The 72,089-nt window shown below is 34.6% G+C and overlaps 2 protein-coding genes, 8 non-coding genes and 2 pseudogenes across 10 annotated transcripts in view; 10 read left to right on the top strand and 2 right to left on the bottom strand.

Moving 5' to 3' along the window:
- LOC145255777 (mediator of RNA polymerase II transcription subunit 21-like) overlaps positions 1 to 9,732 on the bottom strand; it is a 57,640-nt gene extending 47,908 nt beyond the window's left edge. The window contains exon 1 of the mRNA XM_080114440.1: positions 9,577 to 9,732. Coding sequence (XP_079970566.1) covers positions 9,577 to 9,618 — 42 coding nt within the window. The 5' untranslated portion in view covers positions 9,619 to 9,732. The remainder of the gene's footprint in view (positions 1 to 9,576) is intronic.
- Positions 9,733 to 25,409: 15,677 nt separating this feature from the next.
- On the top strand, positions 25,410 to 46,024 carry LOC145255776 (large ribosomal subunit protein P2-like). Its single transcript, XM_080114438.1, has 4 exons — positions 25,410 to 25,551; positions 42,212 to 42,384; positions 43,444 to 43,545; positions 45,912 to 46,024. Exons 2-4 carry the CDS (start codon positions 42,213 to 42,215, stop codon positions 45,980 to 45,982), a joined length of 345 nt encoding a protein of 114 aa, XP_079970564.1. The 5' UTR covers positions 25,410 to 25,551; position 42,212; the 3' UTR covers positions 45,983 to 46,024.
- On the top strand, positions 32,622 to 32,695 carry LOC145256014 (small nucleolar RNA SNORD31). The gene has a single exon (XR_013863926.1). It is a non-coding gene; the product is annotated as a small nucleolar RNA SNORD31 (small nucleolar RNA).
- LOC145256011 (small nucleolar RNA SNORD31) lies at positions 36,100 to 36,173 on the top strand. Its single transcript, XR_013863924.1, has one exon. It is a non-coding gene; the product is annotated as a small nucleolar RNA SNORD31 (small nucleolar RNA).
- LOC145256018 (small nucleolar RNA SNORD31) lies at positions 38,478 to 38,549 on the top strand. The gene has a single exon (XR_013863930.1). It is a non-coding gene; the product is annotated as a small nucleolar RNA SNORD31 (small nucleolar RNA).
- On the top strand, positions 40,209 to 40,280 carry LOC145256010 (small nucleolar RNA SNORD31). The gene has a single exon (XR_013863923.1). It is a non-coding gene; the product is annotated as a small nucleolar RNA SNORD31 (small nucleolar RNA).
- Positions 40,582 to 40,655, top strand: LOC145256016 (small nucleolar RNA SNORD31). The gene has a single exon (XR_013863928.1). It is a non-coding gene; the product is annotated as a small nucleolar RNA SNORD31 (small nucleolar RNA).
- Positions 41,410 to 41,484, top strand: LOC145256017 (small nucleolar RNA SNORD31). The gene has a single exon (XR_013863929.1). It is a non-coding gene; the product is annotated as a small nucleolar RNA SNORD31 (small nucleolar RNA).
- Positions 41,717 to 41,790, top strand: LOC145256012 (small nucleolar RNA SNORD31). Its single transcript, XR_013863925.1, has one exon. It is a non-coding gene; the product is annotated as a small nucleolar RNA SNORD31 (small nucleolar RNA).
- LOC145256015 (small nucleolar RNA SNORD31) lies at positions 43,949 to 44,022 on the top strand. Its single transcript, XR_013863927.1, has one exon. It is a non-coding gene; the product is annotated as a small nucleolar RNA SNORD31 (small nucleolar RNA).
- Positions 46,025 to 57,726: 11,702 nt separating the features above from the next.
- On the bottom strand, positions 57,727 to 58,377 carry LOC145255775 (late histone H2B.L4 pseudogene; annotated as a pseudogene).
- Positions 58,378 to 63,496: 5,119 nt separating this feature from the next.
- Positions 63,497 to 66,013, top strand: LOC145255774 (late histone H2B.L4 pseudogene; annotated as a pseudogene).
- Positions 66,014 to 72,089: the final 6,076 nt, after the last annotated feature.

Here is a 72,089-nt window from a genome sequence, read left to right as displayed (position 1 = left end):
TATCCGCTTGAACTCAACCAGTGCCAATCAAATCTTAAAAATGCTAGGGAACAGAAAATCTTGAATATTAATAAAAATATTAATTCAAAGAGACAAAAAAAAAAAAAAAAAAATCTTGAAAATTTGATAAATATTGCTTTATTCTTTGTGTAGAAAGATTTTTTTTGCATGGTTACACACCAGTTATTTGGGGGGGGGGTAGGATTTGCTTCCCATGTTAAGAATGGCAAATGTTATTGACATTTATTAAGTGATATATTGGAAAAAATTTCTTAATATCCAGAAAACTACTTGTCAACCATTTTTGATTCTTCCCGTCATCTGCCAGGCACACTTGAGTAGCTTTGTGGAAATTGCAGATTGATAAATGCAGAAGTACCCTTTTTTTTTCATTTTCCAATTTATCAAAAAGTTGCCTGCTTTGCTCCACATTGGCTAATTGTTTTCTGATTGGCCGATCAGCAAATTGACCAGTGCTCAGCGTATTCCAGTGGTTTGCATAAATTTCCAGTCCAGCCCTAACAGATATTTATGAGAAATTCGGTTCGCAATATGCACCAATACCGTTTTGTGTGTGTGTTCTAACTCATTTGAAAGCATTTATTTACCTTGAAACAAACGCAGTGTACAGTTTATTGAGTTAGAATGAAAAAATATATATATAAAAATAAAAGACAGTTTTATTATGGCCATTTGGACATTCGATATTCACTCAAAAATCGAGAATTAAACAAAAGGTGCTTATTCAAATTGGCACTTATGGCAGCAATTAAAAGTAAAGAAAATAGAGAAAAATCTGTATGATGTATGTATCAGTCATGTAACGAAGATGAAATATTCCCAAAATTATGTAATTTGATCAAGAAGTTTTATTTTTAGTCACGAAAATCAAATTTTCATCGTTCACTATAAGGGAGAAAAAAATAGCGTCCATATTGTAGTTTAGATAAACCAAAATACTGGGACATATTTGGGGGTACACCGCCTGTAAGAATGTCATTGGATTGGCTATTAATATTGATGTAATTATTGTGAAAGAATTTTTTAAAATTAAATTAATGTTAAAGAATTTAATTATTAATTACTTAATTATTATTATAAAAAATATAATTATGTACAATCTACATTTGTTGGAATTTGTGTGGCGGAGAAGGAAAATCGAGTCAGATATTTCCTCATATTTATGTATCCGAGAACAATATCATTTGTTATGTTTATTTGTTTGTTTCTGTATTTAATAAAAAGCATTGATACTAGTGCACTTATTGAACCGCACTATTTTTAAATAGTATTTTCAAGTTAAATTAAAGTTTTACGATATCTATTATTTTTATTATTATTAAATTGTTAGGTGAAAGTACAGAATAGTTACAAAACACCCTCCTATCCTCATGTTAAGAATGGCTTTCTAAATAATAACATTATTTCAGCACGGTTCAATAAGTGCACCAGTACCAAATCATTTAATAAAAAATTTCTGTATTTGATAAAAATCATTTAATAAATATTCTGTTTTCTAATATTGTTTCAATTTAATTTTATTATGTCAATCCCTGAGTGGCTTCTGCGCCTTGATAAGTGGTGACCACTGTGTAAAAAAAAAAAAAAAAATTCAATATTGTTTTATTTCAATTTTTAAATTCTTTTACAGTAATTATGTCATTTTAAATAGCCAAACAAATGACATTATAACAGCCGGTGTACCCCGAAATATGTTCTGTATTGTCCTCATATTTTGGTCTGTCTAAACTGCAAGATGGCCAAAATAGCTTCCATACTTGAATGTATAAGAAAATGTTACTTATCTTCAATGGCCTCTTGTTTGGGGAGACAAGATGCAAAAGCACTTTCCCCTTTTTTGTTTTTTATTTATTTATCTTTTAAATCTTCTTCCTTTGAAGATTGTAACGTTGGTTCTCAAGCAATGAACAATGGATCAAACTCTATAGAGTCGAAAGCCTTTTCGTAATTCACAAATGCAAAGCACAGTGGAATCTTGTATTCATTGGCTTTCTCTTGCAGTTGACTGACAGCCTAGATATGGTCGATGATGGAGTAACCTGCTCTGAAATCAGCTTGTTCACACAGTTGATGACTGTCTAGTGTCACTAGCATACGTCTTAGCAAAACCTGAGAGAATACCTTGTATGTCACTGGCAGAAGGCTGATTGACCAATAGTTCTTAATATCTGCAGTGTCTCCTTTATGAACGATGACCTAGTTAACTTTGCAGAACACCATCAGTTAAAGATCATGAACACGTTCTTCAATGAAAAAAACAGACACTGGACTTGGATATCCCCTAATGGCACCATAAAGAATAAAACTGACTTCTTCTTTACCGACAGACCACACACTGACTGATGTTTCTGCCATCAACAAGTTAAACACAGAGAGTGACCACTGAATGATCAGAATATCTCTTACCATAGACACCAAGCTAGAGAGGACAAAACATATCAAGCGACACAAGAAACCAAACCAGCTGCCAACATTGCCCTGCTTTTTATTGAAACCAACCAAGAGCTCTTTTTAGTATCCTCGTTGTTCCCTTATGTGCAATTGTCTGGATCTCTTTTGCACTTGGTTCACTAGGAATATTAGTTAGGTAGGACTTCAGGTTCTTCTTCATAAACTCTGTGGCACCTATAATAACTGGTATCTTTTCATATCATACATGAGACCTTGATATTTGGTCTGTTTCTCCCTTTCAGCTCTGTTCAGACCTCCATCATTAGAGAGTTTGCTCCAAGGTTGCCACTCTCTCTGACTTATTCTATATAACTATGTCAGATTTGACAGCAGCATTTTCAAGGTAGGTGGCTGTAGGGATTACATGGTCGTAATATATGGTATTAATGGGTAATGATGTGACCCTTGGATCATGCTATAAAATGGCTTGTTTTTCACAAGTTTTACTACCCTTTCCTCTTTTTACAATTGGTTCCTACCATCACGGTAGTTATTCCTTTCTATTGCTATTTAATTTGTGGTATTACTAACATTTATTACTGGATTTCAAGGACTGTAACTTTAGGTCGCAACTGACGGCAATCTGTTGCAAGTGATATTTATACAAAAGAAGGTTTTCTCTTTCTCTCTTTCTGCCAGTTGCCATTGATGTATCAAGAATAATTTCTGAAATTAAGACCTAATCCTTTAATTATATTTTTGTAGCGTTCTAACAAAGATCCGCTACAAATGAAAGTGAGGCTTAAGAAGGACAGACAAGCCACAAGAACAATTGTTTTTGTGTGTGCTTTTTTTTTTGTTTTGTTTTTAAATACAATGTAAACTTACGGATTAAAACAAAAATAATTTGGTACTCCTGCAGATACAGATATGCAGTAACTCAGTGTTTGCTCAGCTTTCTCTGGAACATGATGTCAACAGCTCAGGTTCTGCTGTTGTATGACGTGACAAATTTTTGTTCCATTTTTAAAACAACCATAAAACAGAGCGTTCTCCGCAAGTTTTACCAGGGTATTTTTTACAACATTTTTCACTTTTTTTTTTTACGGAATTCGGAATAAACACTCCCGACATCCCCATGTTAGGAACGACTTTTGGAATAAACATCCCCGACTTCCCCATGTTAAGAACGGCTTTCGAAATAAACACTCCCAACCTCACCATGTTAAGAATGGCTTTCAGAATAAACACCCCCCAACCTCCCCATGTTAAGAACGGCTTTCGGAATAAACTCCCCTCAACTTCTCCATGTTTAGAACGGCTTTACCAATTCCTCAGTTGTAAAAAGAAATGGCTACCAGGATTATTCCATGTTCAATGAGAAACCTTTTTATCCTCTTCCAAATTGTTGTCTGCTACTCAGATTTTCAGGTTCAAATTCAAAATCATCACGTTGCATTGTAATCGGCTCAGCTTTATGTTACATCATACAGTAACAGAACCCGAGCTGTTGACATCATGTTCCGGTGGAAGTCGAGCAAACGCTGAGTTATGTCTGGATCAACATCTGCATCAATAAGGGCTTTATCATTCAATGAGGAACCCTTCTCTGGATTTTAGCCATCTGTCCCGAGCTATCCGTTGCAATTGAAGATAAAAAGATCAATAAAGGAAATGTTCTAATTTGAAATTAAAAAAAAAAAGTTTTTTTTGGAAATTTACCTGTAAAGTTCAAAGTATAAAAGCTTTTTTTTTTTTTTTTTTTTTTTTTAAAAACCATGTTGATTTTTTTTTTTTTTTTTAAATAAAAGCTCATGCTATGCTTATATCGTCAAGTAAATACCAAATGCTGACGGCAATTTTTTTCTATTTCATTCAATGTTTTCTTTTCTTTAGATATTTAAAAAAAAAAAAAAAATCAGTCGATAAAGAAGTATTAAAATATATCAATCAAAAACTTGTGTATTTCATTAAGAAAATTAAAAAAAAATCGGTGAATTGGATTTTTTGGTTTTAGGGGGAAAAACTTATAAGTGAATGTGCGTTTTTTTTTTTAACTAAGGAGGACCAAAAGTACTAATTTTGGTTAATACACACAATAAAAAAGAGACATTATTCATGTCCCTTGGACGAATCCATATTTCATAAATTTCATTTTAGCAGCACCTCTTTACAGCTTCGAGCGAAACACGTGAAAATGCGATTTTCTATGACCCTCGCTTTAAAAAATCCTTTTATTTAAAAAATACATGGAATTTAAAATATAAATATGGATAAATTCTTAACAATGAAGAATGGAACTACTCATTTAATAGTATGTTTTTATAGGCAAGTAATTTTTTAGCATTTATATATATACATATATTTATCGAAGCAAGTCAAAATATGTGGATATTCTTTATATCCTTTTTAAAGAAAACCAATATTAAAAAAAAACAAATATTGCATAATTTGCTATTAAACCTGTTAGTTTTTAAAAATTTGGTCTTTGCTCCTTTAATTGAAAAAAAATTAGGGTTTGAATTACATTTTTCAAGTAGTTATAAGCTTCGAAAAAATAGTAAGTGGAATTATTAAAGTTCTTATTTTTTTCTGATACACCTTGAGTGTGAGAAATTATGTAAGCGTCTGCCTCTCTGGGCGTCTGCTGTGCCATCTTCTAATTCTTAGGCATGCGTGATTCACGTGTGAATGTAATTTCACGTTATACCCCCTCCTGCTTTGTATTTAAAGCAGCAGAATACCGCATAGATTTGATGCTATGAAGTTAAACATGCGTTCGAAACTCGGACTTTGGATAATTTTTTATGTGCACCTGCAAGTCGTTTTCAGTGCAGAATTTAAAATGAAATCCTGTTGTGTTGGAAAAAGAATCGTTGCTTTTAAATAAAGTTCTTTTATAAAAGGACAATTCGAGTCGAATTTGTTTTGGAAAAAAGTCGTTTTAAAGAAACTTTATATGATTCGGTCGACTTATATGTATTAAAAAGTGGTTGTTTTAAACGTAGACTCTGCAGTGAAATTTTGTTTTAAACGTAGACTCTGCAGTGAAATTCCGTTGTCTTTTGAATTTAAAATGAAATCCTGTTGTGTTGGAAAAAGAATCGTTGCTTTTAAATAAAGTTCTTTTATAAAAGGACAATTCGAGTCGAATTTGTTTTGGAAAAAAGTCGTTTTAAAGAAACTTTATATGATTCGGTCGACTTATATGTATTAAAAAGTGGTTGTTTTAAACGTAGACTCTGCAGTGAAATTCCGTTGTCTTTTGAGAATAGAAAAAAAAAAAAAACACTGACTTATAAACGAGTTATTTATGAATCTATGATTCAAGTCGAACGCTTTTGTTTAAAAAAAAAAAAAATATTGTCGCTTTTAAAAGAACTTAGAATACAATTCGGTCGACCTGTATGTAGGAAGTCGTCATTTTTTAAGGAGAAATTTAAAATCAAATTAGACGAGACTAGCGGGGGGATATCTTGCGTCGGCTGGTAAGCGAGACTAGCGGCGGTTTAAATGTGAGGTGATCTTTAAGGCATTTTCCTAGGGGCTTGTATTCTGGAAAAAAGAAAAGGAAATATATTCCAAGACTCCTTTTTCTTTTTTGTGTCTTGAGATGGGAATGTGTGAGAAATTATGTAAGCGTATGACTCTCTGGGCGTCTGCTGTACCATCTTCTAATTCTTAGGCATGCGTGATTCACGTGTGAACATGATTTCACGTTATGCCCCCCCCCCCGCTTCATATTTAAAGCGGCAGAATACCGCATAGGGGGCATGTTTGCTTTTTTTAGGCATTGGCATTCGGGCAGTGTAAGAGGTTGGATACACATAAGTGCTTCCAGACTTTAGAGGTTGCAACAGGGCAACCTATTGCAACTTTCTCCCTGTTTCAAGCCCAGCACAAGGAAAATTCACCACAAGAGAAGCCAACAAATCTCACCGATCATGCAAATATGTAACGTTGGTGCTAGCGCACTTACTGATCCGCGCTATTTTTTTAAATTGTATTTCCAAGTTTAATTAAAGTTTTATGTTTTTTTATTCAATTGTAAGGTTAAAGTATAGAATAGGTAAAAAAACACCCTCTCCTCGTCATGTTTTTAATCAATAACTTATTTCAGCACGGATCAATAAGTGCACTAGTAGCAGTATCAGAATTTTGGGGGAATTTTTGACACCCCTAACAGAAAACTGCGATTAAAATATAGAAAACTCGTAATTTCTCTTTCTAAAGTGGGTTATTTATTTTCTTTATAGAATATGCTTCCAAAATAAACTATTTAAGTTGTTTAAAAAATAATAGAAATATTATTTTTCATTGTTTAAAAAACATTGTTTACAAAGTGCGTGTGTGCGCTCTGGGAAGCCATTTTTGTAATTGATTTTTATGAGATGAATATTTTTCAATTTTTAAACTTTAAAAATCTATCAAAATTTTCCTATTCGTTCAATTGTTACGTTTTTTTCAGGGTGAATGTAAAATTTTATGCTCTTTCCGATAAACTAAATATAATATTTTAGACAAACGTTGTTTTATAAATTCACCTCCCCATTTTGGAATGTCTATGAGAATTTTAATAATTAATTTTGTTCGGCACGTTTTATATATCACAAATTGAAGATAAAACATGAATAAATAAAATACTCAAATTTAAAACAACAAAAAATATCACTTATCTGTAAATTTACCGGTAAAGTCCAAAATTTAAATCATTCTTTTTTCGATAACCACATGTTTTTTTTTTTTTTTTTTTTTTTACGTGGAAGCTTAATTTTTGCTTAGAATGTTCCAGTAATTAATGGTCGATCAGTTTATATTTTTATATTTAATTCCTGGTTTCCTTTTTTTCGATATAAAAAAAAAAAAGACGAAATCGGATAATGCAGATTTATAGTATAATAAAAAAAAAAATTCAGGTATTTCTTTAAGATATTAAAAAAAAAAAAATAACATTGCATATCTGCGTCATATCGTAATTCGTGTTAATGAAAAAATGAAAACTCCCAGTTTTTTATTTACGATAGCGTAAAGGCACAAAAATAAAAAAAAAGGACAAGTTATCTCCCTTAAATCTGTTCATTGCAATGTGGCCATAAAGTGGGTGCCCATTTGACGTCACATCATTATAGAAAAGTGACCCCCCACTTTGTGACCATTTGTAAAATTTTTTATCTTGGAAACTACTAGTTTCGTTTGCCGTATATATAAATGGTTATTTCCGTTTTCAGCGCCTCCGAAAACCTTTAAAAGTGGAAAATTTGAAGGAATATAATCCAATATCAAGATTATTAAGGTTTCTGAATTAGTGTTTTTTTTTACACTTATAGGCCTCCGTACATAAGTAAGAGATAATTTTTCACTTCCGGTGTCGTTACAAGTTGCTTGAAAGCCATGCGTGGTCGCGATGCGTGTTGGAAAAATCCTTCCATTTAAAAAATACATGGATTATAATACATAAATATGAATAAATTCTCATACAGGAAGATTAAAAGAAAGCATATCTTACTCATTAACCAGGTAAGTTCTTTATTTTGCCGTTAAAATAATTATCGTAAGATTCAAGTAATGTTATTGTTCAACAATCCGTGTAATGTTAAGTGAAGAAATCGAAGGAAAAATAAAATTGTTTATTTCTCTATTAAAGCTTTTATGATATTAAAATTTGGTCTTTGCTCGTTTTATTGAAATAAAATTTACGGGTTTAAATTACGTTTTACTATTATTAAAATCTGATAGAAATATAGGTGTATATTCAAAATGGCGACTCGCCTGAAAATTTCCCCAAAATTCTGATACTGCTAGTGCACTAGTACCGTAACATTTTACCAATATTTTGTTTCAATAATTTTTGAGTGATTACTGAGGGTCTAAATGGATATAACAAAAAACCCGCCATTTTTTTTTTACCCCATTCTAACTTGACATCGCTTTTGTTTCAAAGTAAATAAACGCGTTTAAGTAAATCGAAATACAAAAAAAAAAAAAAAATATTGAGATAGGTAGAAGAGTAACTTATCTGGCTTTTAGTAGTATTGGTACTCATGCAGTCATCATGCACTTATTGATCCGTGCTGAAATAATAACGTTATTTAGAAAGCCATTCTTAACATGGAGACAGAAGGGAGGGTTGTTTTACTGTACACAGATTCGAAAAAGTCACAAAACAAATATAGAACAAATAAATGTTATCAAAGGCAAGATAAGTTACTTTTCTACCCAACTGGATATGTTTTTAGTCTTTATATTTAATGTAACATGTTTATTCAGCTCGAAAAACATACAGTGTTTACCGATGTATTCGAAAATTCAAAATGGCGGCCGACTCTCTCTCGGAGACGGTAAGTTTGGGAAAAGAAGTTATAAATAAAAAGAAACAGTCAAAATACTGTTAAAAACCCGCCGAATATATGTCAGCCTATGTCACGGTAACATATATTGAGCGAGTTTCTAACAGTATTTTGTCTTTTTTTTTTTTATTTATAACTCATTTTCCCAAACTTACCGCCTCAAAGAGAGAGTCGGCTGCCATTTTAAATTTTCCAATACATCGGTAAACACTGTATGTTTTTCGAGCTGAATAAACATGTTACATTAAATATAAACACTAAAAACATATCCAGTTAGGTAGAAAAGTAACTTATCTTGCCTTTAATAACATTTATTTGTTATATATTTGTTTTGTGACAACTTTTTCGAATGTGTACAGTAAAACAAACCCAAACTTGAAAATACTATTAAAAAAATAGCGAAGATCAGTAAGTGCATTAGCAGAGTAGTATTTATTTGGGTATTATTATACAAACACCGTGACAGCGTTAGGGTTAGGGTTAGGGTTAGGATTAGGGTTAGGGTTAGGGGTAGGGTTAATTCGCTGTCACGGTGTTTGTATAGTTTTACCTTTATTTGTTGTATATTTCTGTCATTTTTAAAAAAAATTTTATTTTTTGTAAAAAAACAAAAAAGCCCAAAATTTTGCCGAAAACTACAATTGTTTGTTTTAGTTACGATTATATGAAAAAATGCGGATGATGATTATTCAAATAAAAAGATATAAATGCTGTTGTTTCTCGAAATTTAAACATATAAAATAATATTCATATTAAACGTGAGAAACAATTATTCCATTTAAAAATTAAATGCATCAATAATTCATCACCGGCTTACCTGGTTGACAACATCTTGAAGTTGCGTTAATCTGTCAGCCATCTTTAAAATATTAACTTCCGGCTTGTAACCGGAAGTTAAAGATATTAAAAGCGAAAAATAGGAAATATTGTTTCGTATATAAAGTCTTGGGTCAGTGTATATATAATTAATGATTTCTGTATTAAATTTCTGTATTAAAATATTAATTAAATATTAATGTATTGATATTAATTAAATATTAATGAATTGATTTCTGTATTAAATGATTATGAGAAACCTTATCGTGTCTCTGTGTATGCTTGTATTTCTCGTCTTTACGTGTCTTACACATTTTTATGTTTATTGTTAATCGATTAAAACTATATTTATAGGAAAAAAAACAAAAAAAAAACAAAAAAAAAACGTAAAAGTGCACGGGGGGACCACCCGAAGATTTACCTTTTAAGAAGTTGATTTTTTAAATTTATTTTCTATTCAGCTGTTTACAATTGTATTCGGGTCAGTTGCGGACAAATATAACATTTTAAATTCTCGCTGATAATAATAATGTACAATTGTGATTCCGTAAAAATCTAATGCTTCCTATAATAGCTTTGTGCAATGGCCGCCATCTTTTTAAAATTTTTTTTTTTTTTTTTAACTCAGAAAAAAAAGTGTTATGGTACTTGTACAGTTTAATCAAGATATTAAAAATTGAAAATATCGAAAAAAAAAGTTGAAATTGTTCTCTCTATCGTGCTAGAAAGTGGCTGACACCTGACAGCATCCTACATCTGCACAAGGCCACCATTCACTCATATATGAAATATTGCTGCCATATGGTGCATCTGCCTCTAGTTTCTCACTCTTAGAAAAATCTAAAAAAGAGTCTCCACACTAATAGATCTAACATTATCAACCAAACTCCAATTTCTTTCCATTGCCAAAATGTTGCATCTCTGTGCCTGTTTTACGAGTATTGCAATGAAATGTGCTTTGACAAACTCAAGGCACTTGTACTTCCTTAACAGAAATACACTCAACTTACTCAACAAGCTGCAAAATTCAACTGTAGAGATCTTTAGATGCCGGAAAACTTTCTATTCTAATAGTTTCTTCCCTCAATCTTTGGAATTCCCTCCCAAGTTCCTGTTTACCTGGCTGTTATTGACATGCAGAAGTCAAAGTGCAGTGTAAAGACATCTCAGTGCTCAACTCCTTACATAGTATTCCTGTCGAATTATTCCAAAAGTGTAGCCATTATCTCCAAGTTGTTCTAAGTCTTGTTTAGGGTGAAACATTTTTTTTTTTTTGAAATTAAAAAAAAGATTTCTGATAGATTAGACATTGATGAATGAGCTGTGAATGACTTCTTTTTTCTTTGTCTGTTTAATTTACTCTTTCTTCTTCTTCTTCTTCTTCTTCTTCTTCTTCTTCTTCTTCTTCTTTCCTTTTCACTTTTTTATGATAGTTTGCTGCCATATTTTTATATCGAAATACGATTTGAATGAATGCCAAAAAGAAAATGGTTTTAATTGCTACCCTTTTTTGTTTTCCACTTTGTCAAGTCGGTTTTCACAGAGAGGCATGAATTCAAAATATTTTTACAATGGTTTCAACCTCTAAAAGTAACACTCCTGCCTATAATTTTTCCAGGGTACATTTATGATGTATATATGGTACAATCACGAAGTTAAGCAACGTTGAGCCTGGCCAGTACCAGTGGGAAGGCTAGGCGCTGTATGTACCTTCTGGGAGGGTTAGGTGTAGGGCCAGCGCCCTCACCCCGAAAAAAGAATTCATCATTACAAAAGCATCTACAAAGTTGTGGATGGCCTATGCCCCTCTATCGTGTGGTATAGTACATTCATGATGTGATGTACTTTGACTGTTAATGTCAATAATGCTCATCCTAGAATAAGGGAATGCTCCATACTGAAATTCCTTTAAGCCTGCTTGCTGCTATATCTTCAGTGAATCCAGTAACCCAAAGTGTAATCTTTCTCTCTCTCTCTCTCTCTCTCACACACACACACACACACACACACACACACACACACACACACACACAACAAAACTTTGAAAAAAAAACTTTCTGATGCTTTTATCTACTTCTTATTCAAGAATTTTAAAACTTCTCGAAAATCTTTGGTCTTTCAAAGTATATTTTACATCTCTGTAAAATTGTTGATATAAATATTTTGTTTCTTAAGTCATTCTAGAATATTTTGTTTTTGTTTTTTGTTTCAAAATTCCATTGTGGAAACCACAAACCAATTGAGCTAGATGAGAGGGCAGATAGCATAAACACTGAAGTCAATAAGGATCTGACCATCTCAATCATCAACTTCTCATTTGAGAAGCAGAAAATATTCCGAAATGAAACAGTGAAGGACCTAACATGAATCTTGTTAAGGAGATCATGTACCAAGGATGACCAGTTAATATCCATGAATTACCTGCCAAGATCCGATCACACTGGTCCTTCCGCAATGAACTTGCCATTGAATCTGGAATCCTGCAATAGTAAAGTACTCATCCCAAATTCCATGAAGGAAGACATCCTATACCAGCTCCAAAGGGTTCATCAAGACATAGGTAAAACACACCGACTTTCAAGAGAAAGCATGTACTGGGTAAATATCAACAAAGATATTGAAAGGATGTGCAAGTTTATCAGGAACACTAAGATGTGCACAGCCACGCACCACTGCACCCACACAAAATTCTATCTCAGCCTTGAAAATTCATTGCATCAGACCTATTTGAGGTTGATAGGCAGCAATTCCTGCTCAGTATTGACAGGTACTCAAAGTACCAAATCATCAATGAAACATCAACACCAGTAACCCACAAAGCAGTGGCAGATAAAATGAAATATTATGCCTTATTTTTTGGTTATCCAGATGAAACCATGACAGATAATGGTCCACAGTACTTTAGACAAGCTTTTCAAAGCTTCATCAATGCCTGGGGCATCAGGCATGTCACAATGTTAGGCAAACGCCGAGCAAAAGCATCAAAGTCAAGTATCTGCAGAATGTCTTCTTGGTTCCTCCTCTTCTCTTTTCTCTCTCCCAACAAGCGAACACAGCATATAATAACAAAACTCTAAAGCACGTCTGACAGCACTGACTTCTGCCAACAGTCTGCCCCTCCTCTTAACAACACAGGCTTTTTATATCGCAAAATCGTTCACCTCTATTTGCATATTCTTCCAACTCACGTGATCACTACTCTATAAATAAGAGTCTTGACCGTTTCTTTTCTTTCTCTTTATTTATTTTTGGTGACCGACCCGCACGTGGTCTATCCAGGTAAGTCACGCATTTCTCCACACTCCCCCCTGATCTCATGATCACAAACAGGACATGCGGGCAATCGTCGTTGGCGGGTACTCCTTCGAAGAATTGGGGGCAGCACTTCCTCATTGCTGTTTTCTTCATTACCACCATCATTACTACCAGTCTGTTCCATTATCCCGTCTCGTGGTTCCATAGGCGGTGTCTCACAATCAGGGCAGGGGGGCAGTATCCGTCTTTGTCGGGTACTTCTCCGAAGAATCGGAGGCGTCATCTCCTCGGTATGCTCCATCATCCCTTCTCGCGGGGTTTCGCAATCACGGGGGGTGGGCAGTATTCGTCTCTGTCGAGTATTTCGATGAGGCATTACTTCCTTGTGTCCATCGCTCTCCTCACTATTGTCATCAGTATGTCCCATCATTCCCTCATCTGGTTCTGTTGGTGGTGTTTCTATGCTCACCTGAAGGGGCAGTAAGTGATCAGGATCATCTCTGAACGGTGTGTGATCCTCCTCATCGTCCTCAGAATCAGAAGAGGTATAACAAGGGCGGATATCTTTTACGTGACGTGGTATGCCACCAATCAACATGGTCTGAGGACTTATGATTTCGTCTATTTTTCCCTGAAAAAATTTCGTAGTGCACCCAGCATTTGGGGGTTTTATCCAAACAAGGTCTCCCACCTGATATGGTGTATTGACAACACTCACCACTGATGGTATGGCATCAACTCCTTTCACACGCTGTTCATATTGGTAAATCCCATTGGCTGGTGCAGTTGCTGGTGTTGCATTGTCCTTGGGTGTTATATTATACCAGTACACAGCTTCTGGAATAGAGCACTGCGTCCTGGCTGCAATTCTTTTGATGGTGCGGTGACACCGTTCTGCTATACCATTACCCTCGGGATAATATGCACACCGATAATGCATTTTAATCCCCTATTCGTGCACGAATTTCTGAAATTCTTGATATCGAAATGTGGCGGCATTATCAGTCAGAATTTCAATCGGGGCACCACGTTCAAAAAAGACAGCTCTCAACTGTTGTATAATGCTGGCTGCATCCTGTCGTGTCAACAGGCGCCATATTGTGAAACGCGTCGGGCCACAATCCGTCATGGTCAAAAAATGTTTGTCCCCATAATGTGTTATGTCCATCCCTACTCGCTGCCAGTTGCCCTCCACCTCGAGCTTCCCGTTTTGCCATTGGGATGGTGCCGGATCAATTCTCTGACACTCTTCACACGAACGTATGGCTGCTTTCACTGATGCTTTTGTAGTTGCAGGGCATACTCTTCGGACAAAATATGCAGTCCTCTGAATTCCAGGATGTCCAATCTGCTGGTGTATCATACGGATCTGGTCAGGTGTTAATTGATCCGTTACAGTCGCGCATGTTTGTTGTTGAAGATCGGATCCCTGCCTCATTGCATCGATCCACCTCTTTGGTACTCGAGTCAAGCTATCAGCCAAATTCTGCATCGACGAGACTAACGTAATGTCTACCTGCAAGCTGTATTCGTCAACTAGACGCTTAATTATTGCTAGTCTCCTTCGTACTAGCATTTCACTTGCAGCTCTAGTCTTAACTCGAGCCTTTCCAGTCAAGGTGTCGGTTAACCAATGGTAAACACACAATGAGTCAGTGTGGAGATGCACAACATTAGTCTTCCATTGCAATGCGAGATTAAGACCTTTTAACGTGGCATCAAGTTCTGCCAAATTTATATGTTGGGCATCATTTTTCGGACGAAGCCAGCATGCATCTTCCACAACAACACCTAGTTGCTCCAACACGACACCTGTAGCCAACGAACTTGCGTCAACCCATGCATTTAGTTCGTTTCCAGACACTTGCCACTCACCCCGGGCAGGGTCATTCCTATGCACTCTGGACAACATTTCAGCCATCATTTGTTGGAGAGAATCATCATCCGCAACATCGTCCCATCCTTTTGTTACTGTAGTCACTCGTCTTTTCACCACTCCTGTTGCCGATCGGAGCCATCCACAGACAGGTAGATGTCCTACCAATTTACCACAGATAGAAAACACAGTACGTCTTGTTAATACATTGGGTAACTTTGGAAGTGGGCTCCCTCGTTTCCATCGCAACGTATTGCCCTCCTCCCAGACCTCGAGGCCTAGTACGGGCACTCCATCCTTTAGGCGCTTAGGGTCTTTGCTTATTAACCCAAACGCTTTCAGTTTTATTCGAACTGCATCCGCAGACATTATGTCCTCATTAACATAGATGTCATCTATGTAGGCTGAAGCAGCTTTTGCTGTGGTCTCATCCTGCATCAAAACAGTTTTAATAATGGTTGTCATAATCAAGGGTGCTACGTTTAGGCCAAAACCCAAACGTGTCAAACAATATAGTTTTCCCTTGAGTAGTACTGTCTGAAACGGCCATAATGACTCATGGACACGTATCTGCAGGTAGGCCCTCTTTAGATCCAGAAGTGCTACATTGCTCCCTTTTTGACGCCACTCTCTCAGTTTAGCAGCGCACACATCTGCGTTTCCGGTAAACGCATCAACATGCCGATTCAACTCTCGGTAATCCATTACAGGACGAATTTTTTCTTTGGTAGGTTGTTCAACAGCCATGAGCAGAATTAATCCCTTGGGCGATCCCAGACGTTCCTGTGGGTATGGTATTAACCAACCGTTGTCAATCCACATCTGAAGTTCTTCTTCATATGCGGCCCTATTCTTGGTAGAAACTGCATACTCTGGAATCGTGTTGCACAGCCGATCTGGTTCCTGGCCCATGGCCCATTTCCACTTTGCAGTCCACACCCTTTCGTTGTCATCAAATGTAGCACAGAAGTCCTTTTCTTCAATCGACATGGCTGCACAGACGTCTTTCCCTTCTCCAAGCCTGATACCTCTAGCTGCTGTGATTGTAACGCCTCCTAGTGCTTGTATTGCATCAATTCCAAGCAACATGTCGAAGCCAAGGGGTTTCTCCTGCATCACCAGAACGTCAACTTTAGCTGTGTCACCCTTCTCAGTGCAGATTGTGACTGTCCCTTCACCACAACATACCCGTGATAAGCCATTGATGGTCATAACGCCGACTGGGTTCCTCCGCCACACCGGACAGCAATGGGCACTAACTATAGACCGGGAACACCCCGTGTCTATAAGTGCTGAACACTGCACATCATCAAGTTTAACGCTAATGACAGGCAATCCTGTGTTTATTGGTTGGCAGGGGGCAAGGGTAGCGATAGTACCTTGCCCCCAACTTCGTTTCCCGAACAGTTGCGAGATATGTGCCCAAACTTATTGCAGCGATAGCATTGCACTGGTCTCTTTGATTGTGGATATACACCTCTCCTATCACTCCGGCACTCTTTAGCAAAATGATTGGCCTCCCCACATTTATAGCACACTGGGGTGGCATGCTTATTACTATCTGGAAGAGAGTCCACATTGCCTCCATGTTGAAAACGAGCTGCTGCTGCAATTGGCTCCTGTTCCTTACAGATGTTTCGAGCTCGGGCCAATAACTCATCAGTTGACAATTCATCGATTCTTGATGATGCCCGCAACAGTTTACTGACCTCCTCGGGTAGGCCTACCAAAAAAGCACAGCTTAATATTTTATCGTTGACCCCACCAAACGGTACAGATAATTTTCGCAGGTCGGCTAGGTACACGTCGACTGTTTCCTTGGGTTGAAGTGTCCGGCTCGTGAACTGTTGCCACGCAACAAATGGATCTGTACCAAACGCTGTATACAGGCTCTGCTTGATTTCATCCCAGTCTGGTTCATCCCCGAGTTGTTGGTAGACTGCATAGGCCCCTCCGGTTAGCCTCAAAGGGATAACTGTGGCTGGTTCTTTAATTTTGCACAGTTTACAGATTTTCTCTGCCTTTTCAATCCATTCAACGACAGCCGGTCCAGTGGTAGATCCGTCGAACTCGGGTATTAAGCGAATGTCGAATCTGTCCATTGTTAGTAACCGCACACCAAGCGCCGAAATAGCTTAAAACCAACACAAAGTCAAGTATCTGCAGAATGTCTTCTTGGTTCCTCCTCTTCTCTTTTCTCTCTCCCAACAAGCGAACACAGCATATAATAACAAAACTCTAAAGCACGTCTGACAGCACTGACTTCTGCCAACAGTCTGCCCCTCCTCTTAACAACACAGGCTTTTTATATCGCAAAATCGTTCACCTCTATTTGCATATTCTTCCAACTCACGTGATCACTACTCTATAAATAAGAGTCTTGACCGTTTCTTTTCTTTCTCTTTATTTATTTTTGGTGACCGACCCGCACGTGGTCTATCCAGGTAAGTCACGCATTTCTCCACAATCTATCTGTCTGTCTTCTGTCTGTCTGTCTAGCAGAGTAAACAACAGATTGAATCGTGGGAAAGAATAAGTTGAATGAGCATGCAGGAGGAGAAAGGGTCAGAGTTATGTTGTGACATGTATCAAATTTGGTTGACCGATCAGTTTGCACCAAAAGTATCCAAATGGAGTTTGGAAGTGACGTATCAGGTGTTCCGGTTTGAATAAGCTGAGTTAATTTTAGTGAGTTAGTTTTGAGACACCAAAGAAAAAAGATGGGTTAAATGGGTCTCCACATAAGGGGACAACGGACTCCAAATGGATGCAAAGAAACCACAAGCCAAGATTCACTCCAGTTCTGTTGTGACAAGATACCTAGAAGTGAATAAAAAATATATATAAAAGCATACATCGTCTTGCTGCGTTTCCTTTAAACAGAACCCAGTTCCCCAACACATTGGCGAATCCTCCCCAGAAGTGAACCACAGAAACAGTTATATCATCATGTTAGGTGCATTATATGTAATACACACCCACGAACACTAGATGAGTCACGGACCATTAAAATAGACATTAAAGAATCTGAGGACAACAGTCTGTTAAATAAAGAGATAGAACACACAGCTAGATAAGAATGAGACTTTTATATATAGTCTGTTAAATAACTGTTAAATAACCATTAAATAATTGTTAAATAACTGTTAACTAACCGTTAAATAACTGTTAAATAATTGTTAAATAACCGTTAAATAATTGTTAAACAACCGTTAAATACACAGTACGATAATGCCCAGCTAGATAAGAACCCTTAAATATAGCAATGGCTTCATAGAGAGACATGTGAGACATATTAAATCAACAATAAAAAAATGTGAAAAAGGGGAGACAACTGACATCACTCTGCTATAAATAGATGGCAAACTATCATCACTAGATTAAATACTCGGCGTACCCAGCCGATCAGAGCCAGGAAAGGAAGAACATCATGAACAATCATATGTCAGATCAGCAAGCATGAAACCCCATTGTAACAATATTTTTGACTCATAATGGAGGCGGAGTATAGTCTATCATAGTTGAGAGATTCTATTTATAAACGCTACTGCTAGGACCTGACGAATCAAATTAATTCATGTTCTGCTATCATCCAATCAGAAACCAGAATTGCTCCATAAAAATTAAACTTTTTTAGCAACCATGCACATTTTTTTTTTTCATGTCAATGCAAGAAGGATCTTTTGCTCTTTGGCTGTAAAATTATGGAGTCCGGAACCTGTACAGAGCAGCTGTCCACTGAGAATTCACCATCTCCAGGATTTGTATAGAATAACTACCCATCGGAAACTCTTCTGAAACTAAACATGGCTGACAACTCAAGACCCATCATGACCATTATAGTGAAACCAGAAAATTACCATTATTCACAGGTGTACTAAATAAACTTGACAATGCATAGCACCCTGGAACCATCATCAAGAATGACGAAGGATGAAGAAGCTCCATAGTAGTAGTAGTAGTAATAGAACTAGACTCATTTGCGCACCATACCAATTCCAGTGACAAAAAAGGTTCACTTTGATATCTTTAAACCTGACATCATACAGGAGATAATAAAACTAAGGGAGATTGATGTTGGAGATGAAATCACCAAACCCAACATCATTAGAATTACACTTGACAAAAACAAATATGGCCAACTTCAAACTAAATCGAGCAGAACTATAAGAATATCCTCACGTTACAAAGACTGATTTTACCCCATGGATCACAACACCATTGTAGGAGTGAACCTAAGTGACCTCACGCCACATACTACTACCATGAAGAAAAGACATTGTTTCTTTAATCCTCTCTTTCTCTAAAAGAACTCAACTAACCAAGATACCCAAAAATCTATTCCCTTTTCTCTTCTGCTGTTGCTGCTCGCTCACCCCTCCACACTCTCTCTCTCTCTCTCTCTCTCTCTCTCTCTCTCTCTTTGACCGATAATTGACCTAAAAAGGATTGGACAGTCAGTCTCCAGGCTGTCACACGTGTCCTGCGAAGAGCAGACACAGAATTCTAAAAGTATATAAAAGAGCAGACACAGAATTCTAAAAGTATATAAAAACTAAGAAAATAAAATATTCCTCTCAAGCTAATATTTGTATCCACTTTGTCAGTTATAACAACCAATAAACAAATATTACACCATCATATGCTATAAATCAAAGACAAAGTAGACAACAAATATGCACATACAACTAAACAGGGGGGATGTTATAGCACCACAGATACTATTTACCTCGGATTGCCTGGGACCAGATATAATCCTTACCAGCCTAGCGCGCTCTTCAAAATAAATTTGCTATCACACTCACTCTATTGTTTGGCTCTTATTTCTTAAAATACCAAAAACTATTATTTCAGAGGAGGGGGAAGCACTTAACTCTGTTTAAAATTATATATATGATTCTAAATTTAATCTTCAATCAATATTCATTCCATAATTGCCCAATTTTCTTATCTTACCAAAATTGCCCTTTTTTCTGTTGCCTATTTTTTTGTTGACCTTTTTCTTCATGTGCAATTTTACTGACACCAGTTTGAAACGTTTTGTATATTACATACAACCTTACTTATTTACTAGCAATGTTTTGTACGTTTTTATTGTGTGTGTGGGGGGGGCAGTATTTGTTCGTCATGATACCATTCTACCAGGCATTACCGCTTCCTTTTATTTGGGGAAGCATAGGGTCGGTGTAGCATATATTCTGTGGTAATGATACCATCTCTCCAGGGAGCGTCTTCTCTCTCTCTTACTCTCTCTCTCTCTCTCTCTCTTTTCTTTTGTAAAGATGTAAATTTTTAAAGATTTTCTGATCAATTCATAAATATCCAATTTACCTTTCGCTTTTAATGAAAGCCAGAGTAAACATGTATTTTCATAAAATCGCGATTATTATGGACACAAAGAAAATAATAATTATGATATTATAATTTGCTTTTATGTTAAATTTTTGCGATTAAAAATGTACGAAACTATCATGGTTATCATGTAGTCACGTGATTCTGCCATTCATGACCCCCTCCCGTTCCTTTATCTCTTGCGAAAAACTAAGTAAAAATCCCCCCCCTCCCTGGATTATTACTATTTTTTTGATTAAATGTTTTATTTAGCTAATACTAATCTATTATTTAGTGAAATTTACTTTTAACAGCACTGTTTACACCCACGTTGCACGTACATTTTTATTTATTTATTTTTCCTATTTTAGACAAGACACTCTATTCGGATGACAAAGTAAGGGAAATAAATAATCTTGACTTATTTTTAGATTTTTTGTGTCAACAATTTGGCGTTTGTTTTTCATTATTATAGCAAAATTCGAAAACCCAAATATTGAATTTCAATTAAAACCAATAGTATTTACTTTATTGTGATGCTAAATTTAGTAACATAGACGATTTTAAAGCGTAGGCGATTTTAAGTGCGACCGTACCATCGTCAGGTGAAAACCTAGCCTCAGCCAGGCGAAAACCTAGCCATATGTACTACTGACAGTACCTTACTGTATATAATTTTACTTAGTCTCTGTCATACGGCGATTTCACCACACGATCCCAACCTCGGAACGGATTAATGCCGTATCCCAGGATTCTACTGTACTTCCTTTTAGTTATTTTTTATTTTTTTTTTTTTACTTCTTTTTTAGCTCCTTACATAAAGTGACTTCATGCCTTGTCTGGAGCGATTTCCATTAAATAAAATAAATATGATAAAAAAAAAATTGAAGTTACCAAAGGGAGATAATCAGGTATAATAAATTTACGATTATCTCCACTTTAACCATATTTTTAAATTTAATAAGCTCCAGATTTAACGGTTAGAAAGACCAGACGAGTGTGAAATTATTTTTAATAAATATTGCTATTTATTAAAAATAAAATTTATTTATTTTTTTTTTGAAAAATTTTCGAATAGTAAAATATTCATCTTCAGGAAATTGGACAGTTTTGACTTAACTACAAACATCTTAAGGCACGCTAGGGATTACCACCACCATAGCATATAAGAGGAAGAAAAACAAGAAAAAAACAAAAACAAACCTAAAACAAAAGAACAAACTGTTCAATTTCCTGAAGATGAGTATTTTATCATTGAAGATTTGAAAAAAAAAAAAGAAAGAAAAAAAATCAATTTTATTTTTAATAAATAGCAATATCCATTTAACTCCATCTAAGATTTTAATCGCAAAATCAAGGCTGCTTATTAGTCTCCAAGATGGCAACTGGACAGCCATATTGATTTTTTATTCATTGAATGTTTACACACTTTAAACATGAATTTTTAGGTAAGAGGTAATTTGTTTTACCTTCCTAATAGATTATAACAAAGAACAAGGCACAAAAGAAACACAAACTCCTTTTTAAACAATGACAATGAAGAGTATTTTTTTTATTAGCAGGAACTGGCAGGTCAGGCTGCTAAAAGGAAAGAAAGCAAAGAAAGTTCTTTTAAGGTTATTATCGGTCAGTCAGTCAGTATCGTGTCGTCCCCGGCTGGATAGCAGTTGTCTCAAATTGAGACCGTCAATGCTATAGCGAGATGTCCGGCGGACAGGACACGAAAGAGGATAGATGTTGCTACGCTGGTGGTCCAGATCTGAGTGCTGACGTTCCCTTAAGACTTTTAGGGAGCAGATGAATCAATGCGTCCTGTTAGCTGATTGGTCAGCCTGTGGCTGGAGAACTCAGAGGGGGGGGGGGCATTGATTCACAAGAGAAAATAGGTCTCTGTGACTGCTACACATTTCTCAATGTTTCGATGGCTAAAATAAATTAACTTTTTTCACGAAGTGACTCCTCATATAATAATGTGTAAAGTAAACATTTTTAATGCCTTCTTTTTCTCATGTCATCTGCAAACCCTATGTAGTCACATGACCAGGAATTTTTGGAAAGTGTGAGAAATCCCCAAGGAACAACTAAGGGAAAAATCAAATATGCAATAAATAAATGTTACCATCAGCAATGATTTACTTTTATACCTACATTACTCATTTTTTGCATTTTTAAGTAATTTTAAACACTCTTTATTTCATATTAAATTTTCGCTTTTTACTAGATGGTGACTGATGCCATCCCCCTTCTTCCTAAAGAAGAATCCCGTTGTGAAAAAAAAAAAAATTTGCTTTAGAATGTTAAAATGCATAAGTGCCAAAATTAAATACCACCTCCCATGCTAAAAAAAGAAATGGCTGTCAAAATAGAAAAATAAATAAAAAAACTGAAATCTGAAAACGAGGGGAGGAGGGGGGATATTTGTCGCCATTTTGAATCTGTAAGGCACATAAACAGTGCATATTTTCCTTTTTTTTACAAAGGCATCACCACTTATCAAGGCCATGAGGCCACTCAAGGATAAGGGTTAAAGAGTGTACAGTAGACAATTGAACAATAAAGTAATCGTTAGTAATGGAAATCCGGTAAATTTGTTAACTTATATAGACTGGCTCATCAAAAACTTGTTTACGTTAGACTTGAATACAACCATATTGTAGTCAGCTGGAAAGCAAGAAAACGGAAGACAATTCCATAGATGTGCAGTTCTAAGAAAGGAGCTTTGTTCATGGAATCTATGTTTAGGTTTAGGCACAGATAAAGAGTGGGGGAAATTATTGATAGTGTTTTCTGCTAGATGGGTGTTTCTTGTGAAAGTTTGGCAAGGGGGGACCATAGATTGGAGCTCAGTTGAGCACTTGCCATGAAAATAACGATAAAGCAGAGACAAACTTGCAACATCTCTTCTATGAGAAAGAGGTTGCAGGGAAGAAAAAAGGACATCCCCCTATGAGGCTACGAAGTCTATTTTGAACTCTATCAAGGCAAGATAAGTCCTTTCTAGTAGCTCCTGCCCAGATGTGGCAACAGTACTCTATCCTTGGATGTACATGATATGAAAAGGAGTATTTAACACTCTGATATGAAAAGGAGTATTTAACACTACTTGAAAACACAAAAATGAGCAAAGTCAGTATAAAAGTAACATTTATTTATTGTATATTTGAATTTTTTTTTCTTCGTCCTTTTTTCGTTGCTTGAATTCTGGAATTATTTTTTCTCAGATGCTATGTAACATAGCATTTCCCCAAATTTGTTTTGCTTAACTCTGTCTCTCCACATAAATTCACCCACGTATGAATAAAATAATCATTTCAATATCTCAAATTGCCAGCGTAATTTTCTTTTGGCCTTTATCTAGATATTCTCAATTAGTTAAGTGTTCGTGATGGAATCACCGGGATCCAGAGTTCCTTTTATGTACGACGACATCATGCGTGTATATGCCAAAATCAATCTGTAATATGCCTGCATAGGCCGCCACCCATCAATTAATATTCTAGTGCATCTCAGATGATTTGTATAGAGTTTTTGACTTTTGGTCCGGAACCTCCATGAGACAACATAGTTTGGACTCTCTCTTAACAGCTCTGAAAACCCAATAGTCGGATCTGATGGCTCCTTGGTGAAATTTTCGATGAAAAAACCTACTTTCAATTTCTACTTCCTTTGGGTATCCATCTTCAGTTATATCTCCCAATTCAATTGGGTTTATTTTAATAAATTTGTGGCATGCCTCATGTAGAAAGTTGCATCAATCTCTTAGTCTTTTCTTGCTCACTCCAGTCTCTTTTAAAATAGTCACTTCATTGGTTGATTGGTTTAACACAGTTTTAATTATAGCTTTTCTCATTGGTTGATTTGAATTTTTAACTCGTAAGCGGGGGGCATGTTTAAACTGAAAACTTCAGTCCAAGTAAATCTTTCATGCATGACGGACTCATTTTTAATATTAGAAATTTAAGGGCTTTGGCACCCAATTTTCTCACAGTACTTTTGAGACTACTACTTTTGAGAGTACTAAGTTAGGTGTTCTTTTCTTGACGTAATATCGTCTTTCTAACCAGCAAAGAATGTTGATTTTGGTTTTACCTCTTCAACGAAATTATCCGCTTTTTTTTATTGGAACATCGTTTAAATGGACCTAAAGCCATGGAATAATTGACAATCTTCACAGAAGATTTTTTCCCTACCACTTCTTATGAAGTCTTAACTACCAGGCTTGGCTGAGCAGCAAAATGATACAACATAATTTTGCAATTGACGAGATGAAATGACCTGCCTTAATCAACCAGGTAAGTGCGCTTTTCAATGTTGTGTCTATTTTCCGCTCTGCCAGAGTTCTAAACTATGCTCCACATGCAAATTATTATAAAAATTGTCTTCAAATGAAGTTTGCTTCTCCCTCCCCCTAAAGTCTGTATTAACCAATGATATCTGTCTTTTTTACATGACCATCTCCATCCACCAATGGACTGTGAATTGCGTTGCAATCTGCATGGTAAATGACAGATTACACGTCTTAGAATTGGCTATTAATCGACGCTTGGCAAGTCATTGCAGCATTTTGAAATTGTCAGACAGCTTCCCGTGAAGTTATGATACCATCATTTATTCATTCTGCATGAATTGCTAGTCATATACTTCATTTACAAACGTTGTACGAGCCAATATTGCGGTTCCAAGGTTAAGTAATAGGATTAGTTCCATATTTCGCTATATTTAAAAAAAAAAAAAAATTTTTGAATAAAATAAAAATAATTGATGCAAAATATTTTTTAAATAAACTTCTGTATTTTGTTTTTTTTCGAAAAAAATCTTAATAAAAGAGACGCCAATATTTAGGACCTAGTCTTCAATATATAAATATATATGAAATGTGACAATCTACACAAACACATAAAAAAAAATAATGACGTAGATTTTTTTTGTTTTAATCTGACCTTTTTTTCTGAAAGATTTGGCTTCAAATATTTATTTAGTCTGAGAACCCTAATTAGGGTCAACTATTGGACACGTTTACCAAAATTTTTAACCACTGCATACTAAAATTACATGAGTCGGGGAAACTGCGTAACTACAAAAACCATAACAAAGGAGGTAATGTGACATTATTTTGAAGGCGCAAAAAGCCCTAATCGTTAAATATTCGTCACAATTTTTCCAAGCCCTTCCTGCTCGCTAAAGCCTAATAATTCATTATCCAATCAGGTTCGTTTTTAGTAAAAATCACAGCAAACAAATATTTTCGTAACATCTTGAATACTATTTACCCATATAAACTGATTAATAATAGTAATAGACATTGTATTTATGATTCTGATTTAATGTGAATTAAAAAGTACATATGTAATTAAAAAGAAATGTAATTTTGCTATTTTAGACAAAAAAAAAAAATAAATAAATACGAAACTGTCATTTTCATGACGTTATCACGTGACGTGAATCTCTTTCCTCTTTCATACTTTTGCATTTGATTGGCATAACACGTCTTCGTGTCTCTCTGAAAGACTTAAAGTAAGTGAAACACCTTTTGTAAATTATTATTTTTTTTTATATGTTTAAATTTAAGCATTTATTTGTCTACCATTTATACCAATCCCTCATTATTTCATGGACAACTTTTAAAAATGTAATCAACATTTAGTCTTCACTAATAATTTATTTAGCTACACCTATATTGAAACATACTTTTTTTTTTTTTTGTTAGCTTAAAAAAAATGAAACAAAAAACCATCGAATGCTTTTTTTTTTTTTATTACTTTAAAAATGTTTTTATTTTTGCGTTTAAAATAAACTGCTTAATATTTCCAATAGCTAAATCTGTCTTCAGTTTATTAACTTTAAAACATGGCCACCATGTGGTCTTTTGAGAAAGTTAAAAACAGTTCTCTTGTGGCCATTTTGTTCGATTTCATTTAAACTAAAACATATGCTAATAAATAGATGTTTGCGATCCTGTTTTTTTTATTTTTTTTTCTAAACGATTACTTTTTTTGTAAAATGTTTTAAAACCTGAATGTATTTGACCATTTCCTTAATAAAGAAGAAAAGTAGTGGGGGTAAATCATTTTTTCACTACTTGCCGCCATATTGCTTTTTTTTTTTTTTTTTTTGTGTTATAAGTGAGCTTGTTGGCTTTTTTTTTTGGGGGGGGGGGTTCATTATGTAAAAAAACAAAAAAAAATATTAAATTCGGAAAGATAGGTCTCCCGGTGATCAACGAGACCACTTTAATTTTTTTGATTTTTTTATCGCTTCGCTACTAAGAAAAGAACTTGGTACTTGTACAGTTTAGTCAAGACATTAAAAAATGAAAATATCGAAAAAAGTTTAAATTGTATGTATTCGTTATGGAGGGAAGTTCTCCGAAAAAAATTTCACTTAATTTCATCAAGTAGTTTTTTTTTTTTTTTTTTTTTACAGCAAAAAAACAATTTATGATACCGAGCAATGGTTAACCACGTGTGGGCTTTTAGGAAATTGCCCCCCCCCCCCTCACCAAATTCCATGATTTACACTTTTCCCTTTTCACGTTAATCTCGTCGATTACAAACTTTCAGATTTTCGAAAAAATACATTGACTCTTATTGTCGGATCAGATTTTAATTATAACGTTCTACTAAATTGAATACTTCGGGACCATACACCGAGAAAAATATTGCGACTCTTTCACGCGACCAGTGTTTATTTCCGTCTATAAAAAGGGGGGTTAGGAAAGGAACTTTCTAACCCCCCCCCCCCCCCCCAATTTATTTCATCTGCGTCGTCTCGCTTGAAAGAATCCCGGGTTTACACATAGATTCGAAATAATTTTGAAATAATTGGGTACTAGTGCATAGAGTGATCCGGACGTAAATAATAACGCTATTGAAAAAGCCATTCTTTACATGGGGAGGGTGTTTTGTACTTATTCTATACTTCAACCTTACAATTGAATAAAAAAAAAAAAAAAAATTAAACTTGGAAATACGATTTAAAAAATAGCGCGGATAACTCTGTGCAAAACACTTGGGGGTACTGGTCGCGGTAAGAGTTCCCTGCCGAACACCCTCCAAAAACAACGATGTCTCCCGTTTCTCGCGCAGCCGCAAAGGACATGTTTTAGTTGCCATAGTAACAACACTTTTTATCGACATTGTTTTACTGTTTAAAGACATTACTACACATTTATTAATAATATCTCACTTTTAATCACTTTTATCGACTTTTTAAAACTTTTTTTTTTACTCTTTTTAAATGACAACGTTAATGTTTATGAATATTGAAATAAAACATGTTTATGAATATTGAAATAAAACATTACTACACATTTATTAATATCTTTTTTTTTTTTTTTACTGTTTTACTGTTTGTGTCACTTTTATCGACTTTTTCTTTTATGAAACTTATCGGCGGTTCTTGAAATTTACTTACCACAAAACTTGTCGGCGGTTCTTGAAATTTACTTACCACAAAATGATGATAGAATAATAAATTTACTTACGTTTAATTAGGCACCTCCAAAACTGGGGGGGCAGGTCAGTACTTTTTGACGGACCGTCTTTTTAAAAATCTACCAAAAATCAGGTAATTATCCGATCAATACGAAATTTTCAGCGATTATTAGAAGAATGAACTTTATAACAGTGTACTTATTTTTCATAAACGATATTTATATATTTTTTTTTTTTTTTTTTTTGCTTACAAAGTTTTGAAGTGGGAACAAATATGCTTAAAATAATCATCTGAAACTGAACAAAACATTGTGTTGTTGTAAGGGACAGATTTATAGATTTAAAAAAAAAAAAAAAAAAAAAATTGTTTGCATACCTTATTTTGACGTCTGAATATCAGAACTTCGATTGTGTTTAATTATCCCGCTTTTGAGTTTTGAAGTGTGAAATTCGGTGAATATTTTAAGTAAAATAATTAATTTAAGTTAAGCAAAACAAAAAAATTTTTTTTAATATTTATACGAAAAAAGCCATTTTAAAATTTTTGATAAATAAATTAACAATTTTTTTTTAGCGAGCCGAATAATGCATGAACATTATTAAACAGGACATGCTTTGAATAATCGATACAAAAAAAAAATTCGATAAATGTTGTGCCCTTTGTGTTAAAAATAGCATCATTTTTTTCGATCCCGTTTGAAAACGTTTGCCGCCTTTCGACTACGGTGGACCAAACGCGCTGAAATATTTTTTTTTTATTCTGCTTTAAATTGCCCCCCCCCCCATTTTGGGGAGCCTGGCCCCCACACACATACACATTACAAACCAAACTCATACAAATGGTCACCCATCTGGTACTGGCCAGCCTCAGCTTAATAATACATTGAAATTTTCGTCACTGAAAAATAAGTTTTTTTGGCTTGTTTGGTCTTCCATAGTTTTCTTCTTATAAAACGCAAAGGTAAACAGAGTCGATCTCGACTCTACATTGACGCGAAATATCTAGATACCTATATGAATAAGTGGAATTATTTGAAATTCAGGTACTTATATTATAATATTTTTGCATATTCTCTTAGAAAATCATCCTAAATCTTAGTTAGACAATAAATAAATAAATTATTTCAAAAACCTTTTTTTTTTTAATATTTAAGTACGTTTTTTGTACAGGACAAAAGATGTCACTTAACTTTTTGGGAAAATTTAACATTTAAAATTTAATTAAAAATAGTAGAAAAAGTTTTACATTATTCTGTTTTCTATATGATAAAATTCAGGGTTTTATCTTTCTAGAAAAAAAAAAGTTACTCAGAAATAATGGATTTTAATAAATGTAATTTAGTTTTAAAAAACAACTTGATTTTGCGGCCATTTTTGGCGGTGCCTAATCAATGTTATTTTCTTTTTTAAATAGCATTTTCTTTTTAAATGACGTTTTTACTGTTTATGAATATTAAAAGAAAAATAATTACTAAACATTTATTAATAAGAAAATGGGTGCTAGTGCACTTATGATCCGCGCTATATTTTAAATCGTATTTCTAAGCTTAAAGTTTAATGTTTTTTTATTCAATTGTAAGGTTAAAGTAGAGAATAGGTACAAAACACCCTCCCCGTGTTAAGAATGGCTTTTTAAATAATAACGTTATTTCAGCACGGATCAATAAGTGCACTAGTACCACAAAATGGTAACGTTATTATTTAAAAAGCCATTCTTAACACGGGGAGGGTGTTTTGTACCTATTCTCTACTTTAACCTTACAATTGAATAAAAAAACATTAAACTTTAAGCTTAGAAATACGATTTAAAATATAGCGCGGATCATAAGTGCACTAGCACCCATTTTCTTATTAATAAATGTTTAGTAATTATTTTTCTTTTAATATTCATAAACAGTAAAAACGTCATTTAAAAAGAAAATGCTATTTAAAAAAGAAAATAACATTGATTAAACGTAAGTAAATTTATTATTCTATCATCATTTTGTGGTAAGTAAATTTCAAGAACCGCCGACAAGTTTTGTGGTAAGTAAATTTCAAGAACCGCCGATAAGTTTCATAAAAGAAAAAGTCGATAAAAGTGACACAAACAGTAAAACAGTAAAAAAAAAAAAAAAAAAAAGATATTAATAAATGTGTAGTAATGTTTTATTTCAATATTCATAAACATTAACGTTGTCATTTAAAAAGAGTAAAAAAAAAGTTTTAAAAAGTCGATAAAAGTGATTAAAAGTGAGATATTATTAATAAATGTGTAGTACTGTCTTTAAACAGTAAAACAATGTCGATAAAAAGTGTTGTTACTATGGCAACTAAAACATGTCCTTTGCGGCTGCGCGAGAAACGGGAGACATCGTTGTTTTTGGAGGGTGTTCGGCAGGGAACTCTTACCGCGACCAGTACCCACTTGGGGTTTGTATTACTTTCAAAAGTTAGTGGTAATTTTAAAAGATTTTCTGAGGGTGGAAAGAAAGCCCCCCCCCCCCCCGGGAAAAAAACAAAGTGGGTGCTCATTTTACGTTAAATTATTATAGATCCCCACATTTTTTAAACTAACATTTCTTCATATCTTGGAAACTACTCATTTGCCGTAATTTTAAACGTTAATTTCGTTTTCAGCGACCCCGAAAACCTAAAAGAGTGGTAATTTTAAAGGAATTTTCGAAGGTGGAGTAATTCTTCATATTTACCCTTTTCATTAAAAAAGGAAAAAGCTACACACGCCAAAATTTTTCCTTTTCGGAACAATGAATGCTCCCTCGAACGAACTGCGTACAACATCGGAGCCGATGCGTATTTCTCTATAGGGGCCTCCCCGGCCTCACTCGTGTACGTCAGCCGTTTTAACACATTACGAAACAAAGGCAACACATTGCATTAGCAAATATTAAATAAAATAATTTATTACATTTTATCGTAAAACAAGTGTTGGGTTTGTATTACTGTACACAGATTCGAAAAAGTTGGCAAAAAATAAATATAAAAAATAAATATTATCAAAGGCAAGATAAGTTACTTTTCTACCAAACTGGATATATTTTTCGTGTTTTTATTCAATGTAACATATTTATTTAGCTCGAAAAACAGTGTTTACCGATGTATTGGAAAATTCAAGATGGCGTCTGATTCTCTCTTTAACACGGTAAGTTTGGGAAAAGGTGTTATAAATAAAAAATCTATACAAAATACTAGTAAAAAACCCGCCGAATATATGTCCACCTATGGCACTATTTTGCACCATCACCGTATTCGTTAACGCTACGCGTGAGCAGTTTTTAAATGTACGTATGCGTAGTAACGTGATCTTTCACAAAGCGCATGGATACATGGCGGATATTTTAAATGACAGGAAATTTTTTACAAAAATTCTGTTTACATTTGGTGGGGGGCGGTGTGTTTTTTGTAAACACTTAAAAAAAAATCATTTGTATTTTAAAAAAAAAAACTTTAATAGTTTATTTTGGAAGTATATTCCATAAAGAAAATAAACAACCCACTTTAAAAAGACAAATTACAAGTTTTTTATATTTTATTCGCAGTTTTGTGTTAGGGGTGTCAAAAATACCAATAATATACTGTAACAGATTGATTGATTCCACTAATTGCACATTTTAAGAGCCTTTACTTAACCTGTTTAAGTTTGTGGTGTCATAATCGTGCTACATTAATTGTGAGAATTCGCGGGTACTGAGATGAGCTTTTAGCTCTTTTCTTAGTGTCTGATAATTTATCTCGCGACATTTTTTTTTTTTTTTTTTTTTTTACACGCAATATTTAAAAATATTTTTGGAGAACTTTTTTTTTTTTTTTATGGTGTTTTAGCGTCCCACATTTATCGCTGAAATTTTATTACCAGAGGACCCTCTACCTCTTGGATTTTATATCGAAAAAGGAACAATTTCTTTCATCCTGTTGGCACTCCCGTAACTGAGGGGGCTCGGATTGTTCTGTTCTAAAATCATCTGGAGGATGATTTTAGAACAGATACTCCAATAGTTTAACGTGAACGACCATAGTTGAAGGTTACCCTCATTTCATTAACTACTTACAGAGTGGACTCTGAACATCACTCAGTCTTTCTTGTTTTTGTCTTTGATATGGCGTTACCTCGTATTGAACCCTGAATCCGATTTCCAAACACCAACAATTTACCATATTGAGTTATTTCCCTTTGTCATTAATTTATTATCCTTTAATAAAACTGATCATATTTGAAGTTTTTGGCATTTTTGATTAAGATGAGAAATGACTAGAATTTAAGTTAATTTATCTCCTGTTTATATGATGACGCAAGTACCAAATCTGATTTTCACCTGAATGAAATGTACATTTTTTTGCTACTTACCACCGTCTGATACGCTGTGAGATAAACATATAAAATATGGTGCTAGTGAACGAAAAAAGCCATAAATTTTCCGGCCTCCTACGTGATATTATGACCGGTATGATATCGAATGGCGTTGAATTAGTATTAGAAATTTCCACTAAAAAGTAATTTAACAATGGTTGTTGCGATCTATGGCGTAGGTAAGAAATAAACACCTCATCGGTTGGGTAAAGTTAATGTGGACACAAGTCCTCTTGCCATACAATGCTGGGCTGACCATGGAGTCTCTCTTTAAAAACCTACCAAAAATCACGTTAATAGCTTTACAGTTAATAACTCACAATCGTGCTAAAATGTAATGTCCAACCAACCTGTATACTTTTATTATCAGTTAATTTTCGATTTCGCATACGTTCATCTAAGGTCTGTAGGCACCTTCAAGCCGTTGTGTAAAACGTCATCATTATAGACAATAAGTAGTGACGTCATAAACAGAAATATCAAACCTTAATTCTGATATTTGTTTATATTGAACCCTGGTGAACCAAGTGCAAAAGAGATCCAGACAATTGCACTTAAGGGAACAGCGAGGATACTAAAAAAGATCTCTCGGTTGGTTTCAATAAAAAGCAGGTCAATGTTGGCAGCTGGTTTGGCTACCCCATACCCAGCATTGTAATCTTCAAAGGAAGAAAATTAAAAAGAAAAAAAGGAGCTTATCTCGCCTTTGGTAACATATTTTAATTTTTCTGCTTTCTCTTATCGCTAATTTTATCGATATATTTTACCCGATCGAATAAATCAAAGGATTCGTGCAAGGTTGAATATTCAATGATGATTTTTAATTACCGCCCCAGTCTGACATTTAATGAAAGATTGGTTTTTAATCTGACAAATTCAAACTTGCTTTTTTAGGCTTAAGGTACACGGGTAAAGCGAGTTGCTTATATCTATTTTCTCCAAACTTTAATCATTAAAAAACACGATAAGTTCAATAGTTTTCCCGATATTAAAACTTTCATAGCAGGAAACTATTTGTCTGCCTCAGTTTTAAATGTGAAATTTTTTTTTCAACAGACCTGAAAACCTATAAAAGTCGTCATTTTAAAGGTGTGTTGAGACTCAACACACACCTTTAAAATGACTTTTTTTTTTTTTCAACTCAACACTGTTGAGTTGAAAAAAAAAAATCCACCTTTATAAATTGTAGTTTTTGACCACTTTCGTTTTAGGGCCCGTTTTGTTAAGTTAAGAATGACTTTCTAAATAGCGTTATTAATGAGACTTTTTATTTGCTAAAGAAAAGATAGCACGGTAACATAAGGGCGTAAGCACCAAAACTTTTTGTTTTTGGTTGCATTTTTTTGTTTTGTTATATACGGCAAAAAAAAAAAAAAATAAATAAATAAATGCTCACCAGAAGGTGAGTTTTGAGTTGAAACCTATTGTCGACGTTTTTTGGAGTTGGCGTTAATATAAAAATGTACCTATCTATATAAAACTAGCATGACCCGTTGCCCGGTGGACCCCCCCCCCCCAAAAGTAAACTAAAGTTATTGATGGCCACTGGCAGCCTTGGGCGAAATGAATAATAATAATAGGTACTGTTTGAATAAAAAAAAAAAAGTATGTAAATTAGTATGAATTAATAAAAGTATGAAAAATGGTCCATTAAAATAATGGAAAGTAAAAAAAAAAAAAAAAAAAAAGTTTTAGATTCTCACTATATATGAACTGTTTAGCGTGATCAAAATCAGTGGTAGAAGTCATAGCTGTTTCTGGTCAAGTGTTCCTCTTTTCAATTCTTCCACTAATAGTATTAAAGTAAATTTTAGTTTAGTCGTTTTTTAACGTGTAAAACAAAACAATTTTTTTTTTCACTTCACTTTGAGTACTGTCATGTTAAGAACTGCATTTGGAATAGACATCCCAAACACCCCATGTTAAGAACGGCTTTCAGAATACACCATGTAAAGAACGGTAGGGTACACAACCCCCTTTTTATTTGGGTGGGAGGGGGGTGTACGGAAAAATAATTCCCCCAAATTTAACCATGATATTGTCAGCATATCCACCGCAAATGCTTTGAAATAAAGAAATAATTTTGGGTTGGCAGTGTCGTTAAGAAAGAAATAGATTTGTTTATCGCGCGTGTGTACAAACCTGGCAGCCAGTGAATTACATTGCATGACTACTTTCTATCTTTATAAGTACTTGTCTCCGACAAAATTTGAATGAAATTTTCTCAATCAGCATAGTCGAAAACCTATGGAAGTAGTCATTCTAAAGAAAATTGTGGATGTGGACCTAATGTTTAAAAAAATCCCTACTCGCTCACGCACAAAAAAAAAAAAAAAAAACTTCAATGTTGAGAATTGGCTTGGAAAAGAAATTTAAGTAAAATACTCCATTGAATTCAATGTAATGAAATTTGTTAAAGTAGCGTAGGTAATCGTAAAAAAATTAGTAATTGTGACTAAAATCAGACCCTAAATTTCAAACATGTGTGCAGGTCTGTCAATCGAGGTATGGAAGAAAAAATGGAAAATATCTAAACGGTTTGACAAAATCTGATATTAAACATAATTATTTAAAAAGATATGCGGTAAAAATTGCTAAAAAAGGTTATGTATTTTTATTTTTTTATTATAGGGTTGGTGAAAAAAATAAACAGTATAAAAATAGTTTAGGTTTTTAAATGGGAAGAATATTTACAGCGAAATACAAACTAAGTGAGAGAGAGAAAATGTTTTGTTTTTGAAGTGAGAGAATAAAGTAGATCTTGCAGATTTAAAAAAAAATATAAATGAATTAGCTTTGAAAAATGTTTTGTGAGAGTTTACGATAGAAATCCCATATCTGTCCAAAGTGCCGAATACCACCTGGTGATGATTGGGATTTTGTTATTTAGAGGGAAAAATAGAAACTACTTTCTCTAAAGATGGTGATGCTGTTGCTCCTAGGATGGAATGTAAGATTTTATTATAACTGTCTAAAATGGCATTACATAAGGTTAGACATAATAAATTCGTATGTGGCATCTGTTGTTGCAAACCTATGGTACTTTGGTCCAGAGGGGAATTTCTTCAATCAAAATATTATATAGGAGATAATCCGAAAAGTGCAAAGTTCAAGGCAAATTATTATTAAAAAAAAAAAATAAAATAGAATAAAAAAAAAAAAATAAAAAAATAAAAGGCTAAATTCACAAAATTTTGCTTAAAAAGGTCGAGTGGTTCCAAAATAAAGAAATAACACAGCATGACGTGTTCAACATTGAAGCTGGTGCCTATTTGGCAATGTAAGGTCTGGTTTTTAATCTGACAAATTCAAACTTTTTTTTATTTTATGTTTTAGGATACACACGGGTGAAGTATTTTTTTGGGTTTATTTACAATATACGACAAAGTAGTCGAAAAGCAAATATATATAACAAGTGTTGCCTATCTTGACAATCGTAGGTGGAATGTTTAAACATTGATAATGTACGAAAAAAGAAAAGTGACGTCACTTGTGGAAATGGCAAAGTAGTAAATCAGCTACTTATTAAAAAGGTACTTCGCCGAAGTACCTTTTTAATAAGTAGTTGATTTAACGTTTTAATAGTTGCATTTTATAAACATTGGAAAGTTTCAAAGGGTTTTTATTTATTTAGAAATAAAATAGAACCTCTTACAAATCTATTAATAAAATGCATTTTCCACATAATTTTGAATGTATTAAAAATCGTTTTAATTAAATTAGCTTTACAAAAAATAAGTTTTTTTAATTAAAAAAATCTCTTTAGCTCGCTTTTCAAGCACCAAAATTATTACTTTATTAATGTAACAATGTTTATAAAACAAAACTGCTATTAAAACGTAAGTCATCTATTTTCAAGGTACTTCGTTTTATGTACCCGGATGTTGCATTTTCATTTCACCTACCGGCCATGTTTTCGATGTTTCAGCTTTCAATCTACGATTTTCAAGATTGCCCAAATTTTATCAGAAGTTTTTTTAGTTTTAAGATGTTTCTTTGGTTAACAAATAAAAGCATCTAGTGCTACATGAGAACAAGAAAAAAAAATGGCCACGATTTGACTGTTACATCTTTGAAGTCTTGATAATGACTTAAAAATAGTGTTAGAAACCCACCCAATAAATGTTACCGCGACATGTCGGATCAAAATATTTTTTTCTCTAGTATGGATGCTTGTAAAATGTTTACTGTCGGAATTCGTTTAATTCAAAACTATCGAACTGCTGAAATGCCAACCACATCATGCTGTAAGGTGCAATTTTAATGTTTTTGCAAGGTTGAATATTCAATGATGATTTTTAATTACCGCCCCAGTCTGACATTTAATGAAAGATTGGTTTTTAATCTGACAATTTCAAACTTGCAAGTTTCATTGAAATGTGCATAGGTTAGATTAAGTGGGTAAATTTTTTACTTTCTTTCCAACTTAATGTCCATTTTTAAAATAATGACTTTACAGGTTTTCGTGCAAAGATTGGATGTGTTTGTGCGGACAAACATGGCCACCAGTGAAAACAGATTACATTGGACGATGTCTTGATATATAGGGATAACTTTGTCAGCCTCAGTTTTAAATTATATTCGTTTTCAGCATATCTGAAAACCTGTAAGTCATTTTTAAAAGTTGTAAAGAAAGTAAAAAATTTATCTTGAAAAGAGTGGGAGGTTTCGAATCTCATGTTTCTGCAATTTCCGGTACTAACTGGAGGGATTCTCCGTGGACCCCATAAAAACTGTAACCCCCTTTTGTATTGACCCCATAAAAAACTAATCCTTTACGAGCATGTTCCTTACTTTTGTTCGATCGTAGGCGGGCTTAACTGGATTGCATGATTTAGAACATTTTTTTTTTTTTTTTTTTTTCATGCTAAGTTGAAAGATTTTCTCTACTAGCTGAATTATCTCTTTATTTTTACAGAAAAAATGTGTACAGTTTAACAAACTTAACAAATGAAATGTTAAACGAGTTTATGATGATGCAAGTACCAAATCTGATTTCCATTTGAGTGAAATGTACATTTTTTTTGCTACTTACCACCGTCTGATAACTCGAAACATTTCGTCCCTACTATTTGTACTTAATCCGGAGTTGCCCGGAATTCATCAATGCTATTTGTTTTAAATGTTTTTAGTTATATATGTTTAAAGGTATACAAAAACAATTTTTATTTTAAAAAGTTTTATTTCAATCATTTCCAGAAATTAAAACTTAATGTTAGAGAAGTTATGGAAAATGGTCATGGGTATTTCTTCGTTATTAAAACAATTTTGTTAAAAAAAAAATAATAATTGTATTTTAGTTCATGTTAATTTTAACAAATAGCAATGTCTATTTGTCATATCTCCAATTAGTTAAATATTACCAAATTATTAAATCAAACAATTTTCAAGCTTATCAAAAAACGCTTTGCCATGTTTAGGATACGTGTCATATTTTGAAAATTTCTGATTTGGCCCCCCCCCTTACATAGGCATTCCCACTTATCAAGGCCAAACAGGCCACTCGAGGGTAAGGTTAAAGAGTGTACAGTAGAAATTGGACAATATAGTAATCGTTAGTAATGGAAATTCGGTAAATTTGTTAACAAATGGGATGGCTCATCAAGAACTTGTTTACTTGAAGACAACCATATTGTAGTCAGCTGGAAAGCAGGAAAATGGAAGACAATTCCACAGGTGTGCAGTTCTAAGAAAGAAGCTTTGTTCATGGAATCTACGTTTAGGTTTGAGTGGAGGGAATTATTGATAGTGTTTTCAGCTAGACTAGTGTTTCTTGTAAAAGTTTGGCGAGGGGGGGGGGGCATAGGCTGAACCTCAGTTGAACACTTTCCATGAAAATAACGATACAGCAGAGAGGTTGCAGGGAAGAGAAAAGGATATCTACTATGAGACGACGAAGTCTATTTTGAACTCTATCAAGACAGGACAAGTCCTAAGATTTTAAGTTTTCAGAAAATAGTTATCTATATGAACTCTTCTGTTTTTTTTAGCAAAACTTAATTTTTGGTTATGAAAACTTTTCATCAAATTTTTTCTACCTTATCGTTTTTTTGTAATTTCTAAACGTGTTCATTATTGCAACATTGCTATTAAAAACTCAATATTTCAATCTTCGAATTTCGTTCTAATAACAAAAGAGCACTTGGTCATGTAAGAGAGATAAATCTTCACAGGTTAAAATTCCTTTACATTATTTAAGCAATTATTTAAAATTGCCGCAGTAATAATCTTTTAAAACAAACTGGAGCGAAACACATTTTGGTATTGTAAATAACATGCGGGAAGGATAAAATAGTCACTTGTAAATTAACGTCACAAATAGAATTGATGTAGGGCACTTTTTTTATACAAGGTCATTGTGCAAAGGGAGGCAACTCCATTTCACTAAGATTTGGTCTTTTTTTTTTTTTTCATCTCGTAATTTAGGTGTAGTACAGTTATAAACTTACATCAGGAATTGTATTTATTCAAAAACTATCAAATTTATTTTTGCATCAAAATATGATTGGATATTCTATAATTTTTGTAAATTCTTTTTTTTTTTTTTTTTCATTAGTTTAATACCTAATGTTTACTGTTGAGATGCTCATATATGACAGTATGGTATATTGATTTTGATGAAATCGAACTTGGGCTTATTTTCACCGACAAGCTTGAATATTCAATGATGAATTTTAATTACCGCCCCAGTCTGACATTTAATGAAAGATTGGTTTTTAATCTGATGGATTCAAACTTGTTTTTATTTTCTTTTTCTTAAAAATGCTTATTAATCTAAATTATAAAAACTGTACTGCCGATACCCTGACATGAATGAGGGCATCTGATTTTTCTCTCCTTTCAAAAGAAGGTAATACTTGGGGAGATTGTGCCTTGTAAGAGCAACCGGATTATACTTTGATCTTAATCTCATTTAATTTAAATGTTATTTAAATAGTAATAATTGATGCTGCAATGTGGATTCTGCTGAAGCCTAAAATGTCAGACATCACATAATTGTAGGGAGTGCTTGTCCCCTACCCCACCCCAAGTGCATCCGTATATTCCTATCATGAACGTTTGTATAATTTTAACATTTTTTTCTGTGTTCTTGGTTTTAAAATTAAAAAAATTTTTAAGTTATATATAAGTTCACATTCATTCAAGCAAGGAAAATAGAATCTTACATGTAACAAGGCCGATAGCCATTGGTCGTGTGCTTTCGTGTAATGAATAAATGCGTGAATGTAGGATTGATATGAAATTCTTAAAGATAAACTAAAATGATCGAAAAATGGGCTGAAATGGCTTAAATAAATAAAAAAATAAATGACTTAGAATGACTTTCATGAACTTAAGGATGAATTGAATGGCCTTAAGAATGACTTGAATGCTTTAAAATAACTGGAATCCTTCAAAAACAACTTAAATCATCTGGAGAATGACTTGAATGGCTTTGAGACTGACTAGTATTTAAGTGGGTGATCATTTTACATTAAATTAATACAGAAAAGTGATCCTCCACTTTGTCACAAAGTTACAAACCTAAGTACAGCATGTAGTAAGAACAGATACTACACTTTGAGATATTAAATCCTTTATTCATGTTAAAAATATATTGAAAATCAACAATGAACTTAGGCACATGGCCAACTCAAAACGGGGTGGGGTTTTAGGGGTCGTTGGTCATCCTTGTCACTCCAGAACTAAACAAAATTCAAAGTTTCTCCCAGCTAGTATCTTCTTTCACCATAATACCACATTCACCCTTTCATACTGGAGGGACGTCCTACTTAACTCCCAATTTTTAAAACATTTTTATTGACGTGTATAAAAAAAAAAACAGAAAAAAAAAAACAACTTTGATCTTGGCCAAAAGGCCAAGAAAAGATTAACAGCATCTATTAACCTTTGATCTTGACTGCTAAGCACAAAAGTGTGACGGACAGACCTACTGAGTGACTTATATAGAGTTGCTTGCACGCGACTAAAAATTACATGAAACAGGAAGAAATTTTTTCAATTATAATTTTTTTGTGTATTAAACAATATGAAAATACTTAATTCAATGATAATATCAGCAGTTGTCGAAATTAATTTTTCTTTGAGGTGTAATGGATTCATTAATACAGACTTTTTTTTTTTTTCATTTCCACTAAGATTCTAATAATAATAATGGTTCATTATATTCGATCATTATTTGATAAATACTGAAAATTTCATTAAAATTGGTTAATTTCCTGATTTTTGGTGAATTTTTAAGTAAAGGGAGTAGTCAAAATGCTTACACATTTGGAGCATCGGCATTCATTTTGCATGTACCTAAATAAAAATGTAAAGAAAGTACTTTTCACAATATAACTTTTTAATAAAATTATCCCCCCCCCCCCTCAATTACCTTGCATGGTTGAATTTTCCATGATGATTTTGATGACCGCCCCAGTCTGACAGTTAATGAAAGATTGGTTTTTATCTGACAAATTCAAACTTGCTCCCCCACCCTCATAAATAAAATAAACTGCATTGATTTTTTTTTTTTATTATTGTTATATCTATATTACATCGGTACTCACAAATAAGGGCTCTAAACTTTGTCAAAAGGCCACAAATAATTAAAAGATTTATAGTTTGCTAACTTATAAATGTATGAGTTTTCCCTTCTACCTAGATTTCAACTATTTAGAAAAGTGAAAATATTTGTAGAATATCATTAAAAAAAAAAAAATCTTGATTAAACTATACATAAATCTTATTCAAGTGAAGCCCCTTAACGTGCAAAGTTGAATATTTAATGATGATTTTTAATTACCGCCCCAGTCTGACATTTAATGAAAGATTGGTTTTTAATCTGACAAATTCAAACTTGCTCCCCCCCCCCCCCCATCCACCAATTAAAATTCTGTAAAGTACAAAAGTTAATATTTCGATTCGGTAAGCGAAAACAAAGAAAAACAAAAATCTGGTTTGCTACTATACACATAGATTTGAAAAAGTGGTTAAAACAAATAAATGTTATCAAAGGCAAGATAAGTTACTCCTCTATCTAACCGGATATGTTTTCAGTGTTTTTTACTCGCATTAAAATGGAATTTTTTTGAAAATCAGTGTTTATCAATATATTTTAAAAAGAAAACTGGTGGCATGCTCGCTGTTAAATACAAACAAAATAATTATACAAAATACTGTTAGAAAACTCCCTCCTGTGACATAGGTGGACATATATTAAACATCTTAACATAAAATAATTTTTTCTGTGTTTATTATGCTATAATCTATTTTTACAAATATTACAATGATCATTACAATCGTCGATTAGCAATATACCCCATGAAACTTCCTCCGAAGGAAATTTGTTTAAACTCACCTAAGGTGAATGCTGGCATTATTTACTCAAAATTCTTATAAGCAATACATTATAATTAAAATAAGAATGGCCATTGCACTAAAGTAAATATTGCATGAAAAATCACTTCAACTAAAAATATATTTTTTTGAATAAATTGCATTTTTTTTTTTTTTTTAATCTAATTTAGCTTCTGTTGAGGTCACACATTTAAGAAACTGGAGTTTGTAATGTGAACAATTGTTTCTTAACGTTTTTTCCAAGGTTGAATATTCAATGATGATTTTTAATTACCGCCCCAGTCTGACATTTAATGAAAGATTGGTTTTTAAATCTGACAAATTCAAACTTGCCAATTCATCCCCTCTCCACAACGTTACACCCAGCAGTCACTATTTTAGTTTCAGTAAACCAACTTCCCCCCCCCCCTTCCTCCTCCTCCTCCTCCTCAAAATAAAGTTTAGACAATTCTTGTAATGACCTTTCCTTTGAGTGTTGTATTAAGCTGATCATCTGCAATTTTAGCAGGGCCACTCTCCCAGGCTTTACCATTTCTTAACGTTTTTGCAAGGTTGAATATTCAATGATGATTTTTAATTACCGCCCCAGTCTGACATTTAATGAAAGATTGGTTTTTAATCTGACAAATTCAAACTTGCCAATTCATCCCCTCTCCACAACGTTACACCCAGCAGTCACTATTTTAGTTTCAGTAAACCAACTTTCCCCCTTCCTCCTCAAAATAAAGTTTAGACAATTCTTGTAATGACCTTTCCTTTGAGTGTTGTATTAAGCTGATCTGCAATTCTAGCAGGGCCACTCTCCCAGGCTTTACCAGCTCTGAGAAGGGATTAGTTTATTGACAATCACCTGAGATACTTCTACCTGGAAATGCCAACGAGTCTGCTCAGGTGTTTTTTGCAGGGTTTATTTCTAAGGGCGGGTGCGCTGACTTTTTTATTTCATTTTCTGACCCTCATCACATTTCTCACTATGAGAGAAAAATAAATACCATTTTAGTGAAGCAGCTTATCTGAATTGTAATTTTTTTTTTTTTTTTTCAATTTTCAGAATGCGTTACGTGGCCGCATATCTTCTTGCTACTCTTGGAGGTTCCAAGAACCCCTCCGAGTCTGAGATTGAAAAGATTCTTGGCAGTGTGGGTATTGAGGCTGAAGCTGATAAACTGAAAGCTGTTGTCTCTGAACTGAAAGGAAAGGAACTTGATGCATTGATTGCAGCTGGTAAGTTGAAGACTCCATTCCAAAATGTGGGGAGGAGTATCTGTATATTTTTTTTGTTTATCTTCCACATTTTCTCTGAAACTAGGCTGATCTTGCTGTAATCTTGTGTAGCATTTTATAAAATGCAGTGAACTAAGTATTATGGTATTCTTTTGATGTTCTTTTAGGATTAATAGGGATTAGTCACTATAATACTCATTTACTCTAAAAATTTTCTTGGAAATTACTGGGCAGATCTGACTGAAATGTGTGGACCTATCTTACAAGGGATTACCACATAATACAAAAATGACAAAGTTAACCATATTCAACCATAAAGATATAACAATGTAATCTTTATACATGCAACTGAAATGGTCTTAAGATGTGGGTTATAAGTTTTTAAATCACTGTTATGACGGTGAAACTTGATACATTCTGAGACAGCTATTGCTTTTAAAAAATGCTGCAGTTATAATTAAATTTTCAAAATTTATTAGGAACTGGAAAGACCTTTTTTAAGTGTCCGAATTATAATTCTTCAATATTCCCCTCCCCCCTTTTTACGTTTGAAAATATTAATTGAAAAAAATGTTTGAAGTTGCACATCTTTAGTCTTGAGGTTGAAAATCAGCTTGTCTTTAAAAAAAAAAAAAATTTCAATGCAAAAATAAACTTTGCTAGTGATACTAAAATGATGACTATACAATAATCCAACACTTGTCTGATTTGGGCTTTATGTTCAATGAATGGACCTTTCCCTGATTAGCAACACTTTATAAAAATGTTTTCCTTTACTATTTTTAAAATTTGTAAATGCTGTTTAACAATTCAATTTTTTAAGTCATTCTGGAAAAAAAAAATTAATATTGAAATGTAGAGTTTTTTTTTTTCCTTCAATATTTTTGAGATCCTGAACTTTGACTCCCATTTTTATTAGAAATTATGAAGATGAGCTTTTATATTTTAAATATAAAAGCAATTTTAAGCATTTCCTTTTAATACTTACTTTCAAATATCTATTTGCATGTTTTTTTTGTTTTTTTTTGTCATCTCACATGAAAATTTAATATTTAATAGGTCAACAGAAACTTGCCTCAGTTCCTTCTGGTGGTGCTGGAGCACCTGCTGCTGGAGCCCCTGCTGCTGCTGCCGGAGCCTCTGCTCCAGCCAAGGAAGAACGTAAGTTTTTGATTTATTTTCTTTTTACAAAGATTTTTTTTTTTTTTTTTTGTGGGGTGGGGGTTAAAATTAAATATCTATTTTAACACTTAATACACGTTTAATTTGTGTTAATATGGATATTTTTTTTTTTTTTTTGGAAAAATATCTTTGGGGTTTTAAAGTGTTTAAATGGGTATTACTGTTTTAGTTTTGAAAGGCAACTTGATACTGCCTAACAAAGACTGTAATATTGGCCCCAATTATCATTCATCTCTGCATTTTTATTTTTACTTTTTTTCTTAGCTCCGACTCCCATTTAGAGACTGGCCTGCTTGTTTTTGGGGGTTACTTGGAAAACAGTAGGTGGTTTGACACTTAGCAAGGGATTGGCCAGTCTTGGTAACCCGCTTGGTAAAGTTGAATATTTAATGATGATTTTTAATTACCGCCCCAGTCTGACATTTAATGAAAGATTGGTTTTTAATCTGACAAATTCAACCCCAAAATTCTGTAAAGTACAAAAGTTAATATTTCGATTCGGTAAGCGAAAACAAAGAAAAACAAAAATCTGGTTTGCTACTATACACATAGATTCGAAAAAGTGGTTAAAAACAAATATATAACAAATAAATGTTATCAAAGGCAAGATAAGTTACTCCTCTAATCCGCTCCATTAATAGTGTTTTATTTTTCATTCTTTTTGGGTGTTTGTAGATTTTTGTTAATAAAATTTCATCAAAACAATTAGATCTTTAAACTAGGTTTAAAACCATATAGTGAATGAGATTTTGGTGAAAGAATCTAGCTAAAGAGTAATCAAAAGTTTTGTCTAAAAAGGAAAAGACCCTCGATTCCTCACCTCCCCCTCCCTAAAATCAAACCTGACTTAATTCGTAAGTTGAATAGAAATTGTAAGTATTTTTATTTTACTAAATAAATTGGTTTCAACTACCTGCCATGTGAAGTGTCACAATTGGTTAGGTTAATTCAATGTGATTATCAGTATCATGTAAAATAATAATGGACATATTCTATAAAGTTCAGGCTTCAAACATTTTGACAAAGTAAATAAAATTATATATTATTTAATTGGAATTCATTATTGTTTCAACCATGATCGCCCCTTTGTGGCCGATGGCGCAATGGATAGAGATGTTGAATCTCTACTGTTCCAGGTGAGAATTGTCTGAAGAAAGCGGTTTCAATCCTACCCAGAGGCTTACTTGGCCAAAACATGGTGAGATGACAGCGACAACTATGGAAGGCAGTAATTGCTGTGGATGCAGTTATGAGATTCTGAGTCGCGGTTACCACCTGACAGGAGGCCAGGTGAATATGTAAAACAACTAAAAGATTAGGATAATAGTCTGTAATAAGTAAAATAATAAATAAAATTAGTTTGCGGATTTAAATATTTAATTTAAAAAAAATTTGAACTATTGTAAAAATTAGAGTCGCATACAAAGAAAAACAACTGGGAAATAAAAGTATCTCCTACTTCTTGCTAACCCAGCCAACAGCAAAATCCCACCCTATCACTGTTGATGTCTCTAGATGCCAGAAAACTTTCTAATAATTTCTTTTCTTGAATGGTTAGAATTTAGAATTCTTTCCTCTGTTCCATGCTTGCCTGACATTAATATACAAAAGTTGCTGAACATCCCATCTTCTCATTAGATATGAATTCCTGTACATCCATGTGGCAAATGCGTGTTGTTGCATTGAAAACAATTTCCTACAAGAATTTAAGATTTTTGTTTATTTTTTTTGGTTTATTGAAACAAATTACCTGATAACAGTTCAAAAACATTTAAAAAAAAAAAAAAAAAAAAAACTCAAATTTTAAAAAATTGTATCTATGAATATTTTTTATGATTTTAAGTTTTCTTTTCTAGACATCAAAGAAGTTGTTTGATTTGTTGGTAATTTTTTTATCAAATTTCTTACATTTCTTTCCTTTTGAATATGATTTATCAGTCTAATTTTGACATGGAGATAATAGTGATGCTAAAATGATGACTACAACAATAATCCAACACTTGTCTGATTTGAGCTTTATGCACAATGAATGGACCTTTCACTGATTAGCAAACACTATTAATGAAATATCTTGTTTTAATTGCTATGTTAATTCTAGATATTGTAAGTGCATACTTTGATCCATCTTGAAAGCAGGAATTGGTCTTTTAAAAATAAATGTGGCATTTGAGTTTTTTTTTTTTTCTTTTTTAATATCAAAAAAGATGTGAAATCCCCTTCCAAAACTTTATTACTATATTCCAGTATCATAGATGCTATTTCAATTTTTATTATTTTGACCTAAATCCGAGATTAATAAGTTCCCTCTGTTAACATCAAACCAATTTTTTTTTTTTTCTTTTCAGCCAAGAAAGAAGTCAAGAAAGAAGAATCAGACGAATCAGATGAAGATATGGGATTTGGTCTCTTTGATTAAAATGTCATTCATTACTCATGCAATAAAAAAGATTTTGACATATTTTTTTTTCCTTTTGTCTTTAATTTGTTAAATAAGATAATCTAAACTGAAAACTCTGAATATAAGCACGAGAAAAATAAAATCCTTAGCGTAATCACTTTTTGTATTTAGGGTCATCATTTAAGGTTATGTATATATGGAAAATGAAATTAGTTTTAAAATATCCACAATTAAGTTTGATAATTACACTTTTTTGTTGCATAATATTATATATATATATATATATATATATATTAGTCCAATTGATTTTGATACATTTATTTGAAAATAGATAAGCTGTCAAAAAAAGTGGATGATCAAATAAAAAGGAGAAACCTTGATTCGAGTAAAGCAACTGGCCCTGACGGTATTCCAATTATAGTACTCAAAAAAACTTCAACCTGAACTAGCGCGCATACTTGCAAAACTGTTTAAACGTTGTCTTAAGGAGAATAGTTTCCCATCTCCCTGGAAAATCTCATCAGTATGCCCTGTATTTAAGAATTCAGGTGATTGCTCATCCCCCTCTCAGTACAGGCCAATAAGTCTCCTGTGCGTCATGAGTAAGTTGCTAGAATCTGTGTTAAATAGAGAAGTAATCAACCATCTCAACAAAAATAACCTTAGTGACACTCAACATGGTTTCCGTTCTGCTAGATCTACAGCAGATGTGCTTACAGTTATATCGCATAGGATTAGCAAATCTCTCGACGGCAATTTTTCTAGGGCAATTGCTCTTGACATATCTAAAGCCTTTGATAGGGAATGGCATAAAGGTTTACTTCATAAGATCGCTAGCTATGGTATAGCTGGAAAAGTCTTCTCAATTATTAAATCATTTCTTTTTGGGAATGAGACGCTCAAGGGTACAAAAATAAGAATTGTCCCAGTCGTGAAGGATTTCTCCTCCACCGAAAGAGAAGAAATGGAAGTGCGGCATCCGAAGAACAGATGCTGCACTTTGATCCTGACCAAAAGGTCAAGAGTAGCGGTGAACCCGTGGAAAAAGAAAGGGAAAACAGGCAGCTGTAAACGACGAAAGGAAGAGAAAAAAGATAAGATCGTAGCTTATGGTGAAGAACGTGATGACGTTAAATTGGCCATGACAGCCCGTGGGTGGCGAGGATACCAATGAAATTCCGATCTACAAGGCAAACAGTCGACGAACAGCGGGGCGACAAGTGACCCTATTGAAAAGACGTGTGGCCTTTGTGGAATCGGATTCAGCTGTTTTTATGTCCTCTCAAAAATAATTAAGTTGGGCATCTGTTTTTACGACCTGTCAAGTTCCATTAGAGAACACCCGAATGCCAACAGAGAAAGAAAGACAGCTCCTTTTTTGGGTATAGGCCGCCTGGCGAAGATTTGACGGACAGTGATCCCTTAATTCTGATTGGCCAACGACCTGAAACGGGAAGAGACCCAGTCCACGCCCCCACAATATAAGCAGCGAGCCTTGAGAGATTGACAGTCAGTCAGAGTAAGAGAGAGAGCTTTGCTTCCTTGGGTCCGACGAACGAAGATTCCCCCATCGATTGACCCTGTCACGTAGATAATTGAGTTGTATGTCGGAGAGAGAAGAGAAAACCTCGCAGTTAACAAGTGGCCAGTCCCTAACTAAACAGCTAACTGCGATTGTACCCTGATTGAATACAAAGAAGTTTAAACAAAAAGAAACGCTTATTGACTTGGTCCCTTCAATTGTTTTGCATGACAAGTCTGTTTCAGGGAACCGGCCGTTGACATCATCGCTGAGGAAACATCAGAACCGACAACCGGGGTCATTCCACCACTGGACGACGCGCGGGTGACGTAAGTGTCACAATAGGTTCATAAGAGTAGTAGTTGAGGGGCAAAAATCAGAAGCTCACAGTATTAATGCCGGTGTCCCTCAGGGATCCATCCTGGGCCCAACTCTTTTCCTGATCTACATTAATGATCTTCCAAATCATATCCTTACATCATTTGTAGACATTTATGCTGACGACACTACCATTTATGGTAGCACATCTAAGACAGTAAACGACCAAGTTCTCTCCAATTCTCTCTCCTCTGATCTTGAGCATGTAGTACAATGGGGAAAGGAGTGGCTGGTTACTTTTAATGCATCTAAAACCAAGCTTCTCTCTTTACATCATCAACATTCTAATCCACATTTGTCATCAATTGAAATGAATGGCACTCGTCTTCAGGAGGCCTCAAGTTTTGACAAGCTTCTGTGCTTGACCATTACTCCTGATCTTAAATGGAACACGTACATCAAATCTGTTGCCAAGGTCGCTGGAAAAATGGTGGGATCTTTCTATCGATCCGGTAAATATCTCACTGCTGATGCTATTCTCTATCTATATAAGAGCCAGGTACGTCCAAGGATGGAATACTGTTGCCACATCTGGGCAGGAGCTGCTAGAAAGGACTTGTCCTGCCTTGATAGAGTTAAAAATAGACTTTGTTGCCTCGTAGGAGATGTCCTTTTCTCCTCCTTGCAACCTCTATCTCACAGAAGAGATGTTGCGAGTTTGTCTCTGATGTATGGTTATTTTCATGGAAAGTGTTCAACTGAGCTTCAATCTATGGTCCCCCCTCGCCAAACTTTCACAAGAAACACTCGTCTAACTGTAAACACTATCAATAATTTCCCCCCACTCTTTATCTGTGCCTAAACCTAAACGTAGATTCCATGAACAAAGCTTCTTTCTTAGAACTGCACGCCTGTGGAATTGTCTTCCGTTTTCCTGCTTTCCGGCTGACTACAATATGGTTGTGTTCAAGTCTAAAGTAAATAAGTTCTTGATGAGCCGTTCCATATAAGTTATCAAATTTACCAAATTTTCATTACTAATGATTACTATATTGACCAATTTCTATTGTACACTCTTTAACCCTTATCCTTGAGTGGCCTCTGGGCCTTGATAATGTGGTGATGCCTATGTAAAAAAAAAAAAAAAAAAAAAATCACAAACACTCGCCTGATCACTAATAGATTGAATCTAATGACTCATGAGCTCCCCTGCCTGACAATCGCCAACCTCTGGCCATATCATTCTCACATTTTGATGACGCCCAAGAAGACGAGCATTGATTCACATTTATAAATAAACTATCCTGGCTGCACGGGTGTTTGGATGCGTGTGTTGAGCAAAAAAAAAAAAAAAAAAAAAAAGTAGTAGGCAGGCCAGCTTGAACCCGTACCGCGAAAGGGGGAATCATGAAAAAAAAAAAGCCATCTTTGCTGTTGTGCCCATCGCGAAACTGGAAGTGCTGAAGGTTTAAATTAAGACTAGTCAGTTGAAAAGAGGGGATGATTTTCGAAAATATCAGAATAAGCAACCCCTCCCTGTGAGAAAAGTGCCCAGTTTAGGGTAATGGAATTAATGTTTTTAGCCAATTTTTCAATATTTGTCGTCTGAAGGGTTGAGCTTCGAAATGTTACCGATCTTGTGAAAATCTGTTGCCTCTGCTAAACAGGTGAGATTTATTATAGGGAAATAATAACAAAAAAAAAATAAAATAAAACATGAACACATTCTGTTGGTCTATGTGTGACATCCTTGTGAGGAAACAACCCTCTACATGCTAAGGTCCACTGCTGTGTTCATCAGCTCATCTAAATCTTCTGAGCGTAAACTAGCTCTAAATATATGACCAGTATGTCTGATGTTTAGTCCCAGTCACCTGTCATACCTTGATTAACAATCTTATTGCAGCTGCTTTTTGTGAACAACTACCTGTCCATTGTTTTTCTGCTTATCAACTTTAAGTTCCTAACATTTTTCTAAAATTTATTAAATTATTTTGTTAAAAATCTATTGCTAAAATATTGAAAATTCACTGATCGTAAAAAAAAAAAAAAAAAACTGCGGTGAAAAATATTGTATAAAAATTGTTTTACAGTAAAATAAAAAAAAAGAAAATGAACTAGTTCACTTACTATATTTTGTTAAATTAAAATTATCCCAATGTGCAATTATAATAATTATCCAAATGCAGAATTGTTTTTCTTTAGAACATACATGGACAATCGGTAACACATACTTTAGAACAAGGGCAAAGGAGATTAAAACAATTGCACTTAAAGGGACGGTTAGAATCTTAAAAAGATCTCTCGGTTGGAGTGTCTAAAATAGCAGGTGTATGTTTGGCATCTGGTAGGATGCCCCATCCCTGGCTTAAACAAAATAAGAAAAATGAAACAAAGATAGAACATACATGGACAATTTTTTTTTTGCCTGTTAGCGTGACCATGTGGGTGAATACCAGAGGCTGTCTATACATACAAGTTAATCAGAAAGAGACGTTACACCGTCATGTGCATCGGCCTTCTTTCTCTCGGTAGCCACAGTAGAAGGCTTTCTTACAGCTAGGGATCTGTGTGTGGGGATGGGATTTAGCTGTTTGTAAGGGGTATTTACGTCAAGGGGGTGCAACTGCTTGTAGTTCGTCAGCATTCAGCATTAAAATACTTGTAGAACAGGCAGAGGGATGCAACATCTTATCGATGCGACAGAGGCTGGCGCTTAGATGGCAGTTCAGGACCCATCAGGTTGGCAACTCTTGAACCCTGCACCAGTCCAAATATGACAACAGTACTCCATACATGGGCGAATGGTGGCCTTATAGAGGTACAGGATACTTTCAGGCATAAGTAGCTTTCTAGCACAGTAAAGAGCCCACCTTCTTTGCAGCAGCCTTGGCAATATTCTTAAAGGTATCGGTTCCAACTCATGTTCCCTGTGAACGTTAGGCAGAGAAGTTTAAAAGAAGTACTTTCAGGTAATGTGTTTTTGGCCATTGCTATTTGTGGTAGGATAAGAATTTTTGTAATTAAAAGAAACAAGCTTAGTCTTGGCAGCATTGAATGTGACCATCCATTTTTGCCCCCCTTTCACTATAGATTGGAGGTCTTCCTCTAGTGTTTCTGCCATTTCCTTAGATATGTTAGTTTTTCCCTCGCGCCTGTTATAGTGTTGGCATCAGCAAATATACCCATCCCAAGTTGTTGAATTGAATACGGTTGAGTATTTTAAATTTCTTTTCCGGTCTGATTTGCGAAATTGCGTACATTTTTTTTTTTTTTTGGGGGGGGGGGTAATTTGTACATTAGGTCCACCTCCACAATGTTCAGTTGTGGCGGTATGGATCCTGGGTAAAATCGAATAACCTTGCTGATAAATTCGCATCAGTCATTTATCCCGAATAAGACAAACGAGCAGAATTTTTTGTTGTTTGGGGGGGGGGGGGAAGGGCTAGTAAAACAAAAGAATGAGGTTAACTGAATGACGAATTATTGGAAGAAATTCTTTCACTTGAATTCTGATAAATGGAAAAGTTACTGCAGTAAGGAAGAGAAAAAAATTTATCAATTAAGGAACGTGAGGGGAGATCAACACTGGTGGGGGGGGGGAGCAAGACGGCAATTAGAAGGAAAGAAAGAACAGACGTCGTTGAGATACATATGGCAATCTCAGTAAGAGAAGGGAGCACTTTTTTTAAATAAAAGCAAGAGTTTTCGGACGATGAAGTACTCCTTTGCATTTCCCAAGGAACCCATGCTTGTGGATATCGCAAATTAGACGGACTCGAGATCGATATTGCCAACCCAAACTTCGCTCAGAAATGTTAAGTTGAAAACTAAGCCAATTCAGAAACGTTTCTTAAATTAGAAAAATATCCATCCATTTTTGTAAGAGAACGATTACTAAAGAGCTTTTGTCTTTTTTAACCACTTATCAAGGCCTGAAGGTGACTCGAGAATAAGGGTTGATGAACGTAAGGTGGTAGTTTAGTAATAGTTAATGTAGAATTTGGATTATTTAAATGGATCGCTCAACAAGAACTTGTTTACATTGGACTTTAAGGCTGCCATATTGTAATCGGCTGGGAAGCAGGCCAATGATATAGTGTTCCACATGCGATCAGTGTTAGGAAAGAAGCTTTGTTCATGGAATCTTCGTTTAAAATTAGGTAAAGGTAGAGTAGGAAAAAGTGTTGATAGTGGTTATAGCTCGTCTAGTGCTTTTTGTGAAAGTTTAGCAAAGAGGGGGGGCCATAGATTGGAGCTCAGACGAACACTCGACATGAAGATAACGATAGAGCAGAGACAGGCTCGTAATGTGACGAAAAATCAGAACGTTGGCAATTCTCTCGTCAGTACCCAGTATTTTTCTAGAAAGAATTCTGACGAGAAATATCGTGAAAACCATAGACTCTTTGGATTCATACGATGAAGATTGTAAAATATACTAAAGTTTGCTTGAAAGTTTCCATGCATTTTTAAAGATTTTATTTTTTTTATTTGGGTTTGCAACGAAATTTCTGCTGCTTTAAAAGTTTCTGTAAAAGAGAAAAGGCAGACGTGTGTCTCCGGAAAAAAAAAAAAAAAAAAAAAATGAGCTTGAATTTCACGTGTTATTTTTTTTTTAAATAGGAAAACATTTGGAGTTCACATTGCTATGAAACTGACTTGCTTTTGAAGTGAAGATAAGCGATTTGGTTTTTAACATTCATTCAAATCGAATCTCGATGTAAAACTCCGACAAATAGAAGGGAAGAGGGAAGAAGAGTAAGCTGAAAAACAAAGAAATGTGGCAGCTTATTCGTTTCACATCGATTTCTAATGGAACAGATTAGAATTTCATACCACGCGTGCATTGCATTTTAAATTATAAGAAAAAATTTGGGCTGACAAGTTTCTGTGGCCTTTTTGTATTTAGAATCTTGTATTGGCGTTTCTACAGAATTTTAGCCGAACCAAACAGACTTTTGCAGAATTTAAAAGATTAGATTTATGGTGGTGGGGGGCGTTGCTTTTAAATCTGACAGTTCCGTCGTATTTTAACAGTTGAGAATTCTATTTTGGAACAATGGAGTTTTTTTTTCTTTGAGGAAAAAAAAAAAAAAAAAAGTTTATCTTCAATTCATTAAAAATGTAAATCTTGCTGAACATTAGGAAGGAAGAATATGGCACGGGCCTTGGTAGGGACATTTTGGACGACGATAGCGTCTTTAGGTATATTTAAGAACCACATTTATGAACAAGTTATATAAATTATCAAAGTTACCTTATCGCGAAGGAAAAAGCATATTAAAATAGAAATAAAACATTAAAGAATATTAGGGTCACTAAATTGCAAGTGCTAAATTAACATGAACAGAATTTTGTCAAGGAAAAGGAAGTTTACTAGATAAATTTTTTAGTGAAAAAAAAAAAGTTAGATTTAGGGAATGTGGTGTCGTATTTCTTATATTTTTAGTAAATATAAACTAAAAATAAAAATGTATCTATATATAAACTTTGCAAAAAATAAAAATAAAAAAAAATAAAATAAAAAAATTAACCTTTCTTCTGAATGGTCTAAAACTTGTTATATGAAGCCGCCATAAAAGAAGTGAAAGAACTTCCATCTGTTAGCATAGCAAGAAAGCAATCGTTCGTTTTGGAAATTAGAAGAGCATCGCCCCCCCCCCCCGGGCAGCTATACTCTGGTAAGTTGGCCCGTTATATTCTACACTTTTTTGGACTTAATTTTTCAAGTTGGATCCAATTTTTGTGGTGCGTTAGTTTATTAACGATGAAGATACAGAACAATAAAGAATGGATTTCTACATAACACCTTTGTTCCAGCACGGTTCGTGTTCTGCATAAGTGCCGAAACGTGTTTATTTTCCTGATCCTGGTGAACTTGAATCTGATCAACTTTAATCATCCTTCTAGTATAAGAGAGTATCTGAATAGATAAAAAAACCAGTTTTGTAGGCCTATCCAATCTCTTGAAAGTATTCACAAAACCTACATATACCATTGAGGCCTCAAGTTTTGACAAGCTTCTGGGCTTGACCATTACTCCTGATCTTAAATGGAACACGTATATCAAATCTGTTGCCAAGGCCACTGGAAAAATGGTGGAATCTTTCTATCGATCCAGTAGATATCACTGCTGATGCTATTCTCTACCTATATAAGAGCCAGGTACGTCCAAGGATGGAATACTGTTGCCACATCTGGGCAGGAGCTGCTAGAAAGGACTTGTCCTGCCTCGATAGAGTTCAAAATAGACTTCGTAGCCTCGTAGGAGATGTCCTTTTCTCCTCCTTGCAACCTCTATCTCACAGAAGAGATGTTGCGAGTTTGTCTCTGATGTATCGTTATTTTCATGGAAAGTGTTCAACTGAGCTTCAATCTATGGTCCCCCCTCGCCAAACTTTCACAAGAAACACTCGTCTAGCTGTAAACACTATCAATAATTTCCCCCACTCTTTATCTGTGCCTAAACCTAAACGTAGATTCCATGAACAAAGCTTCTTTCTTAGAACTGCACGCCTGTGGAATTGTCTTCCGTTTTCCTGCTTTCCGGCTGACTACAATATGGTTGTGTTCAAGTCTAAAGTAAATAAGTTCTTGATGAGCCGTTCCATATAAGTTATTAAATTTACCAAATTTTCATTACTAATGATTACTATATTGACCAATTTCTACTGTACACTCTTTAACCCTTATCCTTGAGTGGTCTCTGGGCCTTGATAATGTGGTGATGCCTTTGTAAAAAAAAAAAAAAAAAAATCTACCATCTGTAGGAAAATGTTCCGTAATCAAGCAGGCTCAATGGGTTGGCATGTTTTTGCTAATGGCGGAGCTGAACGAGAATCACCTCCCTTTAATTTTTATAGTATTAATTAGTATGTAGTATAGTTTGAGATTAAATGTTTAATCTGAATGCCGTTCTTAACATGAGGTTGGAGTGTTTAAACTACGCTAGGTTAGGTCGTAAAAACACGAACTGCATAATACCGGTTACAATTATGGGGGTGGGGAGGCGATTCGCGTTCAGGTTCGCCGTGTGAATGTACGGGTACAAGTGATGAGTATGCGAGTATTAGTCAGCGTAACACTGCGTGTTGGAGGTGTTCGGACTGATGGAATTTATACGAGAGTCTTGAAGACTTGGGGAGCCAGTTGAAAAAATCCGATTTTGTAAGTTGGGTTAATTTTATAGACTCGTTTCTTTCGAGTTTAAACGTAGGCATTGTTTGAAAAGTATCAAGTTAGACACGTACTTGTTAAACCGCTACCTGCTTTTAAACGCGAAGAGGAGAGCGAATCTCAACAGAGAGGAGAAAGTCTTGTATATAAGAGTCAACGTTATCAAGTCCCGAAAGCCACTTGAGAATAAGGATTAATGAGTATCAGCCATGATGGAGAGTAAAGCATTGGAACAATGGCTAAAGTAGCAAGATAACAAAAAGACCAAACAATGTTGATAGACAACGCGACCGTATTTTATTCCACAGAAAGTTTTATGAAAGAAAAAAGTTCATGGTTACGAGTTCTTTAAAGTTGACTGAAAGAATTGGTACTTATCTCGGCACTATCCGTAAACTGCATAACATTTAGAAAGCAATTAACATGAGCTTTTAGGAATCGAGTAAAGTCGCCCAACAATCGAATTTTTCATAAAAATTCAAGAAATATGGCCCGTAAATTGCACGGGCATCGAGTTTTTACTGTGAATGCATAGTTGGGGGAACCATGGGGAGATAAATAGAGCATCCACCACGAGTATAACGATAGAAAAGAGAATAAAGGAAGCCCCACCCAACCACGTCATACTGGAGTTCAAAAGTATTCCATTTTTTCACAGGTAGGAGACATTGCATCAAGAATAAGGTACTTTGAATAGTTTTTTTTTCACCTCAACACCTTTAAAGTGATTAATTTTTCAGGTATGCCGAAAACCAATATCACTTAAATTTTGCACAGACAAGTATTTTTCTAAACGTGAAGATATCCATTTCAATCCCACTAATGCCCATGCTTCTATTCCAATTAAGAAATGCGCATGCCCGTTACAAAACAACCTGGTTCCTCATGCTAAGAATGGCGAACGCCACAGACCTCTTAATTCATGGAAATTAAATATACAGAAAATTACGATGCTTGTGCACTTGTTACCGCACTAGTTTTTTTTTATTTTTTAAATAGTATTCAAGTTAAATTTAAGTTTAAGTTTTTACATCTTTATTAAAAGTGAAGATAAAAAATAGTTAGAAAATTAACTTCCTATGTCAAGTGCTTTATAAATGGCGTTATTCCAACACGGTAAAGTACATAAGTACCAAAATTACTTATCTGCGCAGAATTTAAGTGATATTCGTTTTCAGCATACTCGAAAACCTATAAGTCAAGTTAAAGGAAAGTTAAGGTAACGAACGCAAGTAGAAAAGATAAAAATTCAAGTCACCGTTAATATATTGAGAACATCTAACAAAAGTTATGGTTTAAGAATGTCAAGCGTAAGGCACTTACGAAATAAAGACCTTATAAAAATCGCTACAGAGTGTGTAGCCAAGTTATGTAAGGGGGGGGGTCAAAAGATGCGATGTCAAGTCATCCAACGATAAATATACGGACAGATTCCAAGAAATAGCAATTATTTCCAATTTTGCAAAAAAAAAAAAAAAAAAAAAAGAGAGATCATAAAATGGGATAAAACAAGGGAAACGAAAGTTGTCGTTTGCTGAAAATCTGAAGAATCGTTAAGATATTGGAAATAGACATCTATAAACCTATGGGCTGCATCGCCCGGAGCAGAGTTGGGCCGCACCTTAAAGGTAACCCCACTCCTGATGGCTCGGATTACATTAAAAAAAAAAAAAAAATTCAATAAACTTGTTCAATAAATTTCAATAACTTTGCGCCTGGACCCTTCAAGTTTCCAACGACTTTTAATCTTCAGAAGCTTTTGAGAGCATTTAACTCCAACTCCTTGCGAATTAAAAGTCTTTAAACTGGCGAAGACTTTCATAACTCCTTGTCGTGGCTTGATAGTCTAGCTTTTGTCTTTGTCTTCATCTTTTCGTCTAGTGGTTAGGACTAGAATATTTATGCCAGACGCACGCTGGAACTCATCGCTTTTCTAGTTGAACACGCAACTCGTGCATAACCCTAAGTTCATGTGACAGTTCTGCTCTCATGATGGCTGGTCGGTACCACTACTACAACGGTAGTTCGGCTGGTCGTCTGATGTTGGACGTTGAGGAGGAGGAGGTCCTCATTCACAGCCAGGAGACCCGTTCTCCTCCGCTGCATCTTGAAACATTGGTCTGGGGAAGAATTCATGTCAATCACAGGCAAATACGAAATCACAAAGGCAGTCTTAGTAACATTAATTATTCAACGTTGTTACAGGTTGAGTCTCACTAAGGACATGAGCAAGGAGCATCCCAACCGAGGTCTAGCTTGCGGGGGGGGGGGCATTTTGATTATCTGTTAAAACAGATTTATTCTTTTTATCAGCACATCACCGTTACATCCAACAGTGCGAAATCTCAACTAGTGTTAAAAGGACCACTTAGACTGATCCGCAACAAGCAAGACAACCCGACGTTGTTCGGTCCACAGTGGAACAATCTTAACGATTACTATTTCACTTCCGGTTGCCTATTTCCATGTTAAAAGGTTTTTTAAATTACGTTATTTAAAAGAACCCTTAACAGGATGAAGGGAGGGTTTTCTTTACCTATTCTGCTTTCACCTAAAAATTTGATATTGTAAAGTAGTATAAAAAAAATCTAAGCAGAAGGGAAGAGGAAACAAGGATAACTGGTATTTAAGAACTTTTCACTTCAGCTGTAAAAAGGCTCAGATTTTATATTCAGTATCTGAGAGAATGATATAGCAGTCTCAAATTGCAGAGTTCTTTTGAAGAGGAAAACATTGTTTACAAGAAGTAGTCTCTTAAGGATAAGCATCGTGTTAGGGGTTCGCTATATACAAGCCTTCAGTGCCATCATGGCCACTGTTGAAATATTGTAAGGCTTCTATAAGTTTTAAAACACGTTTATGATTCAATTTAATATTAAAAGAAATTAGAATTAGTGAAATATTCCATTAGATTCTCATAAAGCGAACCTTGCAGTCGTTAAATATTCAAGGATTTGCAAAAATGAAGGTAGTCATGAAGAGATGATTTTGTAGTTTACTTGGCGCTGGTGTATTTGGTGACAGCTTTGGTTCCCTCAGAGACAGCATGCTTGGCCAACTCACCGGGGAGAAGGAGACGAACGGCAGTCTGGATTTCACGGCTAGAAAGAGTGCTTTTCTTGCTGTAATTGGTCAAACGGCTGGCTTCACTAGCGATTCTCTCAAAAAGATCGTTCACAAAACTGTTCATAATAGACATGGCTTTGCTGGAAATTCCAGTGTCAGGATGAACTTGTTTCATCACTTTGTAAATGTAGATGGAATAACTTTCCCTCCTCTTCTTTTTCCTTTTCTTTCCATCAACATTGCGGGAGGCAGGTTTAGCCACGACTGCTTTCTTAGCACCTTTGGAAGCGACTTCAGCTTTAGGAGCCATTTCAAAATCAATTCAACAGAACCTGCTATAAATAACTATTTATACATCAGTCAAGTCGACAATAACGGTAGCGTTGTGATTTGCTGCATTTTCATTGGACGAAAAAATAACATTTTTTTCTTTTTTCTTTTTCTTTTTTTTATCTATTTATTTTTTTTTAAATCCTTATTTATTCTCCCCCCTCTTCTTTTTCATTTTTTTTATCCTTATTTATTCTTTTTCATTTAATTTTTTTTTTTTTTACTTTCTTCATTCTAATTATTATTTTTTTCTTTCTTTATGAAAGTTTTTTTTGCCTTTTACTTTTCTAGATCTTTTCCGTGACGTTTATCTTACAAAAGTAGATAAACGCCACGGAGAGATTGAGGTGACAGTGACTTAGTCTAGTGAGAAAAAAAACTCAAAAAAAAAAAAAAAACTCAATAAAGTCTTTTCAAAGACCAAGCCAAAGTAGTTTAGAAAGACCCCTCATTGACCACTCCCCTCCTTACCGGCCTTGTGCCTAAGTGTATCCGGACCCCAAATGAGGCTCTGCAGTAGATAATGCCAGGGCCGGGGCCAAGCACTAAATACATTATGGTGATAGTGTCTAGTTTAGGATTGAAATAAAGTTTAAATAAAAAGACTAACAACGTAGTTTAGATTACCCCCGACCCCACTCCCCCCCCCCCCTACTGGCCTAGGTGCCTACGTGTCTTGGACCCCAAATGAGGCTCTAGTAGTAGATAATACCAAGGCCGGGGCCAAGCATTAAATGAATACTTTTCTAGATTTTTTTTTTCACGTGAGCGTTACCATATTAGAAATTAACTGTAATTACTTGGCGTTGCCCGGAGGTGACTTATTTTTTGTTTTACTTGTTAATGTTTTCTTCTTTAAATAATTTTTTTAATTGCAAATAATTAATTTTTTTTCGCCACTTTGAAAAGGTACCCGAATAAAGGAATATTTTCCATATAAATAAAACAGTATATGAATGTGTGTGTGCGTGTGTGTGTTGAAGCGATAAACTCTTAAACTACCGGTCACATGACACTAAAATTAACAGGAAATCAGTAATCATACACCAAAGTTGGTTTATAACGAGTAAAATATTCGTTTGGATGGATAGATAGATAACGTGCACAGGAACATGTCGACAAATTGAAATACAAAATGTTCATTTTAACTTGCCCATATATTTTCATTAGTTCTACGCATGCGCAAATTCAAGCATAGTCACAATTTGAAGTTGTTTGATTTTAAATCTTTCTTATCTATCTGTTGGATTAGCTCAAACGGTAGGAAACGCTGTTGGATCGCTAAATGCTTTAGTTTCGATTCTAGCTTATGGTATTCAAGTCATTATAAAAACAAACTTTTGAAATCAATATATATATATATATATATATATATATATATATATATATATATATATATATATATATATATTAGACTACCCGTGACCCGTTGGGTCAGTATGTTATATTAGCTATGGAATTCATGTATGAGCGTGACACTTGTGACGTCAAGAAAATAGTTTTTTTTTTTGACATAACAGAAACATTTCTATGAAAGTATATCAAAATGAAAAAAGAATATAGATAGATTTCTATGAGTCGTTCTGTTTATTATAATTGATTATTTTGAAAAAAAAAATACAGTTACTGAATTATAAGTGGTTGGCCATACTTATAGGTAAATGTGCACTGAACAGATACCATAATACTTATTATAGTTAAATTCAAATTTTGATATATCTGCTTTTTTTTTTTACATCGTTCATTTCTGTATTACGTTTAAGTTATTTCAAACCCCACTCTTCCCATGTTAAATAATAATTTCGAAATAATAACGTTAATATTTCAGTGTCCCAATTGTTCTTTTTTTTCGCGTTTAAATTATCCAAATAAACAATTGTTAATACTGTCTGCTTTTTTTTTTACATCGTTCATTTTTGTATTACGTTTAAGTTATTTTAAACCCCACTCTTCCCATGTTAAAAAATAATTTCGAAATAATAACGTTAATATTTCAGTGCGCAGGTCATGCGCGCATGCGCAACCGGATGTCGTAAACCGGAAAAAGTGGGTTACATACATCGTTACAAGATCATTTGAGTTTTATAATATATATATATATATATATGTATATATATGTATATATATATATGTATATATATATATGTATATATATATATGTATATATATATATGTATATATATATATGTATATATATATATATGTATATATATATGTATATATATATATGTATATATATATGTATATATATATATGTATATATATATATATATGTATATATATATATGTATATATATATGTATATATATATATATGTATATATATATATGTATATATATATATGTATATATATATATATATGTATATATATATGTATATATATATATGTATATATATATGTATATATATATATGTATATATATATATATGTATATATATATATGTATATATATATGTATATATATATATATGTATATATATATGTATATATATATATGTATATATATATATATATGTATATATATATGTATATATATATATATGTATATATATATGTATATATATATGTATATATATATATGTATATATATATATGTATATATATATATGTATATATATATATGTATATATATATATGTATATATATATATGTATATATATATATATGTATATATATATATGTATATATATATATGTATATATATATATGTATATATATATATATGTATATATATATATATATATATGTATATATATATATGTATATATATATATGTATATATATATATGTATATATATATATATGTATATATATATATATATATATATATATATATATATATATATATATATATATATATGGTGAAGCGATGAAGTTGTTGCTCTAAAGAAAACAACACTACAGCTTTATTTTAAAACATTTATTGAAAAAATCAATACAGGTAACTTGATTTTGTAGTAGAGCTAACATCTATTCAATGTAGCCGCTATCAGCCTCAATCACCGCCTGGTCCGATATTGGGAGCATTCCTTTGCCACAAACACCGGCCGGAGCTCGGTGAATACTCGGCAGATGGTAACGATCAGGCTGGCTTTGGTGTTGTGGGAGGTCATGCTGTTGATGTTCTCGATGTATGATCAAACTAAGTAGTTCAGCAGGTTGTTCAGGGGGGGGGGAGGGGGGGGGGAGAGGAGCCAATGAGAAAAGAGTACAAAAACGTAGCACTCCTCCTGAAGCCAATCCTGGGTCTCTTTGGACTTGTGGGCCGGCGCTGAGCCCTGCTGCTACATCCAGGGTCTTCTAGCGGCCATCTGATTGCCTCAGAGGGTCGTCGCACTCTTCAGCACATCCAGGTACACTTTGGTGTTGACTTTCAAGTCGACTTCGAAGATGTGACGTGGCATGATGTGGCTCTTATTTGAAACCACACCAAAGACCATAACCGTGACCTGAAACTTTGTTTTCATCACTCTGGGCATGTCTTTGTTACTCGTGGCAATCCAGCGATGCATTTTTAGGTCCTGTTGTGATAACTTGGACGACAGAGAGCATAAGTTGTACAGCGGCGCATCTCCGATCTCGCTCATTGGACATTGTGTCACTTTCAGACATGATAGAAGGCTCCTATTGCTCTTGGGATTTGTACACAACTGGTCAAAAAAAAAAAAAAAAAAAAAAGAAAAGAAAATCGGTTGTCATCAAACGAAAATGGAATCATGTTTTTTTTAGGACGACAATTTTATCGTTCCATAGTGTATAATATTCAATATAGAATTGACTCTGTAATATTAAATACAAAATCTGCACGAATTAAAATATATTTAAACATATTTAACGACGAGCAAAGACGCCCCCTGCTAGTATATAAAAACAATCGGGTTTTAAAAAAAAAAAAAAAAAATGTTATAAGGCAACTTTAAACTTTAAATACTATAAATACCTTTAACTTTTTTTTTTTTTTTTAAATCATGCCGTTTTTTATTTTGATAAATTATCTTTATTTGAATCTATGTAATCATAAAACTCTATGAACTGTCCACCTGCCCTTGCTTGTATCTTGTCTATTAAAATATTGTTGTCATGGAAACCAGCTTGTATTTAATAAAAAGCACAGTTTCTACAGTCCAACTATATTGAGTAGAAATTACCCTTGAGCTGAAATGGAACACATGCATCGAATCTGTTGCTAAGATCGCTGGGAAAATGGTTAGATCACTCTACTGCTCCAGTAGGTATCTCACTGCCGATGCAACCATCTGTATAAGAGCCAAGTGCATCCTAAAATGAAGTGCTGTTGCCACATCTGTGCAGCAGCTGCTCGGCACACCCTATCCAGCCTTGATAGAGTTCAAAATCGGCTTTGAAACCTTGTAGGTGATGCCCTTTTCTTTTCCAAGCAACCTCTTTCCAACAGAAGAGATGGTACGAGCCTGTTTCTGTTCTATCATTATTTTCATGGCAAGAGCTCGTCTGAACTCCAATCTATAGTTTCCCCTTGCCAAACTTTCACAAACAACTAGCTACAACCACTATGTACAATCCCCCCACTTTAACTGTCCTTAAATCTAAACGCAGATTCCATGAACAAATCTTCTTACCCAGAACTGCCTACATGCAGAACACTTTTCTGCTGACCTGCTTCCCAGTTGAATACAACATTGTAGCCTTTAAATCCAATGCAAACAAGTTCTAATTGAGCCGTCTTTATAAATAATGAAATGTTACCCAATTTACACTATTAGCGATCACTACACTACCACCTTACATAAATAAACCCTTATTCTTGAGTGGCTTTCTAGCCTTGATAAGTGGCGAATCACAAGTAAAATAAAATACAATAAAATGCCGGGAAACACGGAGTAGGTATAATTATTTTAAAGCTCGGGTGAAAGAAAAATAACTAGAAAAATAAAAGGAAAAAGACTTTAATGAAAGAAAACAGAACTAAAGCAGAAAGAAAAAAAAAACTAAAATAAAATGAAAAGAATATTTAAAAAAAAAAAAAAAAAAAAAAAAAAAAAAATTTTTTATTTTTTTCGTCCAATGAAAATGCAGCAAAGCACAATGCTACCGTTATAGTCGACTTGACTGATGTATAAATAGTTCTTTAGTGGCAGGTTCTATTGACTTGATTTTGAAATGGCTCCTAAAGCTGAAGTCGCTTCCAAAGGTGCCAAGAAATCCGCCATGGCCAAACCTACCTCCCGCAAAGTTGATGGAAAGAAAAGGAAAAAGAAGAGGAGGGAAAGTTATTCCATCTACATTTACAAAGTGATGAAACAAGTTCATCCTGACACTGGAATTTCCAGCAAAGCCATGTCTATTATGAACAGTTTTGTGAACGATCTTTTTGAGAGACTCGCTAGTGAAGCCAGCCGTTTGGCCAATTACAGCAAGAAAAGCACTCTTAGTAGCCGTGAAATCCAAACTGCCGTTCGTCTCCTTCTCCCCGGTGAGTTGGCCAAACATGCTGTCTCTGAGGGAACCAAAGCTGTCACCAAATACACCAGCGCCAAGTAGACTACAATCATTCCTTCATGACGACTTTGATTTCGTTAAATCCTTGAACATTTAACGACTGCAAGATTCACCTTAAAATCTGTAATGGAGTATTTTAATTCTAATTTTCTTCAATTAAAATTGAATTATAAACGCGTTTTAACAACTATAGACGACTTACAATCACCCTGTTCAAATAGTGACCATGATACTGTAGGCTTGTCTATCCCTTAATTGACAACTTTTGTAAATTTTTTTTTTTTTTTTTTTTTTTTTTTTTTTTTTTTTTTTTTTTTTTTTTTTTGAGGACTGTCCGATTTTGAACTTCTATACCCTTCTCGCATTTTCTGAATATAAAATTCCTTAATACCAAAATATGTAAAAACATACCATTTGCTCTTGTACCCTGTTCCCAATATCTTAACGATTCAAATGTTAGCATAGAAAATGTATCTAAAGATTACTTCATAGTTGATTCATGTACATGGTCCTTCAACACTTTATATTGCCAAATGGGAGAAGGCCCTCGTTATTTTGGCTTTTTCAATTGCCACTTCAGCTATCGTTCCAATCCGCAAATACGTTCACGAGTTCTCGTTACTCTCGAGTAACCTTCGTACCTTGACAAGCAGTAACTAGTATAGATTTCTAGGTGAGTCTAGTCTTCGTAAAGATCTAGCTTTTAAAGACTGATTATTCATAGAATACAATTATTGCTGTGAATTTCATATGCCTCTTTAACCGAACTCTTAAAAGAACTCTTTGTGTTTGCAGTGTAGTAGAATTTCGAACAAATGTACTTGGTATAAATACAAACTGGCCTAATCACACAATCTGATTTGTGTGGAAGGTATGCGACCAATTCTGCATGACAAACTTATTTCCTTTGCTCTCCTTGACATCCGCCATTGGAAGAGTTGAGCGAGTGTCTACAATTTTGTTCGTCTGGATTTGTCATAAGCTTAAAGGATTCTCAACAGAATTAAAATGATTGATGGTAGCCTTACACGCAACGGTAGCAACAAAATATGAATACTGATGTCCAAAGTTACTGTTCAATTCATCAAGAATGCAGAAAAATGGCAGCAAGATTGTAGGTATGTTGCTCTGGTTTATGGACAGACGCTTTTCGAACTGATGCTATCAAATAGGTTGCACACAAACATTAATTATGCACCGGTTATCTGTCCTTGTGAATCCTGGTTTAGCCGACAGATGACGTTCTACTTCCTGTTTCGCTAGCTATCTATTTCTCTTATCTGACTGTCCACGTATGCAACTTTCCCCCGTGCCTCAACGGACGCGTTATCCTTTTCAAGGCAAGGACGATTGCACATACCTTAACGAACTCTCGCATACACGAACATTTCAACGTATACTTTAAACTCCTGTTATGATATACAGGCATGTGTAGGCACAATGGACAGCGCGCAACGATTTTACTTCATGCATACTTGTTTATATACACACACACCACACGCGTGTGTGCACAAACGCACTCTGCATTCATGTGTAAATATTCCCTGTACTTATGTAAATGAGGTGAAAGTGCACTGGGGGCCCACCCGAAGACTTGGGTTGATTACGGGAGGTTGAAAATAATAAAATGCCTTTCGGAATAACCCCCCCCCCCAAAAAAAAAACCTCTCCATGTTAACGGCTTTCAGAATAAACCTTCTTTGGCGTTTGGACAACCGGTGCAAATTGACCAAATATACCCATGCTTTAACGTTCTCCTTTGTCTCATTTAAATGTTTCTCAATGTTTTTTTATTCGGAGTCGTACGAACACGTACCTGGCGTGCACAAGATCGGTGACGAATATCTCTTAACATGCTTACCGACCTTCCACAAACCGACCAACCAGTCTACGCTACAGCTGAAATGTCTTTAAAATAACCTGAAAATACTTCAGGTTTACCTTTTTAGTAGCTGCTCACAACACGCCACCAACAGTTAATTGCATTAATCTATTGGTGTCCAAGCCCCGGTTGTCTTCTTCCTTAAGACTGAATGTCCGCACTATCCATCACTCATGTATTTTTGCACAATTTAAAAATTGATCCTGCAAAACCAAAAACGAACGCATCTTTCCCCCTTTCTCTTTCTACCCCCCCCACTTCTTGACTGGTTTCCTAACTTTAAATATACCAAACATTAATATTGTAACCCTTTACTTTCTCTCCTTGCAAAACGCAATCATGTTCTGTAGGACAGGGAACAAAAATGATAAAATCCACTATGAAACCAAACACTACAAACTAGTGATTGAAGATATAAAAAGCTTGAAAAATAAAAACCTACAAAATAACTGGATGCAACATGAATACCATTTCCAAAATAACTGGATTCGGCATTAAATAACCCGAAAAGGGTTGATAGGTTGTAAAACAACCAAACCAAATAAAAATTGATCAATTTGGTTTGCATGGGCTTTAGATACTTGTGATCGTAGAAAAAATTGGCTTGGCTTAAGTTCCGCTTTTTCTGCTGTTCACTGGATCTCAAATTATAACGAAATGAGATTTTAAACTGCTATAAAGTAACTTATAAACGATGTTCTTTATCGGTTACTTCCAGAAATTAGATTCTGTCAATTTTATGTCCCGACTGTGATGAGGCGATTCGGATACAATTAGTCAAATTCTAAAATCTTTAAATATTTAGCTGTAGAGTTAAAAAACTTATTTTAATTTTGGTGGTTGGATGACCGTGTAATATACACACTTCTCAGAAACTTTAAATACACTTGTGGGCAGGGGTATCTATAGACTTAAGTTTTACTTGTAGTGTAATGTTACCCAACACTTAGCCTCAGTCGCAAAGTAGACAAATAGGAAAGGACTTCAACTCGCTTTTATTGTACGATATTTATTTCCTCACTCTCGTTCTGACTTCTGCTTACCACTGAAGTCACCCACGTCTCAAACGTGCTCTCTTTTTATAGTTTACGGTTTCCTTGCCGTGGCGTCATTTCGCTCGCGGTTCTATAGTTACATATAGCCGTCCGCGCTGGACAACCCCACGGATCGCTGAGCCTAATAAGACTCTAAGTTCGCAACTCTGTTAATACAAATGATACCTTGTCAGTGTCTAATGTTACGCGGCGCACCTCTGTAAAGAAAAGGTTCCACGGTGCGCTCTTATTATATAAATAGTAGATTATGTGATCAGTTCGAAACCTGTCGCTGTGAATAAAACTTCATTCTCAAATGTTCCAGTAGAATTAAAAACAAACTGAAGAGGTTAATTTATACAAGATAAACATTCTAGTATATTCACTAGGAGGCGATTACTACTTGTTTATCACAGAAAGAAGAAAAAATAGCTATATTTGAATTCATGTGTAGTCCTGTATAAACCAATACCCCCCCATCTTCTTGCTCGTCGGTGGCGAGCATGAGTATTTTTTAGTTCTTACTCTAATTTTTAACTTTTAATAGAATCCCTTTCTGTTATCAATTTAACCATTATGAGGGAAAATACCATTTCTGACACTGTTGTTACACCTCCAGTACACTATTAATACGTAAGGACCGTTTATAGATTGGATACGATAGGTGAAATGACAGAAATTACCCAAGAGCACTACTCAACAAGAATTTGCTAACGTTAGATTTGAAAATGACCATGTTGCAGTTAGCTGGGAAGTAGCTATGAAGTATCGTGTTCCACAGAACGGAAAATTCTGGGGAAGAAACTTTTATTCCAAATTATAAAAATCGTCTGCCATTTCCAAACGTGACGCGATGAACTGATTCGTACTTTTTTTTTTTTTTTCCAAAACAAATTCCAGTTCTTTCCATCGATTTCATTTTGCGTCAATTGATCGAATATTCCGTACAAATAAACACATTTTGTCGAATTGTTATAGATGTAGCAGTTAATAACAATTTATCTTCTGTAGAACAGGCTTATCCTTTAAACACGGATGATTAATAGATTATCTAATCGGAACGCATTGTATTGAAAGCAGTTCCGTTAATCTATTTTCTAGCATTTTTTAAAAAATATTATTTCAAGGTGAACAGATGTTTGTATCCTGTCCCCAAACTAAGACTTGACAATCGTGAAACAAGTGGGCTCGGACTTAATATTATGGATGTAATCAGTACAGACCAATAAGTCTCCTCTGTGTTATGAGTAAGTTGCTGGAATCAATATTAAATAGAGAAATAGTCAACCACCTCAGCAGGAATAACCTTCTTAGTGACACACAATATGGTTTCCGCTCTGCAAGATCTACCGCAGATGTGCTGACGATTATATCCCACAGGATTAGTGAATCTCTTGACAAAGGCTTCCTTTCTAGGGCAATTGCTCTTGACATATCAAAGGCCTTCGACAAGGTATGGCATAAGGGCCTACTTCACAAGATTTCCAGCTACGGTATAACTGGAAATGTTTTCTCAATCATTAAATCATTTCTCTCTGATAGGCTCATAAGAGTAGTGGTAGATGGACAAAAATCGGAGGCCTGCAATATAAATGCTGGGGTCCCTCAGGGGTCAATCCTGGGCCCAACTCTCTTCTTGATCTACATCAATGACCTCCCTAAACACATACTTAAATCATTCGTTGACATCTATGCTGATGGCACGACCATCTACGGCAACACATCAAAGGCTGTAAATGACAAAGTTCCCTCTGATTCTCTCTCCCCTGATCTCGAGCGCGTGGTTCAGTGGGGGAAGATGTGGCTAGTTACCTTTAATGCATCCAAAACCAAACTCCTATCCTTACATCCTCAACGCTCTGATCCCCAGCTGGCATCAATTGTGAGGCCCCGTGTTTGACAAGCTTCTGGGTTTGACCTTTACTCCTGATCTGAAATGGAACACGTACATCAAGTCTGTTGCCAAGGTCGCTGGAAAGATGGTGGGATCCTTCTACCGCTCCAGAAGATATCTCACTACTGATGCAATTCTCCTGGTGCTACCAGATCAGGCTGTCTATTGGCTTCCTGAGACGAAATGCACCTACATTGATTTGTTTTTGTTTTCTATTCTCTTTTGTAAAACCTAATTATGTTATACGAAAAACAAACAACCCTTCTTCCCTCCTCCCCTACTTTCTTTTTCCTTCCCTACTTCCCGGTTGACTCTGTCGGTGGGGCATTAGAATATGCCGACTGCCCCCCTGCAGAGGGTATAAGTCCCTCAATGGGGCCACCTGTTAACCGTGGGTGGCATCCCGTAAGGCTTACGAACGGAATCCTGGTGGTTGAGTAGATCATGTCCAGGATATTTTAAGGACATGTGATGCAACACACCTCTTTGGCCCTTACTTAAGCTAAGACGGGCGGTTGGATAGGCCCGATCCAATCAATCGGTTGGTCACGCCTAGCCCTAAATCAGACAGACATAACAAGAAAATATGCTTGCACTTCCCACACTATACAATAAACTGATTTAGTAAGCGGTGGCTGGAGGGCCAATCAACTTGCTGAATAATGGACTAAACACGACTGAAAAACTGAAATTCTTACTGAAAACGAGGCCTTCAGAAAGAAATTGAAGAACCACAGGTGCTCGAATCCACCAGCAAGAAGAGTATACTTTTCCTGTATCCCTGTTGGGTTGGGGCGAATGGATATCCCCCCCCCAACACTTCCCATATATGACTCCGAGGTGGGTGGGGAGCATGAAAAATGAAACAAACCAAATATATTAATGGAATCCAGAAAGCCTCAAAAAAGAAACCACACCGAAGTATCTGATGCCAGTAGTTCTGACACTGAAACAGAGCTTCATCAAAAAAACCAGAATGTTCCCCGCTTCATAGTTATAGAAGCAACTGAAGGGGAACCAATAACCAAAATATCCCCATTCAAAATTGAAAAGATTCTATCTAGCATCAAACCTAAAATGGTTAAAAAACAAAATAATGGTACATTACTTCTCGAAGTAGAAAACCAAAAATATGCTGTTGAAATTTCCAAATGGAAACGTTTTAACAATCAAAATGTTAAAATTTACCCTCACAAATCTCTGAACATTAGCAAAGGCGTAATCAGGAGTACTGAATTATCACTGTGCCCCTTGGAAGAAATTCAGACTAACCTACAAAAACAAAACGTCACTGACGTTAAAAAAGTCCAAATTAATAAACTTGGCGAAATAATAAAAACAAATACTTACATTTTAAAATTCAATACTCACCAAATTCCAAACAAAATTAAAATAGGGTATGAAATGGTAAACGTTGAACACTACATACCAAACCCACTCAGGTGTTACAATTGCCAGAGATACGGACACCATCGAGACCGGTGTACCCGCCCTCCAATATGTATAAGGTGCGGAGATAATGAACCTCATACAGACTGTAAAAAAGAGCCAAAATGCATCAATTGTCAAAAAGGCCATAGCGCCAATTCAAAAGAATGTGACAAATGGAAGAGTGAAAAAGAAATCAACAAAATAAAATATACAAAAAATATTACCTTCCAAGAAGCTCGCAAACTATCAGAAAATGCAAAATATTCTGAAATAACAAAAAAACATACAGCAAACTACCGAACCAAATAAACAAACAAAAATAAATTCACTCAACATTAAATCCGAGGACATTATTAAATTACTTAATGAAATGAAGGAACTTATGGAAGAATTTAAAAAAAATTATAAAACAATTCAACAATGAAAAAAAAGTTCCTATAACTGAACAAACCACTCAAGCTAAAACTAAATCAAATAAACCCATAAAACCCCAAAATACAACACCCATCGAAACATCTCCACTTACAGAGGAGAAAAAACAGACACCAAAATATGCCCATGAAGAGAAAAGAAATAAACCTCCACTCAAAAAAGAAACTAAAACAAAACTAGAGATCACGCTCAAGTTCCAGACCAAGAATCCCTACACAAAACAGATTTGAAGAAATGGACATAGAAGACCGAAGATCTGATACCAATGACTAACAAAAAACAAAAAATAATCCAGTGGAACTGTCGCGGTTTAAAAACAAACATGAATGAACTGCTTCTGCTACTAGCGCAGGAGCGCCCTGCAGTGGTTTGCCTTCAAGAAACTTTTCTGAAACCAGGAGACAAAATTAATATTAAGCAATATGAAATTTTTAATTTCACTCATAACTTTGGGGGCAGGGCCTCCGGGGGAGTAACAATTCTAATCAGAAACGATATACCCCATAGCAAAATAAACATAACAACCAATATCCAAGCAATTGCTATTAATGCCACACTACATAAACCAATGACAGTATGTTCACTATATATACCTCCAAACGATGACATAGATAAAAACGAGATTAAAAAATTGATTGATCAATTACCCAAACCTTTCGCCCTATTAGATTTCAATGGGGATGTAAAGACACCAATAAAAAGGGCAAAACGTTGGAAGAATTTATCAATGAAAACGATATATGCTTCCTCAACGATGGAACACCTACACGCATCAACCCAACTGGTGGAAACCATTCAGCCATTGACCTTAGCTTGTGTGATCCATCACTATATATGGACTTAACCTGGAAAGTATATGATGACACTTGCTGCAGTGACCATTTTCCATTAGTGATAGAAACTCCAGAATTCAACAGCGAAAAACTTCCCAGATGGAAGCTAAATAAGGCCAACTGGCAATTATACAAAGAAAAATGTCGACATAAGTTGAATGATTCAGAGACAAACAACACTGTAGAATTTTTTACAGAAACACTAGTAGAAATTGCAAATGAATGCATCCCTAAAACTTCAGCATCTAATCGGTACAACAGACCCTGGTTTGACAATAAATGTCGGGAATCCATCAAATTGCGAAAAATTGCACTGAAGAAATTTCAGAAACGACCCACAACTTCGAATTTGATAGAATACAAATTAAATAGAGCTAAAGCTCGTAGGGTAATAAAAGCAGCTAAAAAAGAGAGTTGGGAAAAGTATGTCAATAAACTAAATTCCTCTACAGAACCGAGAGTAGTATGGGAGATGATTAGAAAAATTTCAGGTAAACATCAATCAACACCAATTAAACACCTGCTTAAAAACAACACAAGAGTAACCGATGAAAAGAATATAACAGACCTACTAGCCGAAACTTTTGCTCAAAACTCATCTAACCATAACTTTAAATTTATAACAATTAAACAAAATATCGAACAATACAAACTAAACTTTAAATCAAAAAACCTAGAAGATTATAATAAACTACTTACATTAACTGAATTAGAAGATTCTATTA

Source organism: Euprymna scolopes, chromosome 31 (assembly GCF_053919585.1).
Source record: "Euprymna scolopes isolate OS-2025 chromosome 31, ASM5391958v1, whole genome shotgun sequence".
Taxonomy (NCBI): Eukaryota; Metazoa; Mollusca; class Cephalopoda; order Sepiida; family Sepiolidae; genus Euprymna; species Euprymna scolopes.
The sequence above is the reverse complement of the archived record's forward strand: the minus strand, read 5'-3'. Positions and strand labels throughout refer to the sequence as shown.

Coding starts and splice junctions, on each gene's coding strand:
- LOC145255776 (XM_080114438.1), top strand. CDS start 42,213: ATGCGTTACGTGGCCGCATATCTTCTTGCTACTCTTGGAGGTTCCAAG. Junction 42,385..43,443: donor TGATGCATTGATTGCAGCTG/GTAAGTTGAAGA, acceptor AATATTTAATAG/GTCAACAGAAACTTGCCTCA. Junction 43,546..45,911: donor TGCTCCAGCCAAGGAAGAAC/GTAAGTTTTTGA, acceptor TTTTCTTTTCAG/CCAAGAAAGAAGTCAAGAAA.